We start from the raw sequence: 72,089 nt of genomic DNA, 5'->3' as shown, positions 1-72,089 counted from the left end.
AACGGTCCTTTGCAATAATGATTAGCATAGAAGCAAAAGGAGATTTAGCTCGGAGCCTAAAATGACAACTGAACACACATAGCTAATTTTACTCCCCCTGAAAACCCCACTAAAACTACTGAAAGAGATTTTTTTTAAGATACAAACCCCCAAGGAGCTGGAGAACAGAGAAAAGACAACCATGAACAAAATGTGGGAAGCAGGAAGGCAAATGGGCAAGTGGTGCTTGGCCTTGCGGAGCTGAGTCCTAACCCTGCCGTGGGGAAAGCTGAGAAACAGAACCTCCAAAGGCTTAGAGCTGTGGGACAGGTAACTGTGAGGCAAGAAAGGCAGCTAGCAGCAGTGATCTGTCTGTGGAAGGGTACTCCTAGGGAGGAGGGTGTAGCAGGGGCTCTGTGGCCTGGGGGACTTCATGCACAGTGACAGAGGGCTGTCCTGCATTCTGAAGGCTGAAAGCCCCCCCTCAGTCCCCATAGCACAAACATCCTCCAGGCAAGAGACTAGAAAAGTCTCTTCCTATTCCTGTAGATTTTAGGAGAAACCTAAAGATGTAATTTTGCTGTTTCCCAGCAGACCACTGAGCCAATCTCCCTAGAGAGAAGCCCCAATGGATGAGCCCACCCAATCCTCAGACCTTCCAGTCAGCTCTGCCGTCCCCTCCCCTAAATGTGAGTAGACGACCCAGGATTACCAGGCACCTGAGGAAAGCCTTTGAGAGAAAGAGCCACCCAGGTGGGGACCTAGGGGGTGGGCATCTTTGAGGAAACAGACATTAGGCAGGGAGGAGAAATAGCCATTTAATATCCTAAAACACAGGGCTTCCCTGGTGACTCAGTGGTTAAGAATCCGCCTGCCAATGCAGGGGACACGGGTTCGAGCCCGGTCTGGGAAGATCCCACATGCCGCAGAGCAACTGAGCCCGTGCACTACAACTACTGAGCTTGCGCTCTAGAGGCCACGAGCCACAACTACTGAAGCCCTCGTGCCTAGAGCCCATGCTCCGCAACAAGAGAAGCCACCGCAATGAGAAGCCCACGCACCACAACGAAGAGCAGCCCCCACTCACCGCAACTAGAGAAAGCCCATGCATAGCAGTGAAGACCCAACACAGCCAAAAATAAAATAAATAAAATAGATAAATTTATTTTAAAAAATCCTAAAAGACAGCAGATAAGATATTGCATCTATGAACCAAGAGCAGGATGCTATTTAAGGAGAACATCTAGAGAACAAAACAGGGCTGGAAAATTGAACATGTGAGAACGGAAACAAAAACCTTCAACAGACAGGTTGGAAGATAGAAGGGAGGGGATGTCCCAGAATGCAAAGCAAAAAGACAAAGAGGAGAAAAATAAGAAAGGATGGAAGAATTAGATGACCAGCTCATGGGGCCCAGCACCTGTACAAAAGGAACCCTCCCTTCCATTCCACCCTGTCTAAGAGAAAGAGTTATTTAATTTAATAAATTTTCCCAGAAATGAGTTTTCAAGTTCTCAGCACAGTGGGAAATTGACCCACATCAAGGCATATTATCATGAAAAGCAAAACACTGAAGAGAAAGAAAAGTTTCCACAAGCTTCCAGGTTCCACAGAAAAGAGCAGGAATAAGACTGTGCTTCAGAAGTCTCAACAACAGCAGAAGCTAATACATAATGGAGCAGTGCCCTCAAAGTGCTGAAGGAAAATATTTTCTGGCCTAGAATCCATTACTTATCCAAATGAGCAATCTAATGTGAGATTAAAATAAAGATGTTTGCATGTGCAAGGTCTCAAACAAATTTACCACCCATGCACCATTTTTCAGGAAGTTACTAGAGGATGTGCTCCAACAAAACAAGGGAGTAAAGCCTGAAAGAGGATGACAAGGGATAGATGCAACAGTGGATCCAGTAAGAGAGGGAGAGACGAGGGGAATTCCACAGGATGGGAGAGAAGGGAGATCACAGGAGGGTGGCTGTCCAGATTAGAGCAGGGTGGCAACACGTCCAACTGCCCAGTACACAGACCTGCTGAGGGTTGTTATCACTAATATATACCTTCTGACATTGTACTGCCCTTTTAATGCCAGATGCACCTGCCAGGCTCTTATCTGTACTTGGCCTGCTTGGGCCAGGTCCTGATGGAGTTCCAGCTCTCCTCTGCATGCACTGGCACCTGTATAAGCTGAAGACACTCATTTTCCCCATCAGAAGTGTCCTATTTTGTTTTCTTAGAAACAGGAGGATGGCCATAGTGAGCTAACAAACAGACAATTCAGATAGGTCTATTCCTCCACCCCCACCAACCTGCCAGATATCCCAGCTGGGGATGGCCCTCAGTTCCCCAGGAAATGTCCATGGCCTTGCCAAGAGCCTCTTAGAACAGATGCCATGGTCCTTTCAGGGCCAGTGGGTACACTGACTCCCTAAAAAGGACTCTAGTAAACTCTCAGGCAGCTGAGGCCAGTCTGTGACCCCAAGACTATTCCTCTTCTCTTCTCCCAGGCTCCTCCATCTACGAGTAGCAGCCCAAAGTAGCCACAAACAGAAAGGATACCATGGCTAGTTCTCTATATTAATCACCTTGCACATAAGTAGATGATGATAAAACAATAAAATGTTTGAGGAAAACACAATCTAAGGGGCCTTCTTTGTCCCTGTCAGTCTTTCATGACCAGCTGGTAGACTGTTGGAGAGTGTACTTTACACCCATTGCTAGGCTTCTTCGTTTGGTCTTTTAATCCAACAGAGTAAATTAGAAGGTTACTCAATGCAGTCATAACCTCCTTGCTAAGAATGGATCTTTCTCTCTCTGTCTCTCTCTACACACAGACACACCCCAATATTTATGTTACATATAAATATATAAATTTTTTCATTTCCTCACCACCATTGTTGGTATTTGGGCTTTCCCCTTCGGCCACAGTCCAGGCCGTGCTAGGACACTGTGGAGAAGTGCCCCCTATCTTAGTGACTTCCCCATAGGGACAGCCCCACAGGGCCTGAGGGAACCTGTTATTCAAACAACACATCAACATTCTTGCGCACAAAATGCAGGGCAGCCATGAAAAAGCTTATATTCTCTAGGGCTCCAGGGGTTGTATCTCTCTGGATCTTGTGAGATATAGGTCACAATGAAACCTCGGAGGTCAGAGGCACCAACCTGATTAATTAACAAGTGACACTGTGGAGGCTGGCCGGCTCAGGCCCACACCTCTACTCACAGCTGGTGGAGAGGCACCCAGCGTGCGCCCAGCCTCAGCAGGGGCCGCAGCGGCTGGGCCGGCTTCCCAGTCTTCCCTCATACCTGAGTAACAGTCCCAAACTTTGCCCACTCCTGGTCCTCCGGACCCTGGTTGCTGGCAGACAGACAGACAGCGCTGTCTTCTTTGCCGAGAAGGGAGGGCTCAGATTTGAGCAGCTTTCTTCCCTCTCCTCTGCCATCCGTGTCCATCTCCTCTTCCTGCTTCCTTCCCTTTCAAATCCTCCCCCTGCCCCCATCCAGCCCCCTTGGGCTTCCTCCTCTTCCACCTTCCCTGCTCTGGGGGGTTCTAGCCCACCAGCCTAAAAGCATGGTCAGTCTTTACCCATCCTTTAAGAACAGACCTTAGAGCTGCTCTCCTCCCGTCTCCTTCCCTTTATCACAAGTGGTCCCCATCTCCTTTCCAACACACCCCTGGAAATTGCCCTGCCGGGGTCCCTGGTGACCAACTAGCCTGTGCGCCCTCCTCCGTGCACTGGATCTTTCAAGGCAGGTGGCACGCTCTCCACTCCCTTTCTAGAACCTTCTCCCTTATCCTCTATAACAGCACTCTCTCTGCTCTTCCCTCCTGAGGCAGCTCCCTCTGCATCTCCATTTGGTTCCCCTGCTTCTCCCTAAATGCCAGCTTTCCCCCGAGACTCCATTGCCAGTCCCTTCACATTATTTTCCTCGATGATCTCACCCCCTCCCCTGGTTTCACCATCGCAGACGTCATCCCAACATTTCAGAGCTGGAAGCAACTCCAGAAAGATGAGAAAACTGAGGCCAGCGTGTCCAGGTGCCCTGCCGGGGCCTCCCGGCACATGGGCAGCAACTCCAGACCTTGAACCCAACCTCCGACTCTGCCAGCAGCGCTGCCCCCACCCCTGCCATGGTGCCTCTTATTTCACATGCAGGGGAGCAGGTGGGTGCATCTGCAATGTCACACACACACTTCCAGACTTGATATTTTATTTAAGAGCATGCAGCTCTATATCAGTACCCAGTTGCTTTCAGTTCTGACATTTATCTTCTCCAAAGGAGGGTGAGCCACTTGCAGATCGTCCCATCTCTCCTCCCACGTGGCTGGGAAATGTCAGAGGGAGATCCAGGCAGCTCAGGGTCCCTTGCCCACATTGCACACATTTCAGTCATTGGGCTGCTTGGTAACCCAGCTGCTTTGGGAGAGCTGAGAAGGCCTGGGAAATGCATGAGGGGAGCCAGCAGAGGGTTCCCAGGCACTGTCCAACTTTCATAATCAGGGGCGACAGCCAGGGCCAAGAGCCTCCCAGAACAGATGCCACGGTCCACTCAGGGGCAGGTGTGTCCTTCCCCATCTTCTCAGATCTCGTTGTTTTGAGTGGGACCCACGCCATGGCTTAGAGCTCTGCCTGCGATTGCACAATAATACCCACCCAGAAAACAAATTAAAAATAGGAAAAATCCATCCGAGGCGTGTGTCTGCTGAGGCAGAGTGCTGTCAGATTGCTAGGCAACCCCAGGCGATCCTGTGGGAAGGTCTGTGCTAAGCTTGTTCCACAGAAGTAGCACTCTTGTCCCTGTTGTGTAGATGTGCTCAGCCGAATCTGAGCAAGGTCATGAACAGAGGGAAGGCACAGGCTGCCTGAACTGAAGACGTGCCCATCTGCCTGGACAAATGCATTTTCCGGAGGACAGAGAAGAGGCCGAGGGTGTCCGCAGGATGAGAGGCATCTGGATGCACGCTGGAAAATCTATCTGGTTTCCCCATGTTCCCCAAGATACAGGTGTTTAGAACCGTGTAGGCAAAATGCCTGAATCTTAACTGATTTTCCCATCCAGCAGTCTTCATCACCTTCAGCCAGAGGTGAATTAAGCAGGTTCAGAGGCTGAAGACAGAGGAGGAGGAGAAAGGGAAGATGGATGCACGGCCAGAGCCCGTGGAGGAGCAGGGAGGAAGCAGAGCTGGGAGCACCCAGGCACCGCCATTCTGGGCTTTGTGCTCCCAAGGCCGAGATGGAAGAGCATGCTTTCTTTTTACAGTTCCATTCAAACCATAATCACGATAACATCTTTGTGGATGTTACAACGTTGGCCATGAGCATAAAATACTTTTAAAAGGAAAAGGCAGGGGATGCGGCATCTTGAAAAATAACGAGAATTTTCGTTTAGACTTGAAGATCTTTAAAACAAGGGTGAAGCCAAGAGAGCTTCTTCCCTTTTACGATGCTGCACAGAGACTGCCCAGGGCGAAGGCAAAAGGGTGTGTTAGCTTCCTGGGGCTCCCATCACACAAAACCAGGGGCTTTAAACAACAGAAATGTATTCTCTCACAGTCCTGAAGGTCAGAAGTTGGAAATCAAGGTGTCAGCCTGCTGCCTCGAAAGCTCCAGGGAGAAACCATGCCAGGCCTCCCTCCTGGCTTCTGGTCACTGCCAATGGTCCTTGGCATCCTTGGCTTGCGGCAGCATCACTCCAGTCTCTGCCTCTGTCTCCACATGGCCTTGTCTCTGTGTCCTCTTCCCTTCCTTATAAGGACCCCAGTCTTTGGATTGAGGGCCCACCCTAATCCAGCACGACCTCATCTTAACTAATTGCATCTGCAAAGACCCTATTTCCAAATAAGGTCCCATTCTGAGGTTCTGGGTGGGCATGAATTTGGGGGGACATTATTCAATCCACTCCAGGGGGATTGATAATGAAATCAGATGAGCTTCAGAGCAGGGAGGCATTGGCCATCACCTGGTCCAGCCTGTCCCTCTCTCTTGAGGGAATGTCTCTTACAGCACCCCAGACACAGCATCCCCAGCTCTGCGTGGGCACTACCATGGCGGGGTGCTCCCCACCTCCCATGACGGTCTCCCCATCAGGGGAGGGCCTGCACTGCTGGAAAACCTTCCTCCCAACGTGGACCCAGAATCCGCTGTGGTCATTGTCCTGTTGAATCTCATGGAATTTTGCACAAGTCCTGGCTCCAGCCCCACCACAGTCAGATGGCAAAGAGGACATATAATTCTCCCCCTTCTGACATGGGGTTTCCACTAAGATGTCCTAACAGTCGCTACAACACATGCTGCTTCATGTCCAGCCAGTTTCTTCCACATGGTTTCTGTGCATACATCCAAACATGTGGGGATGAGGGTTTCACTTACTCCTGTTAAATTTAATCCAATTGGTCATCTTTTGTGTTGATTCTGCCATCTGATATATCAGCCTGTCCTTCGGACTGTATAATCCCCAGGTTGAAAGCACAATTGAAGAGCCTGGCCCAAGCCAGCGAGAAACTGAGCACAGAACCCTCCCACGTGCCGCTGAGTGGGTGGGTTGCCGTGAGGATGTACATTTTAAGGGTACAGCTATTAAATAATCTCAGTAACTAACATAATCAGAAAGAACACTTCACTGAATCACTTTGGATGGCTTTTATCATTAAAGTTTGGAATCTACTGAGTACCTTAATGGTAAACTCAGACCTTTACTATTTCCATAAACTTCTTTTTCTTCTTCCAGTTCTATTGAGATATATATAATTGACATATAACATTGTATTAGTTTGAGGTGTACAACATGATGATCTGATATATGTACTATAGCAAAAGAATTACTGCAATAAGTTTAATGTTACAAATTTTTTTTCTTGTGAGTCTGTGAACTGAGGTGACAGTTGTTGGTGTGACTGAAACGACATCAGCTTCACTGGGACGTGACCGATTGATGTCCTCTAGAAACCAAGGACAGCCCTCCCCTCAGTCACCGAAAGCTCACGTACGCAGGAAGGGCTGAGGGACACATGGTTGTGTGCGATGCAGCCCCCGTGGGGTGCTGGCTGCTGTCTCGTGGCTTCTGGCACCCATGTGATGGCACCTACATCCTACAGGACAGGGTGTGTGTTAATGACATGGCTTGGGAGCCACCCGAAGGAGGCAGGGGGATAAATGACAGAGGGGAGAAAACTGTAGGTGGGTTGCAGGCCTCTTAAAACCTGAGCTGTTGCTGTCTTTGAATTCATCCTTATTTTGAATTTCATTCTCTGTTTTAAGATCTTCCCCAAAGAAGACATCTTTACGTTGTGGCTTTATTTCATACTTGCTCCCAGAGACCTCGGAGCACTGCGTTATCTATGGGCTCCCATACACACAGTCCTGTACGAATACACCTGATCATGTCCCCAACAACAAAGGCAGTGCCAGTCACCACCACCAACCAGACTCACAGCTCCAAGGCCCTCTGTCTGACCAAGGCAATAGCAGAACAGGAGATGCCTCCCTCCAGCTCCAGCTGACTCTGGAGAAGGCGCCCATTGTGGGTAGGGCTACCCACATTGCACTCCTGCCCTGTGTTAGTGTCCCCGGGCCACCAAAACAAAGCAGCACAGGCTGGTAGCCTAAACAACAGACACTGGAGGCCAGGAGGCCAAGATCAGGGTGTTGGCAGGGTGGTGCCTCCTGGGCCTGAGGACAGACGTCTTCTCCCTGTGTCCTCACGTGATCGACCCTCTATGTGTCTGTGTCCTAACCTCCTCTTCTCATAAGGACACCAGTTATGTTGGATTAGGACCCACCCACATGACCTCAGCTTAACCTAATTGCCCTCTCTAAAGGCCCTGCCCCCGAATACAGGCACATCCTGAGGTGTTGGGGGTTAGGGCTTCAACATGTGAATCTGGGGGACAGTTCAGCCCACATGCCCTGTTGATGTCCCTATTTCTCCTATTTCTCCTAAGAGCCAGTGCTGAAACTCGGCCATAACTCTCACTCTTCCTTCCCCTCCTCACTCAGCCCCGTCTACATCCTAACTACAACTACATTTCTGTCTCGATCTAGCATTGAACCCCACGTGAAGCTGGGAGGTGGGCTGGGCAGGTGGCACTTTTCACATATTTGTGAGGTGTGGCAGCGCTGGGGTTGCAGGTCTTCCACCCCTGCCCAGCAGACCTGGTCCCTTGGCCATCCAGGGGAGCACCCCCTCTGCCAAGCTGGGTGTCTTGTTTTGTCCCCAGCAGTGGTAATAAATGACTCAGAGCACACAGATCCTTGGATCAGGGCCTCCACCCAGTGCCCCCTATATGCATCTTCAAAGCAGCCAGCCCCCTGGGATGTCCAGGACAGATTTCCACCAAGATAAAAATGAACATTGAAAATGAGACACTAACTCCCGGAGACTGTTCACCAAGCATGGCTCCACAGCCACAGGGCCCCTGACCCACTTGGCCAGTTCCTGAGAAACAGGAAAGTAGCCTCCCCTGTTGAGGAGGACAATCCAAGGCGGGAGGACAGAGGGCCTGGGTGCCTGGCCCAGCCTGGCTACCTGGATGATGGGGACCTACCATTGGCATCTTTAGGGCTTGGTTTTCTCCTGTGCTAATGGGCAGGGATGGACCTCATGACCCTCAGTCCATCTCCAGGAGTGGGAGCCTACAGTTCTGTCTGAAGCAGCCTGGCTGCTCCAAACCAGCCCAGCAGTGCCAGTGCCCGAAGGAGACATGGGGGCAGGAGGAGAGGTGAGCTGCCTGTTGTTCCAGATCTTCCTCCTTCTACCTCCTCCTCCAGGAAGCTCATCCTTTTCCAAAATAGCTCCTCTGCCTCCTTCCCTCCTCTCTCCTCCCTGCTTCCGGGAGCTCCATGGCCAGGTCCCACCTGGCAAGGGGCAGCGGTGTTGGGGGAGGGAGGGTATGGCTCTCAAGCTGCAAAATTTCAAGGTCAAACAATGACCCCTCCATCCCTCAACCTCCCTCCCCTCCAGGTCAGGCTCCACCATCCCCACAGCTGGCAGACCAATAGAAGGAGGCTTGTTCTCAGGCCAGTTCCCCTGTTCCATGGTCCTCACAGTGCCCAGTCCCCAGAAGAAGGGTCACTTGAGCATTTAGAAGCTCCTACAGACTTGCCTCCCCCTGCCCTGCTTGGGGAGCCCAACTCCAAATGAAGTGCTGACCTTTCCTTGGCCAGGCTGTGGCCCCTGCCCACCCAGAGGGTCCTCCTCTGCCCCCCACCACAAGGACAGGCCTAGGGATAGTCAACCAACCTTGGCCAAGCACTTTGGACCCCACACTGACGCAGATGTGCCTTCTGCTCAGCTTTGTGCAAACCCAGCTCCTCTCCCCGCCACCCCCTGCAAACTCCCAGGACAGTGAGACCCTTTCTAACCTTCAAGGCTAACACAGCAAACCAGGGGCCCGGTACACCAATGCAATTTCCTGCTCCATGCAAGTCAGCAGAGTCCTTGGCAGTCATGACACACCACATATCAGGCTGAAGTGGCCAGGAGCAGGGGCCAGCCAGGAGAACCTTGTGCTTTTTTTTTTAATTGAGATGAAATTCACATAACATAAAATTAACCATTTTAAAGTGCTCAATTCAGTGCCATTTAGCACATTCACAATATCGTACAACCATCACCACTGTCTAGTTCCAAAACGTCTCCCTCATCCCAAAAGGAGACCCTGTACCCACCGAGCAGCCACTCCCTACTCCCCCAGCCCTGTGCTTTTTGATGTTAAATGAATAAAATGCAAATTGCTTCTACTATTCTTGCTCCAAAGCACTGGTGCTTTTTGAACAGGACTGTCACACCGTCCTCATCTTCTTGGCCTGCCCACTTAACACTCAGGGATGTTCCAAAATTGTCACATGAAGGGACAGGCAGTCTTTTTTTTTTTTTTTTTTTTTTTTTGCGGTACGCGGGCCTCTCACTGTTGTGGCCTCTCCCGTTGCGGAGCACAGACTCTGGACGCGCAGGCTCAGTGGCCATGGCTCACGGGCCCAGCCGCTCCGCAGCATGTGGGATCTTCCCGGACCGGGGCACGAATCCGTGTCCCCTGCATCGGCAGGCGGACTCTCAACCACTGTGCCACCAGGGAAGCCCTGACAGGCAGTCTTAAGCTGCCTTCGTGAACAACTTTGCCGTTTGCCCAAAGACAGTAATTCCCCATGCATTCATTTACCCAAAAAATATTCTTTGAGCACCTTCTACGTGCCCAGCTCTAGGTCAGTCGGCGGCTCACAAGCATGAAAAGGATCCAATCCTGCCCTCCAGGCTCTGGGTGCTGAGTTGGGGAAGCAGATGGGTAAACAGCTAAATGACAAGGCCACGTGGTAAGTGCTTTGAGAAAAACATGAAGAAATACTCCACCCACAGAGCGGCCTCACCGCCCTCTATCAATATTTTTATCCATACTCCCACATGCTAACATGGCCGTCTTCACCTCCAACACCATCTTTAAACACCAAAGATAGGGACACATATGCTGGATGAGACCACAACAGGCAGGGGCTTAAAGAGGCAACTCAAAAGGGCCCCAAAGTACAGAAAGTGTCTCATCTCACCAGCCACCAAAGCAATGTAAATCAAAACAAACACACACTTCCACTTTTCCACCCACCAGATTTTGAAACTGCTGATTGCAGCCAGAGCTTCTGCTGGGAAGTGACCCTCTCCCGCACTAGATGGTGGGGTCGAAGCTGGCATGTGTCTGGAGGGCCGAGTGGCACTTGGATCAAAAGCTTCCAAAATGTGTTTAACCTTTAACTCAGCAATTCCACTTGTAGGAATTCACCCTAAGGAGAAACTCAGGAACAAACGCAGATTTATCTCGAAAGACTTATGTACTGGAATGTTTGCAGCATTGCTTATGACATCAAGAGACTGAAAACAAACTGAATGTGCAACTACTGGGTGCTTGGTGAATAATTTGGGCACTCATTAAAAAGCCTACCATAGAAGAATATTCAATACCACTGCAAAGTGTTCATAGCCTTCAAATGGGAAGGTTTATAAAACAGAGTGTGCAATACAATGCCATTTATACTCCCCAGGCCCTGAAACAGGATGGAGGGACACAGTCTCTTGGCCAGCAGTGATTCCCTCTGTACAGGTGAACAATGGGTAATTTTCCTTTTTGAAATTTTATTGTATATTCTAAGTTTTCTACGTTGGATCTCAATTGCATTTGTAACCAGGAAAAATATAAGGAGTGTTTTTTAATTCGATTAGAAATGTTACAGAGGCAGTTTATCTGCCAGCGCACCAGCTCGCAGGGGGAGGAAGAATCTGGACAGTTCCTGATAAACACAGGGCCCCACCTGCAGGGGTGAAAGGTTCCCATGCCTTTGACCAAGAAGCTGAGGGAGTGCAGTAGTCAACCTCTTGACCTCCCTTTTCAGATTAAGTTTTGAGTTGATTTGCTGGTATCATGCCATCAGGAGCTCCACATGTGTCCTTGGAGCTCATGGACCATCTTGGCAACACATTCTAACCCTCTCTCTGGCTCCTCTCAGGAGAAGGCCCCTCACAGGTTTATTATTTTGAGCTGAAGTTCTGGAAGTTTTATCATTACAAAATAAATATTTTTGAAGCTCATGATTCGTGAGAGCGATAAAAGAAAATTAATTTTTATTGAATTCCTACTGTGGGTTACACACCTAACATGCAACTTCTCATTTAACCTTTGAAATAATGCCTTGAGGTCAGTGTTATTGCCCCCGAATTACAGATAAGGAAAATGAGTCTCAATAACCCAGACCCAGAAAGCTGGCCTAGGACTCAGCAGCTGGCTTCCCCCAGAGCGCCTGATCGAAGAGAGCCAGAGAGGAAGTCCCAAGACGGGGGCCACAATCTTTTTGTAACTTCACAGCCAATAAGGGCTACAGGAACCCAGACTCCACTTGGACCCCAAAGTAAGGGCTTGATGTCCACCCTTTCTGGAGAATGGACAGCTCGCAGAGAACGGTGCTCTGTGTCTCCTGGCCACCCCCCACCCAGCCACAGGGACCCGGCAGCTGAGGGGACCATCGGGGGAGACTGTCCAGCCACGCACACTGCAGGGATCTGAGCCTCCTTCCTGTGACTGCAACATCTCTGAAATGAAGAGACAACTCTATTGGGAGAACAAGTGCTAATTAAATTTCCTGGGATCATTGAAGAGGAAATTACTTAATATTCTGAACAGATTTAATATTTGAAAGCATGGACGGCCTTGATTTGTCGTGGATGGGTTCTCTGCCATTGGGCTTACATTTGATGGGATCCACACAAGCTAGGAGGAGGGGATGGAGGTGGCTGGAGGCTGTGATGTCCCTGGAAGCCAGAGGAGAGGGAGAGAAACTGGGCATGGCCAGAGGGCAAGGTCCTCATAACAGCCCTCCACAGGGACCCCAGGCACTGCTACAGTGAGCTGAAAGTCATATTCATGGTCTCTGAAGCCCCATGACTGTGGGTCCCTGACATCTGCCTGCATTCACCCCACCTTTCTGTAACTCAGGACACTTGTTGGCCAAGGTAGCCACCTGAGTGAGAGGAAGGTCTTGTATTCCTTGGAATGCACGATCTAAATACCCCTGTGTCTCTTGGCGGAAGTGGGAAGAAAAACAAACACTTTTACCACATCCCCAAGATACACAAGTCTGGACCTTTCGGGAGCCGCTCAGCCTCGTCACCAACATGCCACCCAGGGACCACCCACAGGTTCCTCTGAGAGCTGTTTCTGGAGGAGCCGCACCCCACAAGCTCATCCAGGTGCCAGGACGTGGTCTCCAGACCCTGAGCAGCAGCTGAGACCTGGCCACTGGGGGCCCCTCCTTGGAGGCTGGCAGGGGCTGTGGGGGCCCAGGCTGGGAGTCACCCTCAGTTACTGCCAAGCAGACAAGCTCAGGGTCACATCACTCTGGCTGTGCTGCACCCACGGGGGCAATTGCTAGGCCAGGGGACCAGCTCAGCCAACCCCAAGGCAAGCCCTGCAGGCTCCTCGAAGCCCTGCAAAGGGTAGAGGGCAGGGGAGAGGTGGGTGAGCTCAAATCACTGAGGCAGGGGGTGGGGTGCAGAAACCCCAGATGAGAGCTTGGGCTAGCCATGGAGATGAGGAATTCCCACCCGGCCCTCAGACATGAGGCAGAGAGTCAAAATATTGGGGGAGCAAGTGACGGAAACTCAACTCACCCAGCTTAATCTGAAAGATGGTTCATTGGCACCCACTAATGAAGTACAGCTGGCCTTGGAGACAAAACGTTACACACACACACACGCACACACACACCTGGTCCTCCCTTTCCATTGACCTAATCTCCCTGTTGAATATGTGTCCTGCATACACTGGACGTGGAGGACAGAGTCCATGGCTGCTGAACATGGGGGCTTAGAGCCTCTCAGCTGAGCAGCCCCCCAGGACATAGAGAGCACCTTCCCCCATCTCTATACAGAGAAGCCACAGTGAAGGATGCAGATCTCACGTCAGTGGGGCCCATCCTGCACCATGGCCACCCTGAGAGGGAGGTGCGCTGCACATGTGGAGGGAGGGGACACACAGACTGCATGGATCAGGGGCAGGCAGAGGCCACAGCAGCTCCAGCCCAGGGGTCCTAGGTGCCCAGTGGGCAGACCATGGCTGCACAGCACCGAGGCCACCAGCCGAGAGGCACAGAGGCTGATACCCTACCACACAGAGCTCGGAGGAGGCACCCGGTCAAACTCCAGACCTGGCAAATGCCAGCACCAGCCTTCAGAGTGATTTCTTTTTATTATAAGTGATTCTGGGCTTCCCTGGTGGCACAGTGGTTGAGAGTCCGCCTGCTGATGCAGGGGACACGGGTTCGTGCCCCGGTCCGGGAAGATCCCACATGCCGCGGAGCGGCTGGGCCCGTGAGCCATGGCCGCTGAGCCTGCGCGTCCGGAGCCTGTGCTCGGCAACGGGAGAGGCCACAACAGTGAGAGGCCCGCGTATCACACACACAAATATATATATATATATAAGTGATTCTGTCTGCTTCACACTTCAGGGACTGGAGATTGGACATGCTTTATAATTGTAATTAAAATAAACCAAGCGCCCCGAGGGTCAGTAGGATTTTACATTGAGAGGTTCCTTCTCCCATCTTTCTTACCCTTCTGACCGACTGGGAGTTCCCCAGAGCCAGTGTCCCCTGACATACAACCCTTGGAAGAACAGAGCCCTGAAATAAGTCTGTAATTTTGTTTTTTTAATTGTCTCTCCTACTTAGTTTCCTGTTCAAACAGATCCCCATGCCAGTCTGTAATCCCTGTTTAAGTACCTAAACCTCCATAAAATAACCCACAGAGCAGTCCCATCTTCCTGCTGCTCTTAACCTGTCTCCCATAGTCTTTGGTTGCTCAGCCTCTTTGACACTAAGCTTATCTGGCTCACCTGGCTTTGGGCATCCATCAGGGAGGAGGAGCCGCTGGAGCCCCAGAGTCCAGAACAAATGCCTCTCCTATGCTTTCCGAACACTACCCTCAAGCTCCATTTTCAGTGAAGAACTGCAGATCCCCTGCACTTGACCGTGAGTCAGCCTCTGCCCACATGCCATCACAGCCACTGGTGAGTGGCTGGGAGTGCTGCCCCTCCCCTCCCTGCAGGTCCTCAACAGTCCACAGCAGAGTGAATCCTACTCCCACCTTGTATCTCTCGTGATCCATTCCAGAGGACCTGGAGGCCTTCTGCCCCTGCTGTTCCCTGAAATAGGCTCAAACCACATCCAAAGTGGACCTTCTGGGTACACTGAGCTGTGGACACAGTGCCCATCCTGCAAAGACAATGACCCACCCCTAGGGGTTCAAAAGCACCCACTGCCATTCAGCTCTGTCTAATGAGCATGGATGATAAGCTGCAGGAGCCCCAGGAGCATCCTTGGGGAGCCTTCAAGGAAACTGACTCAGAGAGGATGTGAGCTGTGAGGGGCCAGCACTGGGTCCAAAGAGACCTGGCATCTAGGCCTCCCAGCCTGTCACTTACTATCCACACATCCTTGACTTTACTTGTTTCTCTGACTATAAAATTGACTCTGACATAGATGATCTCTAGGGTTTCTCCCAGCTCTAAAATTGTCTGCTTCTGTAATTCAGGAATAAACTGTGAAACATGGATGAGACAGGCCCAGAGCTCAGAGGGTTATGGTCAATGGTTGTAGGGTTCAGGGGAGGCTTCCTGGCATCCCCGAGACTCAGCCTGCACACAGGCCCTGGCACGTGGGCCATTTCTTGAAGGTACCACATGGCAACCTGAACGTTCTGACCCCTTTGAGAGGCTGGAAAGAGTGGCTGTGAAGGAGTCCTGGAAGCCTGGGGCCTGAAAGGAGCTTCCCTGGTCACGTGAGGCCACGTGAGGCCACATGAGGCCACAACCCCTCCCTTCCCCTTCCCAAACTATTCCCCTGGATGCAGAGCTTGAAGCTAGGGAGACTGAGAGAAAGTCACTTTCACTAGACAATAACACGATGAATTATTTTAAAATTCTGAGTGGACAATATTTAATATTACATAAAACACAGAAGCCAAAAAAGGAAAAGAGTTTTGACAAAAAGATAAACAACTTCTGTATCAGAAAAAGAAATGCTATAAACAGAGTCAAAAGAAAAATTATACAGTGAGGAGAGATTTATACCATGTATAACAAAAGATTGATCACCTTCATAAATAAAAAGTTCTGGCAAATTAATAAGTGAAGGACAAACAACCAGTAGTGAAACAACCAGTCCACAGAAAAATGTAAACAGCCATTAAACATAGGAAAAGATGCTCAATTTCACTCATAATTAAAGAAATTCAACCAATAGCAAGGTAAGTGTCAAACTGGTAAAAGTATTTAACAATACCCAGTACTGGACGATACACAGTAGATAGGATTAAACTGGTAAAATCTTTTGGAAGGACTATTTGGTGGTATTTATTAATTTTTAAATGCACATGCCTTTGATTTAACAATTCCACTTCCAGGAAATCTATCCCACGGACTTACCCTCACAAGTAAGCCAACATTTACTTACAATAAATTAAGTTAATATTATTATAGTAGCAGGAAATACACTGAGAGGGAAAGGGTCCACCCACTAGGAAATAAATTATGGAACGCCCACATGATGGCATATCCACAATCATATTCTTTTGAAACAAGGGAGAACTGTAAGTGCTGATGAGTCACTGTTTCCAAAGAAAATTGTAACCAAAAAAGCAAGTTCCAGAACAATAGACATAAAATCCTGTTTATGTAGGAGAAAAAAAGGGATATTCATATATATATATATATATATATATATATACATATGAAATTTTCTGGAAATATGCAACACCAACTTTACTGCTAAGCTGTGGAAATGAGGTGTTAACAGAGAGGGTCAATCAGGGAGATTTTAGTTTCTACTTCTTAACTTTTCTATATTGTTTTAATCTTTTTGCCATGAGCAAACATACTCTGTTCATAGAAAAAAAAATGGCTTTAAGGGAGATGAGAAAGTCATGCTCTGGTTTTCTTGGTGAATTTAATTATCTCTGCCACTTCACTTTTTTATTTTTAATGTTACATGAGCTTATTGTAAGGAAAAAAGTATAAAGTACAGATTTTCAAATAGAGACAAATATAAAAATTATTCATGATCCCACAATCAAAATATAACTACTGTTAATAAGTACGTGTCTATGCATAAATGTGGTTTGTATTTTAGATTATATGTTTTTTACCACGTCCTGAGTCATTCCCATTAGTATAAATATACTCTAGTATCTCCCAACAACAACAGTAAAACCCTCCCTTGACTCAAATCTCCCTACAGATACTGCACTGCTTCTCTGCACCCCTTTGAAGAAATATTTCTTAAAAGTTGTCTTTACGTGCTGTTCCCACTTCATCCCTTCTCATTCTCTCCTGAAGTAACTCTAAACAAGTTTCTTCTCACTCTTCAGTAGGAAAAACTTCTGCCAAGATCACCAATGACCCCCCCAACCCCCACCAACATGGCCAAACACAGTGGTCAATCCTCAGCCCCCATCTCACCCCTCCTTTGTCAATGTGGACACAGTCATTAACTCACTTCCCTAGAAAGCCTCTTTTTGCTTGGCCTCAGGGACACCACTTTCTCTCTTAGAGGCCTTCTCACCTTAATCAAGGCCTTCTCAGTCACCCTGGCTAGCTTCCCCTCGTCTCCCCAAACTCTACACATTGATGTGCTCAAGGTCTCAATTCTGGGACGTCTCGCCTCCATGTAGGAAAGATGTCATTTCTCCCATTCAGTCTCGTGACTTTTAAAAAAACATTATAGTCCTCCCTAGAGCAACCACTAAAAAGTACAGTGGATAAGGCTACAAAGGCAATATATAAATTAAAGTGGAGCATAAAATTAACCACAATGAAGGCAGAAAAGGAGGTACAAATGAACAGGAAGCAGGAGAACAAACAGAAAACAAATAGTAAATGACAGACTTAATTCTGGCCATATCACTAACTACATTAAACGTAAACATACTACACACTCCAATGAAAAGGCAGAGGTTGTCAGCAACAGAGATAGACTGAAAGTAGAAATTTAAACTAATACAAGGCAAATAATAAGCATAAGAAGGCTAGAGGGATTATATTAATAACAGAGTAACTAGACTTGAAGACAAAGGGTATCAACAGAGTTAAAGGGTGATACTTCATAATAAAAAAAGGAGTTAATTTATTAGGAAAGTATAAAATTTACAAGCCTGAAAGGCAAAATAGAATTTCAAATACATAAGGCAAAAATTGAAAGAATTAAAGAGGGAGATCCACAATTACAGGTGGAGATTCTCATACCCTTCCCTCAACTGTTGATAGAACAAGTCAACCAAAATCACTGAGGTAGAAGATCTGAACATTAACCACCTTGACCTAATTGACATTTATAGAACACTAAATCCAACAACTGCAGATACTCATTCTTTCCAAGTGTACCCAGAATATTAACAAATAGATCACGTGCTGAGCCATTGGGAAAAAACTCTCAAGTGATGGCAGCAAGATGAAGAACCAGGAGGTCTCAAGGCTCATCTTCCCCCGAAAAACAATGAATTAACAACTATATTCCGATGAAAATAGCAGTGATGGAACTCCAGAGCACAACAAAGAGGCAACAGAAACCCTGCGGAACACAGAAATCAAGGATGGATGCATAGAAAAGCATACCCTTCCTTCTGCTTGAAGACAATATGGAGCGCTCTCCCACATAAGACAACATGTGCTGAACTCAGGGTCTGCCCCTGCCTACCTTCCTGTCCACCAGGCCTATAACTAGGTTAAGTCACAGCATAACCCAGCCGGGAAAGTGGAAGGAAAGGGACAATACCAGCCCCACCACCCCAGGAGCCAGGAGACCTACCAGGACCCACAGGAGCATGCTGCTTGGGATCAGATACTGAGGGAGTTTGACCAAGGGGGCTGGGGCACCACCAGTGCTGGGGAAAATTAGCCATGTGGTAGCTATGGGGGAATGTCACTCATTGCTCCAACAAGTAGGGATGCTAGGCTCAAGATCTACGTACAAGATCTACAACTGCAAATAAAACACGCGAAGTCTCTGCCTTTGGGGGATGTCCAGTATGGAAAGAGTAGAAATAAACAGGAAAGGGAACAATATAAGTGTATGATTCCACACTGAGAGGGGTGCTGGGAAGGCTATGAATAGATTCTGAGTTGGCAAATGAGCGGGAAGATGCCCTGAGCCCCTCTGAGCCTTCCCAAGAAGGTTGACACTGGACGAGACTCAGAGTTGGAGAAAGAGCCAAAGAGATTAGCATGGGAGATAGCTCCAATGCAGGTAAGAGCTCAGGTATGCTCTACACACCAAAGGGGGCCGGGATGGGGGGTGGGGCTAGAATGTGGTAGGCAAAGGGATGAGGTTGGAGCGGGTCAGCAAAAGCCAGACTATGCCAGGGTTTTAGCTCATGCCCAAGGTTTTAGGGTCCATGCAGATGCAGCCCAGTGGAGGGCTTCAGCAGGGAAAGATGTGGGAGGACTGACAGTTTTAAAAGCCCATGCTGGCTGCAACACTAGAATGGCCTGGGGTGAGAAAAATGGGGAGATCAGTTGGAGAGCTATAAACGTCCAGGAGCAGTGAGGAAGTGCAGAGTCTGTAGGGAACCCTCGTAATGCTGGTGTGAAGTCAGGGAGTAGGCCACAAAACCACCCTCATTTCTGACACCAAGTGCAAGTTGGGGGTCCTCAAGACCACCCTTAGGTTTGATAATCTGCTAGAAGGACTCAGGGCTCAAGAAAGCTGTTACACTCACTGTTATGATTTATTAGAGTGAAAAGATACAGATTAAAGTCAACCCGGGAGTCCAGGAAGATACGAAATGTGGGGCTTCCATTGTCCTCTCTCCCTGGAGTCAGGACAGTGCTGCTGTCCCAGCATCAATGTGTGGTGACATTGCCAACCAGGGAAGTTCCCAAGCCTTGGTATCCAGTCTTTGCTGGGGTCCACCATGGAGGCACTTTGATGCCCACGTAGCTGACCTCAGTCCAGCCCCTCTAGAGGTCAAGCTTATACCATGTGACCCAATCCCACCCATGTGACCCACCCATGTCACATGTTGCTGGGGCCCAGAGCCCCATCTTAAATCACTTTGTTGGTGTGGCCCACAGCTGCCAGGCAAACCAAGACCAGAACATTCCAAGGGCTTAGAGATCCCCTTAGAGATCCCCTTTGTCCAAGGGCAAAGGACAGACCTCTTTTGGGACAAGGTTAAATCCTCTGCTACACGGCCATTATCCCTGGAGTCTGGCTTTGTAAGCCGGACAGTCTCTGCTTGGCATTTTGTGGAAGGAGATAAAGAATCAAACTCCAAAGCAATTGTTCCAGATCCTTCTTCTGAATGGAGTCATTGTGCACATATTAGTTGGGGCAAGAAACTGCTGAGGAGTGAAATCCCAGTGCTTGCTGCTCTGGGTCGATTCTGTGAGACATTGTGTCCCCTGACTTTTCTGTCCAGGGGGACTGAGTTTCAGGTCAGTAAAAAAAAAAAAGAAGGAAGCTTCATATGTCACCACAGCACTGGAAGTTGGGGGGGGTGGGGACCAAACAGACAAGTTACCCCGAGAAGCATCATTTCACAGGGAATGTGCAGTAGAGAAAAGACCACCTCTTCCAGCTCCCCAGTTTGCACAAATGTGTGTAGGGGAGACTAGAAATACAGTGGACAGAAACTGGTGAACACACACTGCATGTGCCCAACACACAGCCTCTGGATAAAGAACTGGGAATTCTCTGTAACTGGTATCAAATCCGGATTCAAGGGAAGCCCCCCACACAGCTCATCACACCAGGACCTCAAAGCCAGGCCCTCCCCTTCTCAGCCCAAGGCTGAGGGTCAGAACTGAGCAGCCTCAAACCCTGGACCCTTCCTGGTAGCTGCGAGGATCCTCCCCGATTGAGCCTCACCTATTTTGGCTGCCCCATCACTCGGTCGCCACCACCAGCCCTCCTTCTGCCTCTGGGTCCACCAAGAGCCCAGCCCAGCCGAGGGAGCTGGGGGGTCAATGAGGGCTTTCTGAGAGCGAGGATGACCCTGGGGGGCAGGTGAAGGATGCACGTAGCTCCCTCATCCTACCCTTCTCCCTAGTGCTGCCTCCCCTCTTTTTTACCTCCTAGGGTCCAGGCACGCAGCGTTTTGCTTTCCCCACCCCCCTGCATCATCCAGCTTGCGTGTCTCTCACTTAAACTCTTGCCACCTGGACCACAGTGGCCTCCTTTATTAAGGACACAGAGCCACCTGGGCCGGGGAGAAGGGAGGAGGGGCAGCAGCAACAAAGCCTCCACTAAGGACTAGGGGGAGGGGTCCCACTGGCAGCGGATGGGGGGAGGCAGAGGCAGTGGTGAGATGCCCCCACTGAGGGCCCAGAATCAACTGTCAAGTGCGTACAGACATGAAGAGTTTGTGTGCAACCAGCATGAGGCATATGTGTCAGAGACTCAAAGGCACCCGCGATCATTTGACATCCCTGATTTAGACTGATGTTCCTGCACCTCCTGTGAAAGCGTTTTATCTCTTTGCATCTTCCTCTCTCATCCACGTGCGCCTCACGCTCTCCCTCTCACTCTCTCACACGTTCCTCCTCCTCTGGTCTCTCCCCTCTCCGCTCATTCATGGTGGTGAGTTTCAATATCGTTCCATTCTGCTCCCCCCACCTCCTTCCCATGAAAAGAAGCCTCCGCCTGTCTTTTATGTATCCAAAATGCACACTTGATTTTTTTCTTACGAAACTCACCCTCTGTCTTTGTCACGCATGCCAAGCCCCAGGATGTACTTGAAAACGGAGTTTGCATGTCCCAGGTGTCGTGCAGAAACTGATGGCTCACTAGAGGGTATTGTCAGGAAACTCAATGAGGAAGAGTACCCATTATCACCTTGGGGAGCATAAAAGCCATCTTACCTGCTGGGGCTGATTTAAGAAAAGCCTGGACAGCTGCATGTTAATCAATGAAGTTAGAACACACCCTCACACCATACACAAACATAAACTCAAAATGGCTTAAAGACAAGCATAAGACATGACACCAAAAAACTCCTAGAAGAGAACACAGGCAAAACATAAAACATTCTCTGACATAAATCGTATCAATGTTTTCTTAGGTCAGTCTCCCAAGGCAATAGAAATAAAAGCAAAAAAAAAAAAAAAATGGGACTAATCAAACTTATAAGCATTTGCACAGCAAAGGAAACCATAAGCAAAGTGAAAAGACAACCTACAAACTGGGAGAAAATGGTTGCAAATGATGTGACCAAGAAGGGCTTAATTTCCAAAATATACAAACAGCTCATACAACTCAATAACAAAAAAACACAAACAACCCAATCAAAAAATGGGCAGAAGATCTAAATGGACATTTCTCCAAAGAAGACATACAGATGGCCAACAGGCACGTGAAAAGATGCTCAACATTGCTAATTATTAGAGAAATGTAAATCAAAACTACAATGAGGTACCACCTCGCACCAATCAGAATGGTCTTCATTAAAAAGTCTACAAATAACAAATGCTGGAGAGGGTGTGGAGAAAAGGGAACCCTCCTACACTGTTGGTGGGAACGTAAATTGGTGCAGCCACTATGGAAAACAGTATGGAGGTTCCTTTAAAAACTAAAAACAGAGTCGCCATATGATCCAGCAATCCCACTCCTGGGCATATATCCGGAGAAAACCCCAATTGGAAAAGATACATGCACCCCATGTTCATAGCAGCACTATTTACAATAGCCAAGACATGGAAGCAAACCGTCCATGGACAGATGAATGGATAAGGAAGATGTGAAGAAAAAAAAAAAAAAAGAAGATATGGTTTATATACACAATGGATTACTACTCAGCCATAAAAAAGAATGAAATCATGCCATCTGCAGCAACATGGATGGACCTAGAGATGATCACACTAAGTGAAGTAAGTCAGACAGAGAAAGACAAATACCATATGATATCAATTATATGTGGGCTCTAAAATATGACACAAATGAACTTATTTACAAAACAGAAACAGACTCACAGACATAGAAAACAAACTTATGGTTACCAAACAGGGAACGACGGGGAGGGATAAATTAGGAGTTTGGGATTAGCAGATACAAACTACTATATATAAAATAGATAAATAACAAGGTCCTACTGCATAGCACAGGGAATTATATTCAATAACCTGTAATAAACCATAATGGAAAAGAATATGCATATATATGTATAACTGAATCACTTTGCTGTGATTCACACCAGGAACTAACACAACATTGTCAATCAACTCTACTTCAATAAAAAATAAAAAGAAAAGCCTGGAAACTGAGTCAGAGCAGAGAATCAGTGGAGGGAGACAAAGCAGGCTGCAGATGAAGAAAGAGTGGCAGCATGTCGCAGGAAGCTCTTTTCATACCAGGAGCCCCAGGGACTCCCCCAACCCTGGCTCCAGTTCCCCTATAAAGCACAGAGCTCAGCATCTCAGCTGCTCCTCCAGGCCCTCCTACACAGACACGCTCAGTAATGAAGGACCCTCAGGAGCAGGGTGGCTTCGGGACCAGGACCTGCCTCCCACCATGGTCCCCCTCCTCTGCTCTGGATGCTGCAGAGAACGCAGGTCCCTCCCATGACGATGCTGCATGTGCTCATCATCCCCACCTTCTTCTCCAGCAAAAGACTGGCTGCCTCATCCTGAAACGCAACTACCTCCAGGAAGAGAGCCCACAGCTTGCCCTCCAGGCCCACCAGGGAACCCCGGCCAGCCCAGAGTGTCCTTTATCATCCAAGCACAGGGGTCCCTGCTCCTGTCTCCAGAGACAGGGGTCCAAACAGCAGTGCGGACCCCTTCTCACTTCTGTGAAGTGAAGCCTGCAATTATTTGGTAACAGTAGTGTGTCAGTCTGTTGGGGCTGCTCTAGCAGAATGCCATAGCCTGGGGGCCTTATAAACAACAGAAATCTATTTCTCACATTTATGGAGCCTGGAAATCCAAGAGCAGGTGCTGGCAGATTCAATGAAGTTCTGCTTCCTGGTTCACAGACAACTGTCTTCTCACTGTGTCCACTGATGGCAGAAAGGATGAGGGAGCTCTCTAGGGTCCCAGTTTCCACACTTACGACTTAATCACTCCCAAAGGCCCCACCTCCAAATGCTATCACGTTGGGGTTAAGGTTCCAACATATGAATTTGGGGCAGGCACACCAACGTTCACAGCAGATGGACATTCACCTTGCAGGGGTTAACAAGGAGCACGTGCCCCGTCGCTGTCCCTCCATCCTGCCAAGCACCCTCCTGCCACAGGGCCCTTGCACTTGCTGATCCACCTGCCTGGGACACTCTCCCCCAGAAAAGCACAGGTCACTCACTGGCCCCAGTCAGGTCTTTGCACAGCATTGCCTTAGGAGAGAAGCAGCACCTCTCAGCTTTACTTCCACCTGCTGTGTGTGTGTGTCTGTGTGTGTGTTTCTGTGTGTGTTGCTTTGCCCCACCCACTAGAATGACAACAGGGACTCAGTTAACAGCTAAGCCGCAGCCCAGGCGCCTAGAACCATGTCCAGCAATCAGATGCCTTTAATAAATAATTGTTAAGTAAACGGCCACGGTCAGCATCCCTCCCAGGGTGTCTGGTGGGTATCGTCTATCATATGCGTAACAATGGCTCACAGGAATAACCCAGTTCTCTGAATGTGGGCAGGTTTCTCTCTCCCACCACTTCCAGCACCCCGTCCCTCTCCCTGCCTCAATGCAGCCTCATGTCTCCCAGTAAGGAAGGCAGCACAAGTCCAGCAATGAAGTTGCTGCTGCTCCAGCAGTGATGCCTTGAGCTAATTCCTGCCACTGCCAAGGAGGATGCCCAAATACCTCTGCACAAACAGAGTAATTACTTCTAAACATAGCCACCTCCCCAGCTGTCACTGTCAGATGCTAGCAGGTCTGATCCAGAGTCAGCCCCCAGCTACCTCCCCAATCTTAGGAGCCCGGGATCATGCAGACAACCCGTGGGAGCACCAAACAGGCACAGGCCACCAGAGCACCTCAGCCCACCAGCCCTGCCCCCCCCCCAACCGAACTGGGCCTCCAGACACCGGCACAGACCAGGGTCTAGTGACCTCAGGGTTCATCCACCCTGACCTCAGTCTCCTCCTCAACCCTCCACCCTGCTCACCAATCACCTGGGCCACCCTGCCTGGCCCCCAACTCCTGCCCAGCTCCCCTGGACCAGAGTCTTCCCAGGTGGGGGCCTCCCAGGGCAGGATTGCAGGGCCAAGGGAGGAGGGAAGACAACCCCCAATCCTCTTTTGGGAAATTGAGGTGAGAGAGGGGCCAATTCCATTTATGTGAAACTTCCAGATTAGGCAAATCCAGCGACAGAGAGTGAATGAGTAGTTGCTAGGGGCTGGGGTAGCGGCAGGGGAGGGGGTGGTCTATGGGATCGATGGCTAGTGGGTATGGGGTTTCTCTTGGTTGGTGGTGAAAACGTTCTAAATTCTGCTGGGGTGGTGGTTGCACAGCTCTGTGAATATACTGAAAACCACTGAATCGTACACTTCAGACAGGTGAATTGTGTGCTATGTGGATTCTATCTCAATGAAGTTGTTGAAAAAAAAGACTGCTGGAGCAGTAAGGACCCCTCCCGAAACCCACAGAAGAGCCAGGGAGCCCATGCCCAGCTGTGGGGCCCATGCCTTTCTGGTGGACTCACGAAGGGAGGAGCCTGAGGCTGACCTAAAAGGAGAGGGTGGGGGAGGGCAATGGGAAGCCCCCCAAGCCGGAGGCCAGGGAAGGAAGGAGGAGTGCACATGGCTCACATCATCATTAACTCAGAACCGACCCCGCCCCCAGTATAAACAGACGCTCCACGAGCCACAATCAGAATGCACATTATTAATACAATATTATTATATCCCACAATCTCTTCCATTACTTCCCTCTAGCCCAAAAGACAGAGCTCTCCCAGGGGTCTCCCCACCAAGCCCTCTAGGGCCACACCTGGGCTCCCCACAGCTGAAGGGTATACATCCCATGATGCCCCCCAAACAACTCACCCTCACAGGATCCTCTGCCCTGCCAGGGGCTGGGGGCTAGGGCGGGGCACAGCTGCCTGGGTCTGCAGTGGGGACAGGGCACCTCCACCCTTGAGTTTCCATCTTCACAGACTTCCCAGAGCCAGCCAGATGCCCCACCCCACTTCCTGATTCTAGGGCTCGAGGGCTCCCAGAGGCGGGGACATAACCGACAGGGTCTGTGCAAGCTCTCCAGGCCTGTGTGGGCCATCAAGGTTTCCCAGACCCCCCTGCAGTAGGTTGGAGTCATGTGGCCGATGGAGAGAAGTGATACAAGCCATTTGCAGCTCTGGCTCTTAAACTGTCCTTCTCAACTTCTCCAACCCGTCCGTATGCCCCAGCACGGCCATGGAGTTACATTCCAGATGCACAGCCACAATGGAGTAAGGCAGCTCAGCCCACCTCAGCCTTGGTGTGAGTGAGAAATAAATCTTTCCTGGCATGAGCCATCGAGATGTCTGAGTTTATTTGTTAGCACAGAAGAGTCTTGTCTAATTCTGTGTTGATTAATCCAACAACTCTTTTATGTTTTATAAAAACACCTTTGCTGCAAGTTCCCGAAGACTGATTTAAAGAACTCTTGTGAGTGATCCCAATTTGAAATGGGGAATGAGACTTTTCTGGTCCCTTTTCTTCTCAACAATCCCCCAAAACAAGTAGATAGAGAAACAGAAACACAATGAACGAGTAATGTGGAATCCCCAGTCATGATGAAGCCAGGAAGCTGAGAGAGGAAGGCTGGGTGACCCAGGGACAGAGGAGGCAAAGCTAGCGACCTCCAGGATGGGGCCAGGGAATGGGGCCTAGCTGATGTGCTCCATAGACTCCTCCCCCAAAATTGTGGAAGTTGGATACTATGAAGGCCAGGGTGAGGCACAGACGCAGCAAGATCTAAATGAGAAACGTGGGCCCCGCCCACCTCCATACAACAAGGTACCCTCTCCAAGCCCCACAGAGACCTGATACTCATTCTTGTGGGTAGTGAATCAGAGAAGCCCCAGGCTTGGGGATGTCAGCTCAGAGAGGGTGAGGTCAAGCACAGCGCTGAAGAGAAGAGGATTGAATAGAAGTCTCCACTCTGAGGGTGACAGCCCCACCCAGCCAGCCTCCCCTACCAGCCCCAGAGCACCAGAAGCCAGACCTATCCCCTCACCTCAACCCCACCCGAGGCAGGAGATCAGAGGATCATTCTCTGGAGAGACTAAAAGCTGTCCCAGAGAAAAGACCTACAAACATACCGAGTCATACTGGAAAGCAGGCTGTCCTCCCATCACTCTATAGCAAAGCCCATGCATGGTCAATGTCCGTGCCTGCCAGGCCCTCAGACCTTAGCCATGTCCGAGTGCTCTAGACTCCAACAGTGGTATCTGCATCTTGTGCCTGAAGGTTTCCCTAAAACCTCAGAAGACTGCTCTGCCTTCTTGCAGCAGGCGGACAGGTCCTGACATTTACCCTCCCCCTCCCCCATAGCCCTCAACCAATGGCTCAACCAAGTCAGGGCACAAGTACCCCAGCGCCATCAACATCATCCAGGTGGAATCACTCTGAGGTATGTGTTTTGCACCACTTCTCAGAGTTCTCCGCAGGATCGAGTTCCAAACATGCACTGCAGTGCCTGACTTAATATCATACCCTTTCTTGGCCACCTTCCTTTCCATGTTCCAAAACCCCACTCCCATACTGGGGTTTCCTTCACCTCCCAAATAAACTGCTTGCCCTCAGATTTTCATAACAGGATTGGCTTCTGGAGGAATCAAATAGCGACAGTCTACAAGCTCCCCACATAGGCACATACACACAGCCTCCAATCAGCTTGTGGGCTGAAAATATGAGGGGACAGAAAGAGAGATCACCAGATATTCAAGAAAAGCCTCCAGCATGGACAACAGAGACCAAAGCAAGAAATATGGGGAAATTCAGAATAAGTGCTGTGGTGGGTCAGCCTCCTCCAAGACGGCAGCCTCCTGGTACTCACGTCCTTGTGTCTACCCTCTCACAATGTATCACGACAGAAGAGATGATGGTTACTTCTGAGATTAGGTTATAAAAAGCACTGAAACTTCCATCTTGGTTCTCTCTCTCCATCTCAGATCACTCACTTTGGAGGAAGCCAACTGCTATGTCCAGCAGCCATATGGAGAGGCCTGTGTGGTAAGGAATTGAGGGCTCTGGCCATTAACCAAGTGACTGAGCTTAAAAGCAGAGCCTTCATCTCCACGAAGCCTTAAATGACTCCAGTTCTGGGTGACACATTGGCTGCAAACTCATGAGAGACTCTGAACCAGAACCACCCAGCTAGGCCCTACCAGACGCCTGGCCTACAAAACTGTGAGATGAGAAACATTTGTTGTTTTAAGCCACTGTGTTTGGGGTAATTTGTTACACAGCACTAGATAACTAGTACAGGTATATGCTTCACAAAGAGAAGAAAACTTCAAAGAATGTACCATTAATATCTTCACAAAGATGAGACAAGCTATTGCCATCCATGAAAAAAGAAGAAACAATTAGAGAACAAGAATGCCTGGAAAAAAAAATATAATAATATAAATTTAGGTCAATAGGAGCCTTGGAAAATTAAGTCGAAGTTTCCAGACAGCAGAACAAAAAGTCAAAGAAATGTACAAGAGGAGATCTTTTTTTCTAATTGAAGAGTTAGATGATGAAGCCAGGAGGTCCAACATCTGACAAATAAGAGTTTCAGAAAGAAAGCACTGAGAAAATCAAGAGAATAAAATTATCAGAGAAATAATACCAGAAATCTTCCCAGAACTGAAAGACATGAGCCTTCAGATTGAACAGCATACAAAGTATCCAAACAATAAAAGAACAAAGGCACATCTTTATGACATTTTAGAACACCAGGATAAAAGTTTCCAGAGAGAAGAAAATCAGGTCATAAAATAGGATCAAATATTTGAATGGCATCAGACTTCTCAACAACAGCATGGAAACCAGAATTTGGTGGGAAAATGCCTTCAAAATTCTAGGTAAAAATAATTTCAAAACAAGGAGTCTACATTCAAACTGAACATGAGAACAGAATACGGTATCTAAGATGTTATAAGAGAATGAGCTCCACTAAGACTAGGTAGGAAACAGAAGGATGAAGCTGCAAGATCTAAGAAGCGTGGGCTCCATGACAGGAGTGAGCAAAGGGAAGTCCTGGACAAGAGCCATGCAGCAGCCTGGAGCAGCCCATGTAGGCTGGGGCAGGTGTCAGAAGGCTCCAGGGCAACTTCAGAGGGCTGATCAACTATCTGACAGGACTGACCTCATGGGTGCTTGCACGGGAAGGCATGCTGGAGGGCCTGTGAAAGCGTAAGAAATTATTAACTTCAGGATAAACAAAAAGCTGTACAAAAAAAAAAAAATGTTGTAGTTATTATAGTCATGATGAAGAAAACCTGTATGTAGGTTTAACCAAAATATAAGAAGTTATTTGGGGAGGACAGAGGAGAGGGAAGAAGGAGTGTAAGTAAGCTAAAAACCTAATCTACCATAAAAGAAAGCTCAATGACAAAGTCTAAAATTGATGAGTAAAGAAATTTCAATGTATAGGTAATGTTTAGAAATAGAGAGGTATTATGGACTGAATGTTTGTGCCCCCCCCAAATTCATCTGTGGAAATCCTATCTCCCAATGTAATTTTATTAGGGGATGGGGCCTTTGGGAGGTACTTAGGTCACAAAGGTGGAGCCCTCATGAAGGGGATTAGTGCCCTCATAAGAAGAAACAAGAGAGCTTGCTCTCTCTTTTCTCTCCTGCTAGCACCTTGATCTTGGACTTCTGCCTCCAAAACTGTGAGAAATAAATGTTTGTTGTTTCAGCCACCCAGTCTATGATAATTTGTTACAACAGCCTAAACAAGAAGTAAATTCCAGAAAAGACAGCTAAGAGTATGCAGAGATAAGGAGGGAAAAAGAGGCTGAGAGGGTGTTTGTTATAACCTTGGAGCACTATTTGACTTTTAAAACTACTGTCTTGTTATACACCTTGATTTTTTTTTAAAGGTTCATTTAGTTTCTTGAGAATAAGTATTGGAGTACCTGTACAGGGAAGTCTCACCAATTCATACAAGTCTCGTGGCTTGTATAAATGAGTAAAACATCTGAGCAGTATGATATTGAAATAAATACTGCTCTTTTTCTTTTTTCAGCTTCACAAAGTAGGTAATCCAGAGCAGACTAACGGTTTTGCCAAGATAAGCAAGGGCAAAAAAGAAAGATGGAATTGTGGAATTGTGCAGCTTGCAAAGATCTTTTAGTTTCCTGGCCCAAAGCACCTATTGTACAGACTTGTAAACTGAGCCCCAGAGGGGCTGTGCTTACCCCAAGGCACGTGGGTAACAACCAGCACAGCCAGGACTCGAACCCAGGTCTCTGACTCTCCAGGACCTATTCTCCTTTATGTAGCCAGAGCACCTGAACCCCTCAAGACCACACTCCAAAGATTTTATGCACAGTGGGAAGAGTCTTCTAGAACAAGTGATCTGGCATGGGGGGCAGGGGAGGGGGAGAGAAAACGAAGACACTGGGAAAATTGGCTCCAGAGATACTTTAGGTGTCACAGAGTGACATACATTGGCTATGCGACATCTAAAAGGCTCAGTACCATGCCTGATCCTTTTTCAAAAATTAACTCTATAGATCTAACCCCAAAAGTCTATAGCTCAGGTTGGAGTTCAAATAAACGTGGGCATGGCCATCCAGCCCTGGGCACAAGGCCCTCGGCGTAAGGGAGTCTATCCTGTTACGTGAACTCTGACGATGACGACCCATTTTTCAAATGAAAATAACTGGACTTTCACACGTACTAGAATGAATATTGCCCTTCGGAGCGTTTCTGTCACCTTGGAGAGGGCTCTCTTTTGTTTGTTTAATGCTACCTATTTAAAACACCTGGGGACCCCACTTTTGGAGGTGGCCTTCAGAGCCGATGTAAAGCCACCACAGGGACGCGGCTGTCCCTCCCTCTCCTGTCCCTAAAGCCACGTTATTCAAATGCCTCTTGGCTGTCCGCACAAAGCAGGCCTCCCCTCCGGGGACTAAGACCTAACTCCACGGACGATTTAAAAAAGAGAGAACTTCAGAATCCGGAGGGAATCGTGAAACATGAGCTCTACCACAGTGATGCTCGGGGCCGCAGCTGGGTCTGGGCGCTTGGCTTCCCTGGAGGCCCTGCGGCCTCGGCCTCAGCCTCCGTGCCGGCCCGGCCCTGGGCTTCAGCCTGAGCCCCGACCTCGACCAGAACAAAGGGGAAGAGGGCCTGATGCCCGCGGGGCAGCCCCCCAGCCAGGCGGCCCTGCGACCCCGCGGCCTGCGACCCTGCGGCCCCCGACCCCAGGCAGCTCCCTGGACGCCTCCGGAAGTGACTGATAGGACCCGAGGAAGAGGCGCAGAATAGGCACAGTGACTGACCGGTACATACAAAGTTCTGTCCATGTGAGCTGGGCCCACGTGTCCAAACCCCTTACCTCAAATTCCAAAATCCAGAAAGCTCCGAAAACCTAACGTTTTCTTTTCTAATTTTGGCGCCAAAATCTGACCAGAAGTGACCTGCGGCCATTGCTTACCGCGGTGACGGGAGCCGCGTAGCTTCTCACTCTTCAGAGCTGCGGGGTGAAGCCTGAAGCCCCCGCGCGGAGGCAGGGGGACCGAGGCGGAGGGTGAGGCAGCCACGGGGCTGGGGGGGGGGCGGGGCCGTCAGGGGGAGCGGCCACGCGAGGCTGGTCGCGGGCGCCCAGGGGCCACCGCCAAATCCGGAACGTTTACATTGAGGTCTTCGCGGGCCGGGCACGTGGCCGCCCGGGCGGTCTTGGCAACTCTCTTACAGCTGTGCCCTCGCAAGCGGCACCGGCGATGGGCTGCGGTCGCCGTGGGCGCTGAGCGGAAGTTCCGAGGGAGAGGGCGGGGGGCGAGCGAGGAGCCTCGTGTGGCCCGCGGCCAGCTCGGGGTCACCCGGAGGTCACGTCCTCTCAGTGACCTCCGATGAGGCAGTGCCACCCCAGGCCCGAGAAGCCTCTTTCACAATATAAAGTCCATGTATCCCGTTATCTTTTCTAAAATCCGAACAAGCCCGAATTCCAAAACCTACCTAGTTCTGAGGGAGTTCTAAGGGCTTCAGAGAAGGAAATGTGGATCGGTATTATTTTAAATTCCAGAACCAGGAGCCCCCTAGAACCAAGGAAAAAAATGAAAATTCCAAGAATAAGTTTCCAGAGGAAGGAGAGACTATGTATGCTAATGGTACCATGGAGGTCCTTGAAATGGGGCATGCTATGGCAGGGGGAGGGGGTCTCCCCTGCCACAAGATGACCGAGAGTCATTGGACATCGATGGGACAACTGATGTGTTCTCTCAGCCCAGTGTCGCCCAGGGCCTCTGCACCGTGGCCGGCACGGCTCTGCCCAGCCAGCCCACTCCACCTGCTCCAGTCTCCTCTGGTCCTACTCCACCTGCTTCTGCCGAGCCAACCACAGGCTCCTCCAGCACACTTGGTCCCTGCAGGGCTCCACTGGACTCCCACCTGCTCAGCCCCCTTCCCCGATCCCCTGTGTAAAATGGCCTGCTTGCACATAGGCACACACATGCACACCCATGCACCCCAGGAAGAGTCCTGGCCCTGTCCAGTGTTCCTCCAGGGCTCTTATCACCACCAAACACATTATGCTTTTCATGGTTGTCTCGCTAGGACATGTGTGCCCAGCAGGGAGGGCACGAGTTTTGTTAGCAGCTGATTCTCCAGGACCCAGTGTGCTCTTGATACATATCTGTTAAAACAGTGAATGAATGCCCTCCAAGCCTGGCCTCGTATCTGCTTCTCTAAACCATGTAGCTTGAAGAGGCTGCACAGAGCAGTGGAAACCCACTGGGCAACAGGGCTGCCTGGCTCTGCCCCTCACTGGTGAGCCTGCCACTCTGAGGCTTATTTTCTCATCTGTCAAATGGGAATAACAACAGGAGTTTATCTCACGGGGCCGTTGTGGGGATTGGGCTCATTTATGTGAAGTTCTTACGTGAGAAGCGTTAGATGCTGTTCCCAACTCTCAACGTATACAGAACACGCACAGCCAGCCGCACCACCATGCTTGGGCTAGGATCGTGCAGAAAACTGCCTCAGGCACAAAGAGCCCTGGGAATCAGGTATGAGGCCCTGTGCTAGTGACCTGGGGCTACCCTAACAGATGCCACATAGGGGGCTTCAAACAACAGAAACTGAGTCTCTCCTGGTTCTGGAGGCCAGAAATCCAAAATCTGCAAAACTAGTCTGAAATCAAGCTGTCAGCAGGGCTCTGCTCTAGGACAGAAGCCATTCCCTGCCTCTTCCAGCCCCTGGGGGCTGCTGGCCATCCTTGGTTTGTGGACGCATCACTCAGTCTTCAAGGCCAGCGTCTTCACATCTCTCTCTGCTCTGTCTTCACGTGGCCTTCTGTGTCAAAGTGTCAAAAGTGGCAGATCTCCCTCTGCCTTCCTCTTATATGGATACATATGACTGCATTTAGGGCCCACTCAGATAATCCACCATAATCTCCCACCTCAAGATCCTTAATCGCATCTGCAATGACCCTTTCTCCAAATAAGGTCACATTCACAGGTTCCAGGGATTGGGACCTGTATATCTTTGGGGGCCATTATTCAGCCCATCGTGGGCCTTATCAGATTCAGAGGCCCTCTCCCCTAATCCAGTCTAATCTGCTCTGGACTCTAGGAAAATTACAGGAGATTTGGGAAGATGCCATGAGGTGTGGCTGAGAGAGCCCTGTGTGGGGAGACCAGGATTAGACCCTCTCCCTCACTGCAAACACAAGACCTCGAGTTAGGCGCTTACCCTGAGTCTCAGCTTCCAGGACCATCAAGTGAAGGTCAGGGACCGACCGCATGGGGTGCTATGTGGACTAGAAGATGAAGCGCCCAGGGTGGGGTGACTGATGGGCCACAGGAAGTAAGTGTCACGAGAGCATCATTCAGCCATAAAAAGGAATGAAGCACTGACGCACGCTACAACAGGGACGAGCTTTGAAAACCTGCTAAGTAACGGAAGCCCGACATAAAAGCCATGTGTTATATGATTCCATTTATATGAAATGTCCAGAATAGGGACATCTATAGAGACAGAAAGTAGATTAGTGGTTGACAGAGGTTGGGGGGCCTGGGCCGATGACAGTCATTGTTATCAATTTTAGAGGTGATGAAAATGTTCTAAAAATTGACTGTGGTAATGGTTGCGTAACGCTGTGAAGATACCAAAAACACTTTCCATGGGTAGATTTCCATGGGTATGCATGGGAATTACATCTCAATAAAGCTATTTTTTAAAAAGAAGTGAAGGGACACAGGGAATTCATAGAACAGATTCCCGCTGGATATCTTCCAGCTGGGATGACCGTGGGCTCTGAGCTATGTCTAAGGGTGAGAAGTGAAAGTTCCGGCCCAAATGGGAAGTTCCAGCCCGTGCCCTCAGCAGGGTTTATTCTGTGGGGAGAAACACGATCCACCTGCCATGCCAGACTTATCCTCTGTTCTGGGATTTCCAGTGGAGATCCTGACAGACAGGGGCACAATTTTCCCTTCAGGCAGGCCCTGCCTGTGGAAATGCAGAGCAGCTAAAGATATTAAAACAGCAGCTGATTACCCACAATGCAGTGCCCTGGCGCAATGATTGAATGCAACCTTGAAGGGCATAATTAGGAATTAGGCAGACAGCCACTTTCTTGACCGGGGAGAGAAAGGATGGCACCCATGCTTCTCTCAGAGAGACACTCCCAGGAATCATGGGTCATGTTTGGGAAGAAGGTGAAGAGCCTTTTCAGTTTCATGAGTGATCGTGGTGGGAAAGATTCGTGGAACATTATTCAGCTGCAGAAACTAGAGGTCATCTCGTAGAGAAACAAAATAAAGGTTCCGGAACAGTTGGGGTGGTCAAGGTCTGCTCAGATCTGAATTGGATGTCAAGCGGGGTCTCCATCAATATCCTCACTTCTACTGTCTCACCTGACTGACCCCATCCATCCTCACGTCCTGTCGGCCCCACTTTCTAAATCTTTGACCTCCACCCACCCAGCATTATTATACCTGCGCCCACATCCTTGTGTCAGCTCTGCTTCCAGGACAAACCAAATTAAGGCAGCTTTTTAACAGAGCTGTTAGCAACCTTTTTCTGTAAAAGGTCAGAGTTAATATATTAGGCATCAAGGGCTATATATATGGCCTCTGAGGCAACCATTCCACCTCTCGAAAGCAGCCATTGGCAATGCATAAACTACTGGACGCAGCTGTGTGCCAATAAAGCTTTATAGACACAAACAGGCCGTGGGCCAGATTTGGCCCACAGCCCTAGTTTGCTGACCCCTGTTCTGGTTCACCCTGCCCCTCTGCCGTCTTCCAGTAGTGTCTCCACATAGCAGGCAGAGACTGATCTTTGCAAAAGGCAGGTCTGATAGTGTCACTCCCCAGCTCAAAGCTCTTCCAGGACTCCCATTGCCCCTGGATAGAATGCAAACCCCTTGCTTTGGCCTACGGCCCTTTCTGCCTGAATATTCTGGCTTGATTTCAGGCCACTCTGGGTCACCTGAGACATTTTTTCTGCCTTTCACACGTCTTCCTGCTTCTCAGTCCCTCCAGATGCTCCCCCGCCCCATTCTGTGTCCAACACCTACCCATCCTTCAGATGTCAGCTGAATGTCCCCTCTCCAGAGAGGGGGCCTCTGACAACCCCTAAGACCGCATCAGCTCCCATCACCTGCGTTCCTAGCACCCCTGCACCTTTTTCATGCTCATCACAATAGTGCTTCTCTTGTGTGCTTGGGGGGTCCGGTGCTGCCTCACCTGACGACAACACGGCGCCTGGCACGAAACAGGAACTCAATAAACACATGGTGGATGAAAGAATAAAAGGACGAAAGGATAAGAAAACTGTAAGTTCCTTATGATGGAATTTTGAAAATGATACAATGACATGCTTTTGATACCATACAAAGATGAGTTGAAAATGCCAAGTAATTAGGAGCAGGTTGAGGGATATTGCCTCGAAAAGTTCCCCCTCAAACAGCTTGAAGAGTTCATGAGGCTGTGCTGAACCAAAGAATCATGTCAATGGAAAGTGTGGTTGTTGAATAAATGAATTTCCACGCAGCGTGACCCAGACCATGAATACCCCAAGTTCAGAGAAAAGAGAAGGTAGTGTGGGCTGGAAAATCACTGCGATTCCTTCTCATACACAGACCTTTCCAACAAAAAGCCCGGGCTGGGTGGCCACAGATGGGAACTGCAATGGGCCATCTTGTTTAACTCGAGCCAGGAGTATGTGGGGATGAGGAGAGGGGTGGGGGGATGAGGCTGGGCAGGCCCATAAATTCTGTCAGAGTCAAACTGGAGGGGCTCCAATGCCCTGCTAAGGAGTCTGGGTCCCCTGGGACATGTTTCCTTCTATAGGTAACGGGGTTGAATGTTCTCGAGCAGTGGCATACGACAGAAATAGCTCTGTTCCTAGAAAACACCTCTGAAAGCAATGGGATATGTAGGCCGGGAATGTCAGGGATGGGGGGAAGAGGAGGTCTCGGCAGTGGTCCAGGTGGAAGATAAGGAGGTACTGGAGACTAGAACACAGGAGGTGAGGCGAGCAGGGCGAGGGGTGTAGAGGAGAAAGAGCAGAGACAGAGAAGTGGGAGGTGGCCCTGCAGGTGGAGCCCTGACTGTGGCAAACAGGGGAGAGGCCCCACCACGTGTATCATGGGCACCAAGATGAAGAACCATGGAGGCCAAGGGAGGCTGAGCCCCCTTCCTTTCACTCTTGAGGAGTTAAATCTGACTGGAAATTCATGGCTCAGAGCTGCTGACGGGCTTCCCATGCCTCTACTTCTTGGTCCATGCAGGTAGGTAGTCTATATAAAATACAGGTGACCACATGTTGAGACGGGAAGGCATGTGGGATGTGACACACTGTCCTGGGAGTCAGGAGGAGGATGGGGCAGGACCTCCACTCCCACCACATCCCAAACCCTCCAGGATGCTCTCCTCCTGCGGCCGCCCTTCATTAGTGGGAACGTGGGGGGAAAGCAAGAATCAGAGCACAGTCCTGATCCCATAACCACTTCCTCCATCAAAGTGTTTTGGGCTTTGACAAATGGTCCCCCTAGAAAAGCACAGTAGGCCAGGCAAGCGGGTGGCCCTGAGGATGCCAGGCAGGCGGCAGCAAGACATCCCCTGGACCGAGGTTAACTTCCTGGCCTTGGTGAAGACACTGCTATGGGTTTCTTTATTCTGACTGTGCCCAAGTCCTTTGCCATCCTGGAGGGCTCCACCCTGTCCAGACACATTTGGGCCAGGACACCCCATCCCCACCACACATACACACATATTCGTGCTTACGGTGGCATGGAGCACAAGAGCAGATCTGTCTGGAAACGGGCTCTTGACACAGTGCCTTTGTGGCAAGTGCTGAGCGGCGGATGGGGGGATGATTTGTGAGATGGAGGGGCAGGTGGGGGTGGGGGAGGAGGAAGCATGCACGCAGCGATTGGAAACCTCCTCTGACCCTGGTTCTCAGGGGGTCTTTAAGCCTCCAAGTACCCTGCCTCACCCCCACATACTCTTAGGAGGTTCTCAACATTCCAGCCACACATACCAACCCTGGATGGATTCTAGAAGCCCACATAGTACAGGGCTGGATAGCAACACCCACTATTCTGCCATGGAACGCTCTGGGGTCACTATAGCAATCAGCCTTGAACACTTAGGAAGGAATGCGGGGGCCAAATGAGCACCCCAAGGGTCTGCTTCCCGGGCTTTTAAAGGAGACTCAGCTCCCTCCCATAAATGCATCGAGGCCACACTGAGGGGCACATCTCAGTGGGGCCTGGTCCCTCTAGGGGACACAGACGGCATTTTCTGGACAGAGCCCCTCAAGCCCACATGAGCCCATGCTTTAGAGGATGAGACAAAGGGCGAGAACACTTTGTTCTGTAAAAGTGACAAACGAGACCCTTTGTTCTCAGTGGCCCCAATACAGGCAGCACAGGGGAAGGATTTAATTTACTCATGGGTTTTTTTTTCTTTGAATTGACAATTCACTGTTTTAAAAGGGAAGGACTCGTAGTACTCATAAGAGAAAGGAGACAGAAGACTTAGAAGGGAGTCAGCAGTGGCTCTGTTCTCTGTGTCCTGATTTACACGTGGGCAAAGACACACTTCCTCTCTCCTTTCCTCTCTCTCCCTCTCTCAACATGTGATCCCTCACACCTGCACTCCTGGATCATTTCCAATACCTGCCTGCACCCCTTAACCTTCAGCTGCTCCAGGTTCCAGATGCCCCTGGAGGTTGGTGAGGGCGGCACTGGCAGGGAGCCCGGACACACACAGGTGACCTGCAGGTTGGCACTCGGTGACCCCTCCAAGATGGCAGTATGAGGTCGGCACCCCTGCCAACCCAGGGGGGACGGTGATACCTGTCCCTCCTGCTCTGAGGCCTTCCCTCCCCCTCCTGTGACTCCATCCCCATTTATCTCTGTGTCAGCCGCTCAACACATCCTTTTAAATGGTGGGTGCACATGGCAATAGTATCCACTCAACAGGCGTGTGTATTCCTGTTCTAGAAGCAAAAGGAGATGGGGGCAGAGAGGCCAAGCTGAAACCCTACCAGCACGTGGAGAGGCACCCAAGGGTCAGGGAAGTGGGGATGGGTGTCCTTGCATTGGTGTCCTTGCAATGTCCAGCTCTTGGCCTCGGGATAAAAACTGTTTGTAGACGTAACTGCTCCCAACACCTGCAGGGCCCTGGGTCCAGAGTGAGCAGGGCAATCAGGAAGGGGGCAGATGAATCCAGCCTGCTGCCCATCATCTCAGAGCAGGCAATCATAGGTGGGTTTTTAAAAGTAACAACTCAATGTGTTTAAGTCACGTCTCCCAGCGGCCCAAGGGAAATGCTGGACTAACAATATTTTCTAATTTAGGTGAAATTCACATACAGAAAATTAACTATTTTAAAGTCTACGAGTTCAGTGGCACTTAGTGCATTCATAATGTTGTGCTACCACGGCTTCTATCTAGTCCCAGAATATTTTATCAGCCCAGAAGGAAACCCCACACCATTTACCAGTCACTCCCTACTCCCCTGTCCCCCTAGCCCCTGGCAACCACCAATCTGCTGTCTCCATGGATTTGCCTGGTCTGGACACTCCGTACAAGTGGAATCGTACAACTGTGTCCTTTTGTGTCTGGCTTCTTTCTCTGAGCACGTTTCCCGAGTCCATCCCGGTTATAGGATGTCATCAGGGCTCATTCCTTTTTATGATGAAATAATATGGGCTAACTTTTTGTCACTCCAGTTCTACAGCTGCAGCGTTTCAAAAACATTGAGGCAAAGCAAGAAAAGAACACCTCCTTCATCACCACCTTCATACCTTCCGTTTTCCCCCCCAAAGTACCAGATGAATGAGAAAGCCAAGAAGAGGGACCAGGGGAGGGTGGGGAAGGGGCCAGAGCCCTGGGAGCAGCAAGCCGGGAAACCTCACGCACTTAAGAGGGTCGGGCGTGTGGGGAAGCCCGGAGGTCATGCCTCACCTCAGATGCAGCCAGATGTCGCCTGCTGGGCTGAGACCATTACTGCCCAGCTCCACGTGGTCCCAGCAAGTCAGCTGTGCTCTGAAGACCCTGCATGGAGCCTAACAGCTACAGGTGTCTGCCAGCTAGAAAGAAGCTCTGAGAACACGGCTCCTTCGTCTGAGCCTGACGTCTGCCCACAGCAGCTCGGGCCACCCCACTGGGACCAAGAGCAGGCGAAGGGACACTGGAGAATTAGCAGTGGCCGCTTGAGTCTTCCCACTGACAACACGTGGGTCTTGCTGAGCTGGAGAAGCAGGGCCGCCTGGGAGCCAGGAAACCTGTAGCCCTGGTCCTGGTTCCCACCGTGAAGGACAAAGCAGGTGACTCCTTCAGACTCACAAGAATGGGTGCATTGGGCAAGACCAGGGGTTCAGAACCTGGGGAGAATTCAGAGGGTCTGTGAACTTGAACAGGAAAACATCTCATTTTTTCCCATGCACACCTTGATCTGACAATTCCTGCAACTGTGAATAAAGGCCCCAGCCACAACAGTGAAGCAGTCTCTGCCACAACATCACAGGCATTTTCCTGTCACGTGACAGTTGTTGCAGACATCTTGAAATCTCACTTACCCAGATCATTATTTCTAAATTAAGGTGTTTCTCAGAGCCGCCTTACTTAATGCCTTAAAAGAAGAAGCACATACAATCGCCAAAAGGTAGAAACAACCCAAATACCTATCAATCGATGAGCAGATAAACAAAAGTCAGCCATAAAAAGGAATGAAGCACTGACACGTGCCACAAAATGGATGAGCCTCACAAACGTTATGTTGAGTGAAAGAAGCCAGTCACAAAAGACCATACGTTGTAGGATTCCATTTTTATAAAATATTCAGAATAGATAAATCCATAGAGAAAGAACACATATAGGTGGTTGCCATGAGGGAGGGGGAAGGAGAAATGGAGAGCAACCGCTTCTTGGGTACAAAGTTTCCTTCTGGGGTGATGAAAGGGTTTTAGAACTAGTTAGAATTAGTGGTCGCACAACGTTGTAAATGTACCAAATACCACTGAATTGCACACTTTAAAATGGTTCATTAGGGCTTCCCTGGTGGCACAATGGTTAAGAACCCTCCTGCCAATGCAGGGGACACAGGTTCAGGCCCTGGTCCGGGAAGATCCCACATGCCGCGAAGCAACTAAGCCCGTGGGCCACAACTACTGAGCCTGCGCTCTAGAGCCCATGCTCCGCAACAAGAGAAGCCACTGCAAGAAGCCACTGCGAGGAGAAGCCCACGCACCGCAGTGAAGAGTAGATCCCTCTTGCCGCAACTAGAGAAAGCCCAAGCACCGCAACAAAAACGCAACGCAGCCAAAAATAAATAAAAAAAAATACATTTAAAAAATAAACTAACACAACATTGCAAAGCAATTATACTCCAATAAAGATGTTAAAAAAAATACATTTAAAAAAAAATAAATAAATTCTGTATTTAAAAAATGGTTCATTATTTGTTATGCGTGAATAATGTGTTATTATATGTGAATATCTCAATTTTAAAAAAGTGTATATAATAATATCTTGTTTTTTAAATACTTTGATAATTATATTTCAATACTCTAACCCTAGGAAGTTTCTTTTATACATTTAAGACCATTATTCTGAGAAGGAATTCATTGGCTTTGCCAGATGCCAAAGGCTCTTTGGTATAAAAAGGTTGGGGTCCCCTGGACTGGAAGCCCTCCACTGCCCACTCTTTGTACCTGTTTTTACCTGGACAGGTGCAGTCCTGGCTCCTGGTCCCTCCCAGGCCCATCCTGGCACTGTGTGGAGAAACCGGTGGCTTCCCAGGTGCTGCCCATGGCGAGAGCGGAGCATTGGTTTCCTCCTGCTTTTCACTGCTAACGAGACTGGTAGTAGACAGACAGGGCAAAACCCCAAGTGTGCCCCTTATCACCGCACACTTAGAGGCTTTCATTCGGTGTGGAAGGCTCTCTGATCTCCAGGACTCATCTCTAAAAATGTAGATGTCCCGGGAGAGGTGAAATCCAGCACTGTAACCAAGGTGAATCTGCCAACAGGTGAGGCTGGACCAGGTCGCAGGTAGAGGAAGATGGAGCTTCGGGGGACGGAAGCAGCAGAACATGAAAGGGGAGGCTGACAGAGGACCCTAGGGTGAAAAGGCTGCCTTTTGTCTGAGGTGTGTCTGACGCTGGCTTGCCTCCCTGAACAGGGAATGTCACGTCACTGCCACCTGCTGTGAATGCAGAGGGCCTGGTACCTCTTCCAGATCCCACCCAGCGATGAGCCCACCCAACCCCACACCCGAATGAAAGTGCACCACTCTCCACTGAATGCAGATGCTAGCTGACTATTCCTGACTCAGCCTTTGATTCCCCCGTGCCTGCTTCCTGCCCCTCTACATCTGCATTCAGGTGCCCCTCTCTGGTTGTAAACCCCTCGGGTGGTAAAAGGGATTACATACTGACATCTGCCATGCAACATGCTAGGTGTTTTATACGCATGATCACATGTAGTCCTTCTGCAAGCCCACGAAGTAGGCACCATGTACAGATGGAGAAACCACAGCTCAGAGAGGTGAACCTGTCGCTTGTGCGGAGCTGGGACCCGAGGTCCAGGCTCTCTCCTTCACACCCCTCCTCCTCTGAGAACGAGAAGTCCTGTCTTGGGTTCTTGCATCACTTACACCTCGAGAGAGAGTTGCCGAGCCCCTCCTGTTTGCCGGGCACCGTGCTTGTGGGTCATGGGCAGGCACGTGTTCTGCTTTAGCTCATCCTGCTGAACAGTTTCCAAAGTGCTTGTTCCGGTTTTCATTCCCACGAGCAACGTATGAATGTTCTTGTTGTTCTAGGTCTTTACCAAACCTTGAGATCGCCAATCTATTCTAGCCATCCTGGTGGGTTTATAGCAGTGTCTCAGTTTGCATTTCCCTGATGACCATAAAGCACTCTATGAAGTGATTATTTGAGTCTCTTTCCCAGTTTTCTATGAACCCCTTTTTTGGTCATGTATTTTGCAAATGGCTTCTCCTGCTCTGTGCTTGCCTTTTAACTCTCTTAACAGTGCCTTTGATGAACAGAAGCATTCAATTTTAATATAACCCAATTTGTCAATCTTTTCCTTTACAGTTTGCACTTTTTGTATCATGAAGATATTCAGATTTTCTTCTATGTTATTTTCTAGAAAGTGGAATTGATTTTCATGTATGGTGTGAGGTAGGGATCAAGCTTCCTGTTTTTTTCTCCAGTGGCTCACCAACTGGCCCAGCACCATTTACAGCAAATATCATTCATGCCCCCTCCTCAACAGTGCCACAGTTGTCATATATCATATGCCCATATGTGCTGAGTTTATTTCTGGACTCTCTGTTCATCGGTCAATTTGTCTATCCTTCTATTCGAATTTTTTTAACCTCTCTTGGAGATTCTAACATGCAGCCACGGTTGAGAACCACTCACCTTGGACCTCGCAGTTCATGGGGAGAGGTTTGGGTGTTAGTCTAAATGCAAATAGGTAGATGCCCAGTAAAACATTTTCAGAGGAAAAATAGCAATCCATCCTCCTCTCCACTCCCTCTCTTCTCCCCGCTCTGACCTCCAGATCCCCTGAAGCCAAAGTGCAAAGAAGGAAATACAAACACAAGAAGGAAAGCTTTCTGCTTGGGCCACCGGCCTTGCCTGAGGAAATCTGATCCCTCCTGCAACCACATTTTGTTCCCAAGTTGCCATGGCACTTCCTGTAATTGATGGCTAGGTTTTAATTAAGCATTGATTAGCTCCTAATTAGTCTAATGATTAGTCTTGGGGAGGAGACAGGGCTGTCAAACCCCATAAAGGAGGCGGTGGAGATAATGAACGATTATGGCTTAGGTGGAAATGTTATTTCTCCCTCCCTCCAGGCCAAATGTTTTCTATAATTTTGGTCTATTATAAATGATGCTTTCAGTGTGAATTTTTCTAATCGGTTTGAGGCTGATGAAGTCCCAGGTGACTGACGCCAGGAAGATTGAATGTATTCGCCTTTTCATCAGATTTCAGCCTCTTAATGCAGCTAAAGAGCCTTTTCCCACTTAGAGAGGAATTAGTTTCTGTCTCCACAATGAAGTCACCCTGGGCTGAGGCTGTCCCCTCCCAAGGCCTTTGTGGGGGGCTCAGACCTTGCCAAGGACTTCTGGGATGTGAGAGTAACAGGACTTTCTCCCCCAGAGCAGATTTTGCAAGCACCTAATGCCCCGTGCCACCTCTCCTCATTCTTCTCTACTTTACCCACACCTCCCACCATGCTGATGCAGCTCTGGTTTTATTCTGAAAACAGAATACCAGTCATGTGTAATCTGCTCCCAATAAAAGATGCATGCAGCCTCCCCCGAATCTCAGCCAAAGAGAAAGTTTGAGTGGCTGCACATGGACACAGCTCAGAGTAAATTGCGTTTGAAGTTAATCTATAGACGTCAGCTATGCAGCAAATCTTGCAGGGAGAAAAAGGATTCGATGATACTGGTTAACCATCCCCAGTGTATCTTTTGGAAGTTTGAATTTATGCAAAACAATACAAGATTCCCTTAAAGCCGTGTGTTGAGCACAAAGCTCGGGAGAGAACAGAGACATGAAACCTGAAATCCAGAAAGGCTTAGGGTCGAGGAAAAGATGCTGTCTACAGAACAAGGCAGGTCCTGACAAGCAAGACTTGCCAACTTGAGAAGCCCCAGCATTTGCTGTTGGGGGTTCCTGGTGCTACCAGAAACACCCCAGCCAGAGTCAGAGAAGGCATGGGGAAGCTCAGAAACCAGTGGAAATAGTCACACTTCTTCTTTTTTAATTGTGGTAAAATACACATAACATAAAATTTAGCATTTTAACCATTTTGAAGTGTACAGTTCAGTGACATTCAGTACATTCACATTGCTGCGCAGTCGTCACCACCATCCATCTCTAGAACTTTCTCACCTTCCCAAACACTAACTCCCCCTCCCCCCACCATACCACCTCTATGACTTTGACTTCTCTAAGTACCTCATATGAGTGGAATCTGACAGTATCTGTCCTTTTGTGCCTGGCTTATTTCCCTTAGCATCATGTTCTCAGAGTTCATCATGTTGCAGCAGGTGTCAGAATTTCCTTCTTTTTCAAGGCTGAATAATATTCCATAATGTCAATGGGCCACTTTTTGTTTGTTCATCCATTGATGGAAACTTTGGTTGCTTCCACCTTTTGGCTATTGTGGGGAATACTTACATTTCTTGAACTAACAGGAAAATTTATTATTTGAGTCTTCAGGTGGAAGATTAGGTTAGAGAGGACTCTGTGTTAATCCCCCAAATGTCTGCTTTACTCTCTCTTTAAATAAACAAGGACTTCCCTGGGGGTCCAGTGGTTAAGAATCCGCCTTCGAGTACAGGGGACACGGGTTCGATCACTGGTTAGGGAACTAAGATCCCACAAGCCTCAGAGCAACTAAGCCCACGCACCACAACTACTGAGCCCGTGTGCTCTAGAGCCTGTGCGCCACAACTAGACAGAAACCCACATGCAACAATGAAGAAGATCCCGCAGGCTGCAACTAAGATCCAACGCAGGCAAATAAATAAATAGACAAGGAAACCCAACAGGTATATCCCCTTTTATCAATTTTACTTGTCATTTTGCAATAGCTTTTGACAGACAAGCACATGGGAAATATCCAACACAGACTTTTATCATCTTACTGAGGCTTGGCCATATTTGGCCTCTTTACTGGTGAGAGTGAGAATAAACGTGCAGGATGTTAAGTCAGTGGGGCTTGGGGACCACTTGCTATGGCAGTCAGCAGGACTGACTGATACACCTCCCCACATAACCCTGGGGTGCCATGTGGCCTGGTGAACTGGGATCCAGGCGTCGGTCTCAGAGGGAGGCCTCTGCCCTGACGGAGAGCACCCTCATGCCGTGGGCCGTTTCCAAGCCTGTTCATAATGACCACACCCATGGGGTCTCTGCCACGTCCCTGCTGCTGGAGGAAAGTCCACCTCAGCAGCAGGGAGTGTGGCTCCAGGGGGACAAGGCCAGAGGCTGGGAGACCATGGGGAGATCCCCACTGGTCCTGCTAGCCCCTTGGGATCCAGACAAAATGGAAAACACCCACACCTTTAACAGGTGGGCAGTAGGCAAAGACCCGGCATCAGATGCCCAAAGGAAAAAAGAGAGATTAGGTCACATATGAGACTTAACTTCAAAATGTTGACACAGCAGTATTATTGCCACCCAAGGCACAGAAATTGAAAGACTCAAAATCCATCTTCCTCTCAAAAAGAAACCCCAGATGAGAACAGGGACAGCCAGCCACAGCTCTGCCGACCACTCCTACTGAGGGAGAGAGAAAGAGAAGCAGCCATCGTGTCAGGGAGACACGTCCGGGGTCACTAAGCCCCCCACCTGAGCAGCAGTTTGCACGCTGAGTGGCAAACACACCCCATCTTTCAGGACGTGTCCCTCCTGCCTCCTTCTCCTGAGCTCATTCTTCTGCCGACGTGGCTCCGCTGTCCCGCCAGCCCCCACATCTGCTCCTCCTCTCACTGACCCAGGTTCCCACACCCAGGAAGCTCATCTCCAGATTCACAGGTGCGAAGCATATGGGCTTACCTGTGCTCAGCCGGGGGCAGACGTCCAGGAAGATGCATGTTCTAAGCTGGAGGGGGCCCCAGGAAAGCTGGTCTTCATTCCTGATGGGACTTGTCAGGGGAGGGATGGGCTCAGGCCAAGGATCCCAGGGTGGGTGGACCCAAGGAGGGAACTGGGAAAGCTGCAGACTCCACACAACGCAGCTGAATGGCAGCATCCTTATCAGGACCCAAGGCTGCAGGTGTGTCCCTGGCGAAGCTGAAAATGGGCTGGGCTCTGCCTTAGCCATGGGGCACTGCCCAGGAATACAAGATTTTCCTTTAAGTAATCATTGGAATAAATGCTTATGATCTGCCTGACTGGGGCTAAGCCCCGCTCCAGACAGCATGGGGAATACATTAACCAATGGGTGGGTCTAGGCTCGAGGGAGGAGCCCCTCACTGCTGGAAGGCTATGAGACAACAGAAAGTTCCAGGGGGTCAGGGAGGGAAGGATCACTTCTAACTGAAGGTGCACAGAAGTCTTCCTGGAGGAGGTGACACTTCAGTGGGGTTCTGAAGGATGTGCAGGAGGATTTCAAAAGGGGGAAGTACCCAGGTGCACGTCCCACACAAAGGTCCTAGGCCAAGGCAGAAGCTCAGATGGTGACAAGATGCAAATGGGGCTAGGACAGTCATGGGGGACAGGATTGCCTCACCAGAAATTCACTTAGTCATTCTACAAACATCAATTGGCCACCCAGGGCTGAGTGGACTGAGGGTCAAAGCCAGACTGCAAAGAGCCCTCCAGGGGCAGCTGTTGGAGACACTGGACAAGAGGTGAAGTGGGGTCAACACGTGCCGTGGGAAGAAGATGCTACTCTGGTGGTTCCTCGGGAGGGAATTCAAATCCTCCGCCCAGCCCAGCCTCCCCTGGGGACCTGCAGGTCCAGCATGTGGGAGAAACACCCCCTTCAGTGGCTGATGGGCTCCTGGAGCCCAGCTCTGGGGACTGCGGGTGACGTCCCCGCCCGTGTGAATTACTGGTCACACCCACCTTCGGTCCATTGGGCTCCAGTGACCTGTGCCTGGCTGACCTTTGCTCTTCATGTCCTGTCTTTGGGGTGGAGCCTTGGCCAGAGGGCAGCTTTTCCTGTTGACTGCAAGGCCGGCCTGCGTGCTAGCCTCCCTAAGCCATGGATTCTCTGCCTCCAAACCCCCACCTCCCCGCGTTCACTCACAGGACTGAAGGTGTATTGATCCCTGCGCAGATCTCATCAGATGCAGATTGGGGGAAATCGATGGGATTAGGGCAGGGGTCAGGGGCCATCCTCCAACCCCAAGGCAGTGGCAATGCCCACCCTCACGGTTTCCTGCCCACAGGGACCCCCGCAGAGTGTACTCCTCTCAGACTTGCATTTTAAGGATAAAGAGGCAGCGGGCCCTTTTGCCAGGATGCATTTAGAGACCTCAGTCTCTTCATGGGGGGAGAAAAGGTCGCTCTCAGCTCAATGCAGCCTCCTTCCGGGGTGAAGGTCACAGTCAGGGCTCACCACTGCCAGCCACTTGCTTTGTAACATGTCCAGCCAGCTCTGCAAATTTAAATCCCTGGGAGGTTCCTGAAGCACAGTCAATGGTGACGAGGACGGAAGCCAAGGCTGTGGACTGAGAGAGAGCACCAGGCGGTCAAGAGAAACGCTCAGTGCTGCCCGGCCAGGCTCATGCCAGCCAGCTGCTTAAGACCCACAGATGCCCCAGCCCGCAGGCACCCCTTCGGTTCCTGAAACTCCGGGACGCGCGCGCGCACGCACACACACACACACATACCCGTTATGTTGCTTCACTAACTGAAATGTGTCAGCAGCAGAAGAAGCAAGGCCCCTGTCCCCGGCCTTCATGCTTCTTGCTTTTCTAAAAAGCATCTTCTACCTGTGCTTCTGTAGCCCTTCCCCTGTGCAGCAGAACAAGTCTCAGAGACCAGAGCCCCTGGATGCTCGTTTATCCCAGCCAGCCTCAGAGCCGTGCTCCCTTGGGAATAAAAGAGACACAAGTGAAAACGTTTCTTGGCTGAGGCAGCTGGGCCAGCCACATCGGGTGCCTGGAAATTGCTTCTGTCTCGGTCACATCCAGAGAGCCATTTCTGAGGGTGTTGACAGGCCGGGGTGCATCCTCGAAAGCCGGGCGCTCTGTCACAATTCACCGTCCAGACATGTGGATGACTCAGAAGAGCTGTGGCCAACTCCGCGTGGTCAGCTCCCACCCGGCCACGACACACCATCCTCTGAGCCTGAGGGCAAAGAAGGAATGTGAGGCCCCTCCGGCTAGTGAGGTGTAGCCCCCAGTGGAAGCTGCATCTGGTTCTTATTGGCTCCTGTCCTGGGCAGGACTTGGACACAGGTGGGCAGGGCCAGGAAAGGGGTGATGGCACTAGGTTTGAACACACCTTGTTTGAATCTTCACTCGCGTCACTTTGCTTGAAATCTGCCTCCCACATAGCAGACTCTCTGCATGCCCCACCCTCGCCCCACAGCTTCAGGGCATGCCGGCCCAGCCTCTAAATGCCAACTCCTGCCTTTATTTGCCTGAGGGTTTTCTCCAGCCCTCAGAGCCGCTGTGTCCACATCCTCCCCACCTCGGATCCCAGGCAGCAGGCCTGAACACCCCCAGGGAGCAGCCCTCAGAGACTGGGGGTTGGTGTATGAGACCTCCAGCTCCCCTCCCCTCTGGTGGAATAGCCCTGAGACACATCGGCAGCTGACCTGATAATTCCCCTTAGGAGCTGCCTCCCTCTCCTCCTCTCGCCCTGACCGACGCGCTTTGCAACCTCAGGTAAACTACCTGCATGCATCTCAAGGTCTGCTTCTGGGGAAACCCTATCAAAGCCCCCACCCTCAGCTCTATGACGGGAGGAGCTGGGAAGGGGAGGGGACATGTGACCCAGGAACGTGAAACCGCCTGAAATGTACATTATGTCACTCAAGGCTGAGCCCACGACACAGGGGGCTCTGAGGGCCAGTGGGCTCCAGGAAAGGCCTGTGGATCAGGAGCGAGGGGAGGAAGCAGGAAGAGAGAAGTGGACAGCAAGGACAGCTCCTGGGAAGACAGGTGAAGGGCCAAGAAGCCCATGGAAAGACATCACTATCATCAGGGAGACGCAGATCAAAAAACACAGTGAGACACCACTTCACACCTCCTAGGATTGAAGAAAGTGGGGGGGGGGAGGGAAAGGGAAGAAAGGGAGAGAGAAAGGAAGAAAGAAGAAAACAAACAAGTGTTGGAGAGGACGTGGAGAAAGTGGAACCCTCATGCATTGATGGTGGGAATGTGAAATGGTACTGCCACTGTGGAAAAGAGTTTGGTGGTTCCTCAAAAACTTAGTCATAAAATGACAATACAACCCAGGATGTCACTCCAAGGTAGAGAGTCAGAAGACTTGAAAACAGATACTCAGACAAATACATGCACATGCTTGTTCACAGCAGCACTATTTACAATATCCCAAAGGTGGAAGCAACCGAAACGTCCATCAACCAATGAATGGATAAACAAAATGCAGTCCATCCATACGATGGAATACTACATAGCCCATAAAAAGGAATGAGGCACTGATACATGCTACAATGTGGATGAATCTTGAAGACATTATGCTAAGTGAAAGAAGCCAGTCACAGAATACCACACATTGTATGATTTCATTTATATGAATTGTCCAGAACAGATAAATCCACAGAGGCAGAAAGCAGATTAGAGGTTTCAGGGGCTGGAGGGAGGCAGGAATGGGGAGTGACTGCTGATGGGGATGGGGTTTCCTTTTGGGATAATGAAAATGCTTTGTAAATAAAGGTGCTGATTGCACAACATCGTGACTGCACTAAAAACCACTGAACTGTTTACCTTAAAATGGTAAATTTTATGTTAGGTGAATTTCACCCCAATTTTAAAAAATCCATCTGTGTATCAAATTTAAATACATCTTTCTGGATTAAAATTAAAATTAGGGGCTTCCCTGGTGACGCAGTGGTTGAGAATCCTCCTGCCAATGCAGGGGACATGGGTTTGAGCCCTGGTCCGGGAAGATCCCACATGCTGTGGAGCAACTAAGCCTGTGCGCCACAACTACCGAGCCTGTGCACTAGAGCCCACGAGCCACAACCACTGAAGCCCATGCTCTGCAACAAGAGAAGCCACCACAATGAGAAGCCCACGCACTGCAACGAAGAGTAGGCCCCGCTCACCACAACTAGAGAAAGCCCGCACGCAGCAACAAAGACCCAACGCAGCGAAAAATAGAATAAATAAATTAAAAATAATAATAAAATTAGTTGACTTCAATCTTTTATTAATACGAAAAGAAACTGCAACTGAGGTGGAAAAATAAAGCAAATTCTGCCACACATTCACAGCCCAAGAGAAGGCAGCAGGCGTGGCAACCTGTAAAGGGCTGACCTTGCAGGGCACTGCACTGATTACAACTGATCTCTGCACGGAGCCAACCCAGTAAGCCCTAAATTCCTGTATCACTATGGTTAATCACAGAGATCATCACTATTGCTAGCATCCCTTTTCCTTAAGAAGCCATTCACCCATTACCTGGAGTGGGAAACTGAGGACTGCGTGCAGCTTGGAAACTGAGAGAGGTCCCTGAGGGGTCCTCAGTGGGGTGCCCTAGAAGGAATGCCCAAGGTGGGTTTTCCCTCACAATTTGGTGGGGAGTGGGATTCTGAGGGAGGGTTCCCAGGAGAAAAAACAAGAGGGAGGGAACCACGTGGGGCCGAGCAAGTCACGGTCTCAGCAGAAGGCCAGCTTCAGCCTGGTCCTGCGGGACCACCAGAGTCGCTCCCTCCCTGGGACCAGCCCTTTGCACCTCCTGTTGCCCTGCTCTGGTCACTGCGGTGGGGGGGGGGTTAATTCTCTATAGAGGGTGCTGCTGCAAGTTGGCAGAGCTGGGGAGGGGGTGACTCAGATCTTAGGGGGCAGCAGCAGCAACCACAGAGTCCAGTAGAAGGGAGTTCAGCAAAATTCTCTCCTTGGCGTGATAGCTGACCCTAAACCCAGCTCTGCCTGGGCCCTCTGGTCAGCATCTCTTGGTGACCCTATAAAACAATGATCACCAGTACTTCCAGGCTGTCCAGAACCTTTTGGAAGGCATCTTTGATCATTACATATTTAGAGGTGCAAATAATGGTATTAATAATTAGAAGGCAGTTGATCCAGGCTGCACTGATTTCTTGTTTTGTTTTGCTCTAAGTGGAGCTAATCTTACAGCTAGCATTTAAGTGGCTAGGGCAGGAAAAAATTACATCCTTTTTTCTCCTCCAAATAGATTTTACCCTCATCTGGTGACATGAGCTTGGCAAGGGGATTGGGTGACAGGCCCTGCCATGACCCAGGAATGGCGGCCGTGAGCAGCTGACTCTTCCGGTTTGTTGCTGCCACTTTAGCAAACCGTTTCAGTGGATTTTATGTTGTGGTGCTGTGTTACCCATGTCCACGTTAGACCCCAGCATGGACAGAAACCAAGCCACCAAACAAGAAGGCCCAAAAGGAGGGGAGGTGCAGGGTATCTGTGCAGACTGTGGCAGAAGGCTGGGCAGCCCGGGGGTCCCAGCAGATGGGAACGCACTCAGGTCTCCAGGGGCAGAAAGAAGTTTCTGGAGACATCCTCCCAGCGGCTGCTGTCTCCTCGGGCTGCACAGGGCTTGTTCGCAGTTAATGAGCCCTAATTAACATGTTGATGGGGATGTGCGCTGTTTATATTTGGAACATTTTTACTGTGTCAGTTGTTGCTTTTGTTGGGTTAATGATGTTCAGGTTGGATCAGGAGTCTTGGGAAACCGATAGTAAAAGAAGCTGTTTCCCCTCCTCCCCCCACCTCCCAGCCTCTTCCTCTGGATGATGCTGTTACTGCAGGGAGGGCCTCCACCCCCAGCTCTCGCCCTCAGCCAGCCATGTGACCCCAGACACGTGCCCAGGCCATGGTCCAATGGCATCCGGTCACTCTGTCCCTATCAGTCATGATTTCACAGGCCACGTGCCCAGAGTTCCAGCCCTTCCTGCTTCCCTCTGGGCAACTGACCAATACTGGCAACTCCTTCTGTGTTCACACTCTTTAGTGGGGGCATCTGGGAAGGGGGCTCCTAAGAGACCACTTGGATGGGTCCCATGTAGAGGAGCTGAAGGCTGAGGCACCAGAACCAAGTTAAAGCTCAGAGCCTGGATGTGCTAAGAATATCTCTCTCACTGAAACATTCCAGGTGTTTCCGTGGGGTGCAAGCAGCAGGCACCCGTAACCATCCCAGAGAAAATATTTAGCTCCCAAGTACTATGGCAATTCAGGAGCAAGCTCAAATTAAAAGAATAAAAAAGGAGGATGCCTGAGGTAGGGTGTCATCTCTGAAACCACCACTGGCTTTTACAGCCTGCTTCCAATGTGCCTTTCCAACCCCTCACTGCTCCCTGCTTGACCCTCTCCAGTCTCCCTCCTACCCACCCCCCCACCCAGAGTTCATATCGCCTTACATCTGCACCTCTGCATAGTCCTCTCCCTCCCCAAGTCCTTAGAACACTCTCATCCCTCTCCCCAATGTCAACTTCTCAAAATGCCACCCCTCTTCTAGGTCCAGTGTATAAGTCAGCTGCTGCTGACCTAATGCTGTGTAACAAAATACCCCCCAGAGTCAGCAGCTTATGAAAGAATTTATTCATACTCTGACAGGTCTACTGCTGATCTCAGGAAGCTGGATGAAGATGGCTCAGCAGAGGGATTCTGCTTCAGGCTTCATATCCCACAAGCTAGACTCCAGGCTGTAGAGCAGCAGATCTCCCATGAATGGGATGGGAACTTTTTTGGATCTAAAACTAAAGAGACGTCCCATTTTAAACAGGGATCTGAAATATGTGAATCAGAAAGGAGAGAGGCAGAGAGAATGGAAATGCAGGACAGAGATTCAGACAGAAAGAGGAGAGAGAGTTGAGGGAGAGAAGGAGAGAGATAGAAAGGTGAGTAAAAGCAAAAAGTACACACTTGCCCATAGAGTAAGACTCTCCCAACCTGGAAATAGGAGAACTGTCACACTGACCCAGAAACACCAAGCAGAGCCCAGGGGATGCCTTCAAGCTTGAGTGGCCCCCACGCTGATACAAATTTGGTCATGAGAATTCACGAGTAGATGAGCTGTGAAGGGTGGGCTCTTCAGGAAACGGAGCTTGGATGCCTGGTTACCCTATATCTTTTTTTTTTTTTTTGGCTGCACCACCAGGCCCTCAGCAGTGAGAGACAGAGTTCTAACCCCTGGACCACCAGGGAATGTCCCTAGTTACCCTATTTCAAAAATGAAATTGAATACCTATCCCACACCACAAGTGTGCATCGCACAACTTTAAAATTTTTCAAAGAAAAGATTTATGATCTTGTAGTCAATAAGAAAGTCTTTTCTTAAAAATCAAAATCCAGGGAGTACCCTGGTGGCGCAGTGGTTAAGAATCCGCCTGCCAATGCAGGGGACATGGGTTCGATCCCTGGTCCAGGAAGATCCCACATGCTGCAGAGCAGCTAAGCCCGAGAGCCACAACTACTGAGCCTGCATGCCACAACTACTGAAGCCCACGCACCTAGAGCCCGTGCTCCACAACAAGAGAAGCCACCACAGTGAGAAACCCGTGCACCACAACGAAGAGTAGCCCCCGATTGCCGCAGCTAGAGAAAGTCCGTGTGCAGCAACGAAGACCCAACGCAGCCAAAAATAAATAAATAAACAAATTTTTTAAAAAAATTTTAAAAATCAAAACCCATAAAGGAGATAATCAAGAATTTTTAACTACATTAAAATTTTAAACTTTATACAAAAAAGAAAGTGAGAATATGAGCAACAATCTGGTAGGTGTTTACACCATGCATAAGTGACAAAGGATTCCTATGCAGAATGTGTGTAGAACTCACAAAAATCAACGTTTCAAAAACACATGACAATAGGAAAATGGACCAAAGACAAAAAAGGCATTTCATCAGAGGAAATGTGAATGTCTTTTAAAACGTGATGCTATATTCAAGTAACGGAAATGGAAATTAAAACCTAAGTGAGGTCCCATTTTACAGACATCAGATCATCAAAAAATTTTAAATGAGACAGTATCAAGAGTTGGCGAGGGTGTGGGTCACTGATGAATCCGACACTGCCGGTGGTCGGACATGCCACAGCCATGCTGAAAACAATTCGTCATCATCTCATGAAGCTGAAAACGCACCTCCCTAAGACCCTGAAACCCCCCTTCTTAGCCAATTTTCTAGAGAAACTCTTGCCCGGGTTCACCAGGAAACGTGAATGTTTACAGCAACGTTGCTTGAAATAATTAAAAACATATCCACCAACTGGAGAATGGAGGACTGTCGTTCCCTCACGCACTGGAATTCTACACGGCGCTGAAAAGAAATGGACTGCATTTATATATGAATCTCAGAAATAACAACATAAAGTTAAAAAAAAAAAAAGCCAGGGTGCAGAGGAATCACACAGCGAGACTCTGCTCAAGTAAAGCTCAGAAATCCACAACTAAACAATATGCTGCTTAGACCTAGACACCGAAGAGTTCAAATCACAAAGAAAAGCAAGAGAATGAACAATTCCAAACGCAGGGCAGAGTTCTTGTATTGGGGACAGGGAATAAAACGGGGGTGGGGGGAGCAGCAGGACCCAAGGCCAGGATACCTGTCTGTGCCTCTGGGTCGGTGGTGGGTCCACAGGCACATTTTGCTTATTTATTATTTACACTTCGATGTCTATGCATATTTCATCACGCAAGAAAGGAGCAAATGGGGAAGGCAAGAAGCTAATGCGATGGGACAGAGGGCAGCGAGGGGGAGGGGGGAAGGGCAGGGCATGGGCTGCAGGCTTGTCCTCAGAGCCAGGGAAGGTGCCCCCCAACCAGCTGATGGGGATCCACCCCCAATCCGCCCAATTTTGCCTCGAGGCCCATCCTGCAGACTGTCTCTGCGTCTGACACCCTACCAGAACAGCATCTCAGGCTGCAGGGTCTGTCCTCCCGCCTAGAGGCTCATGTGGCCTGGGACACGCTGCTCTCCCCTGGGCTGACCTGGGCTGGATGGGGTGTGTGGTCCAGCTGCTTGTGGGAAGGTTCGCCTGCCATTCAACTTCCCCCCAGACCTGGACTCACCCTCCTTACTCAGCACCTCCCCTCTTCCCTCCTTCCCATCTGACCCACAGGGCAGGTGGGGCTCCCTGCTGTGCCCCCTCCACATGGAGGGGGCAGCAGCCCCAAGGCCCTAAGGGAGACTCACCTCCTCTTCCAGCGAAATGTTCTCCTGGGCACGGTGCCCTCCACCGGAAGACGACAGGCATGTGGCACTGCTGTCCAGTCCTCTTTGGCAAAAGCCTGTTGGGTGCCCCCTCCACCTGGCCCAGGAGGACAGCCTGGGTCCCCACTCGGCACCCACAGTGCACCAGCTCAGGATGGCTAACCTCTGGCAGAGGGAGGAGGGTGCCATGGGCCAGTCTCCCCTCTCCGTCTGGACAGACCGTCCAAGGACAAGGCTCCTTGCAGGTGGTCCTGAGGGCTGAGCCATCAGTCTGCCTGGTGGGCTCCACCTCCCTTCCTGCCCTGCCACCTGCCCCTCGGATAACACGGGATCCTGCCTCTCAGGCTCTGTTTCCCTCCCGCTTGACGATACCTCTAGTGCCCCAATATTCGGCACCAACCCCAAATCTGGATGCTCGGCTGCCTTTGCTGGCCCCTCTCACATAATGAGATGGATTTGAACCACAGCTCCTTCGTTCAGTTTTATGGAGTATTACACAAAAATGCTGTGAAATTAGGTTCTGGTGCTAATATCACGCTGAGCCCATCCATCTGCTTTCATGTCCAGCACTGAGACTAAAGGAAAGGGGCCAGGACAGGTGGGACCGGGAGGCCGGGGCCTGGGGCCCACGGGCTGGAGTTTCCAGTCCAGAGAACACGGAATGGGAGACAGGGCACAGGGGAAAAGGCCTGGACCCCCCAGGAGAAACCCAGCATGACTCAGAGGTGGGGGCATTGGAGAGGGTGGGGCTCCCAGACCCAGACCCGTACAGAGTCCAGAACTCCTTTGAGTTGGGCCTCTGGTCTCTGAGGCTGGTCACTAATGCAACCAGCAGAGTGCTGCTACACAGCGCTACTCAGGGGAGGAGGGGAGGGGGGGGAGGGAGAAAAGCCACCCTCAGGCCACGGCCGTGCCCGTTCCCTCTGGCTGGCTGCTCTGAAAAGGCTGCATTATTCCCAACACCCCAGGCAGGTGGCCCTTCCTCACTTGCTTCCCCCTTGAGGCTCTGAGCTGTGAGACCCTCAAATGCAAGTCTTCCCACATCACCCAGTCCCCCACCCACACATGCACACACGCACACACATGCACACTGCCCTAGCTTCCCCCTTCACACAGCTTCACCTGCCTCGTGTCCCACAGGTAGGGTTTTGCCCCATCCAGGTTCCCATGGGCCGTCCTCCACTGCTGGGGTTCTGTGGACTGGCATCTGGGCTGACCCCACAATGGAAGCCCACTTAGCATGTCAGAGATGGGCACCACCTTAGAGATGGGTTAATCCAGCTCTTCTGCCACCAGACCAGGTAGCAAGGTCCAAGCAGCCGTGTGACTGGCCCATGGTCACCGGCCTGTCTGGGGGACTGGGTTCAGGGATGACTCCCCAACTCTTCCCGCCCCCAGGAGCCCTGATGGGCCAGGAACATATGACTGTGGGTAAGAAGCACAGAGCTGGGTCAGGGTGCTGGCGGTCACTGGAAGGAGAAAGCCATCAGTAATGGATGCTTCCTGCCCACGGTGTGGCAAGGGTGAGAGCTGGGACGAGGCCATCTCGAACTGGCCATCACCCAACCGAAATAGCGTGTTTTAAGTAAGCACAGCCCTGGCCAACACGGCTATCAACATTTGTTTGCCTAACTCAGGGGGAGAGAAAAAAATACCAGGACTCAAGCACTGAAAGTGAAAATGCTCCAATTTCCCATCCAAAGGTTCTGCCGCGGGCCTGCGGCCAGGAGGACTGGTGCATTGGACCTCATCCCCTGCCCTAAATTTAACCAGCTGGAAATCTTTTTTTAAGTTGCATCCTATTCAACCTTTTGAAATAAAGATTTGCTTTTAATAGGAAATCTGCATTTTATTGTGCGGAGGAGCTAGGCACCCCTGGCTTCACCCATCCTCCTCCTGGACAGCAGTCTCCTGGTTTTGGCTGCAAACCCAGGGAAACGCACAGATAGGGGGCGGGGGGGGAGGGGGGGCCTGAGGGCTCTGACCATCAAGGATGGTGTCCCTAGGCTGAGGGCACGTTTCTGAGATGGTGGGCACAGAGGCCTCCTCTGAGAAAGCAGGAAATTAAAAAAGCAAAAACATCGGAAAGATGCCCAGCCAAGAAAATAAATAAGACATTCTTTGGTTCTCGCTCACGCCAGAGACGCACTGGGATCAGGGAGAACCTGGGCACAGACCGCTGGGCTCCAACCTCCCCAAACCTCCCCAGCTCCGTGGTCCTCGCCGCTCACAAAACATCTCTAGACCTCAGTTTCCCCATCTGCAAAATGCACCTCCCTCCTTGGGGCCGCTACAAGGATCGCAGGAGTTAACATCTGTGAGAGTCACAGACGGTGGCTAAATAATAAATGATCAGTGAGAGTGTTCCCTCGTGCGAGTGGCTTGTCGCCAAATCATGAGGAGGTAGAGGTCACAGGCAGGGAAGAAACATTCATGACATTCAGTCCTATGACCCTGTGTGTGAGGCCAGTGCCATGCTGGGCTATGGGGAATACAGCCGTGACCTTCACCGACCTTGTCATCTCACTGAGAGACGAGGCAGATGTAGGGGTAGGCCCCGAAGGAGGGGGCCAGAGGCAGACTGGGGAAATGCTAGGGAGGGCCCAGCAGTTGGGAGCAGCTATACGGACGACAGCAGATGTGAGCTGGCCCTGAAGGAGCTGGGCAGGCAGAAGGGGAGGCCCCAGCGTGGGGCGCACACAGGAGCAGGTTAACGAAGGCACCGGATGACTGGGGTGATGAATCCTGTGTGTCTCTGCAGGTGACCCTGGTCCAGGCAGAGGTGATGCAAGCAGTGGGGATGCGGGGAGACCTGTGGGTCTGAGAGCCCCCCCTCCTGGGCCCCAGCCACCGCAGAGCTCCCTCCCTCCTGCTTTTGTCTTTTGGGAGGTAAAACCTCACAGGCACGTGGCTGAGAGCCAGCACGCATTCAGAGAGCGTGCACACAAAGGGACCCTGAGTCTGCAGGCTCTCCCCTCACTGAAGTCAGACCTTGCCTGAGCTCTGGACCCCACAGGTCACCTGGGTGACTGTCCCCCCAGGCTCGGGGGGCTGCTGTGGATTCCTGACCATCCTCCGCTCTCTCCTCGGCCCCAGCAGCTTTGAGAAGTTCAAGTAACGCTCACATAGGTCTCAGACCCAGCGCAGCATCCACCGGACTTCAGACTGGGGATTTTAGGCCCAGGCCAAATAGCTCTGAGTCCATCCCACCTGGGGGCTGTCGAAGGTGGCAGTTGTACATTTACACTAGGCTTCAAGTTTTTATTTTAAATTATCATAAACTCACCATCTCCTTCATTTTATGCCCGTATGTACAACTTCTCTGCAGCCAAGCCTGGTCTGGCCCTGTGGGGACATCACAAGGCACAGTCCTGCTGCCCCCTCAGCCCCCTGGACCCAGCTCAGCAGGACCAGAAAGGGCCACCAGCACAATCGGGGATATTCGCCCACAGAAAGTGGGTGAGAGGAAACCTCTTCACTCTTGGACGTGATTTGACTGATGTGGCCGTTACAGCTCCACTGGAGTCCAGGCAAGGAGTGGAAATGGACAAGACCAGAACCCGGTCCACACCTACCCACTGCCCCAGCAGTGAGACGACGCCACCACCAGTCTGCTGGTCCCGACAGCCACCCAGTAGGCAAGGAGGCAGACGAAGGAGGAGTGGGCTCTGGCTGCCGCCTGGCTCCTAACACTCTCCTGCAGCCTGATCTGGGCTCCAAGAATCCATCAACAATTCCAGGAACTTCCTGCCTCGGTCCCCGCTTCTGTCCCGAACCTGCCTAGGACCCTAGGCCCCCTGAATGTGATGGGTCCATGGGCAGAAGGACAATGGGTAGAAGTCAAGCCAGGATGTCTCTTAGATGAAGACCTAAAATATTCTATGAATCCATGTTGCTTCTTTGCTGGAAGAGGCGCATGCAATGGAGTTATCTTGCTGCGAAAGCAGAGTTGCCGTTTTGCTTTGTTTAAATAGCCCATGTTTATCACATCGCAGCTGGTGATTCAGATTAATCCCTTGCCTTCCCAGAGTCTCATCTCTCTCTGTCTCTCTATCCCTCTCTGTCTCTGTCTCTCCATCTCTCTCTTCATCTCTCTATCTGGCTCGGTCTCCCCACAACCCTCCCTGTCCACAGCAGGTTCCCAGGGGACAGAACCTTCTGAAATGACAAGAAAACACAGTGACAGGGCTTCCCTGGTGGCGCAGTGGTTAAGAATCCGCCTGCCAATGCGGGGGACACGGGTTTGAGCCCCGGTCCGGGAAGATCCCACATGCCGCGGAGCAACTAAGCCCGTGCGCCACAACTGCTGGGCCTGCGCTCTAGAGCCCGTGAGCCACAACTACTGAGTCCATGTGCCACAACTACTGAAGCCTGTGCGCCTAGAGCCCGTGCTCCGCAGCAAGAGAAGCCACTGCAATGAGAAGCCCGCGCACTGCAACGAAGAGTAGCCCCTACTCGCCGCAACTAGAGAAAGCCTGCGCGCAGCAACGAAGACCCAACACAGCCAAAAATAAATAAATTATTTTAAAAAAGAAAACACAGTGCTTCTGCCCACCTGAGAAGTGTCAGGAAAGGAGGAAGATGCCCTCCTGAGTCAGGGCAGAACAGCCCCCAAGTTCCTGGAAAAACCCCTTTCCCCAGCTGGTTCCCCCCAAAGTTTGAGTTCCAGCTTCATCTGCTTATAGATCACCAGCTTCACAAGAAGGATGGGGAAGGGTAGCAATTCATGAATAACAGAGAAGCCAGCAGCCCCTGGATCAACTGGGACAGGTTTCTATTTGGGGGCTTTTGGGCAAAGCCTCAGAGACGGGCAGCAGCAGCTCCAGGAGAGACAGGAAGCAAAATGGCTGTCAGAAAAAGCCATAAAAAAGGAAACATTCTGGGCTTCCCTGATGGCGCAGTGGTTGAGAGTCTGCCTGCCGATGCAGGGGACACGGGTTCGTGCCCCGGTCCGGGAGGATCCCACATGCCGCGGAGCGGCTGGGCCCCTGAGCCATGGCCGCTGAGCCATGGCGTCCGGAGCCTGTGCTCCGCAACGGGAGAGGCCACAACAGTGAGAGGCCCGCGTACCGAAAAAAAACAAACAAACAGGAAACATTTCAATAAAAAGGTATTCATATATAAAGGAATGGTACATTTTTAAACGCTTCTCACTTGGTTTTCCCCAAGGTCCTTGCAACTTGCTTCTGGAAGGGTTAAGGGAAGACTTTGGAAATGTAAGTTATTGTCTGCTGAACAACACCCAGGGCTGCGCCCTCCCCGCCCGGCTCAAGGGGGCCTCGTCCAGCTCCCGTGGAGGCCTGTCTGCCGGTGCAGCGACCAGGCCGGCAGCCGCTGCCCACGCGGAGCTGTCTGGCCTTCACAGGCTTTTTACTGTATTATTTAACACGCGACCATCTCAGCGTGCGCTGCAGCGTGTGCACAGTTTATGTTCCCAGCGGAGAGGAAATAACTGAAGGAATATTTACAAAAAGCCGAGTTACGTAAATATTTTATGCCCGTTAATGTGAAGGCTGGTGATGCCGTGTGAGGGGAGCACGCCCCACGGAATGCGCAGAGGGTACCGAGGGAGGCCCCCGCAAGCAGCAAGCAGATCTCCCCTGACTTTCAGCCTGCCTGTGAGGGCGAGACCCCAGGCCTCCCCAAGGCAGAGAGCCCACGGCCCTGCCGCCCATTCCGACGCCTTAGAACTGGCTTATTTCCAATAGAGCTTGAAACAAGAAAAACATGAAACCTGATGTCTTTACTAAAAAGGCAAAACTTTCCATGAGCACGCTCTATGAGTTCAGTTAATGTGGTTCTCAGAGTGGGGTTCCCAGGAGCAGCAGACGTTAGAAATGCAGAATCTCAGGCCCCACCCATCACCCCACGGAATCAGACACTCTGGGCCACACTCACTTGGACTCGCCCTCTCCGGGACACAGTTTTCGCTGCGGTATCTCCCTGCCTGGATTGGACTGAGCGGGTTGGCTGGAGGCAGTGCCAGAGGTGTTGTCCCTGCAATGCTGTCCTTAGGGTATTTCACAGGCTGGGGTGTCCCCCTGGCAGAGAGGCTTCTGGAAGGGGCCGAGGATATACAGCTGCACAGGGCCAGGTGGCAACTGCAACCCCAAATCTGGGAGACCCTACTACCCCTCCCGACTCCCAGAGCCCCAAGACCCCATCTCAGGCCCCAGAATCAGAGCAGAGCACGGCAGGCAGGGGTCCCCAGCTAAGGGTGGGAGGGAGCAGAGGCCTCTGGCCTGCTGGCCGGGCACTTTTACTGGACTGTGTCCTTCAGTGACATTCTCCTTGGCCTGTTCCTTTGGGGAAGGGAATCCAGCTTTCCTAGACAGGAAGCAGGAGAGGAGGGGGAACACTGAAGCTCCCCACTCCTTTGGGGAGCTCCACAGGCCCACAGACAAGCTGTGTCCGGTCTAGGGACTGCAGCCTCGGCGAGGAGCTGGCCCCGGCCTGCCCAGCCTGGACCCAGCCCCCTGGGCCACCAGGCACCATCTTCGGGGGCCTCCCCACCCTGCCCCAGGGCCCTATGATGGGGCATCCAAGGGAGGGGACTTTCCTGGAGCCAGGCCCTAGGCAGAGTCTCCCCTCCCAGGTCAGGTTGGGGTGCAAAGTCTGTAGGTGGGAGGCTGAGGCCAAGGTTAAGGGGCGGCCCATGAAATAGCACGACCCACCCTCCCTCCCCTGAGGCTTCCACTAGAAAGGTCCTCCTCCCAGCCAGACAAGTGTGAGGGGAAGGGAGAAATTCTCTCCCTGGGGGGTGGCGGGGGCTCATGGATACTCCTTCTTCCTTCTGGAGGGGCCTGAAGAGAGGAGACAAGGCGTGGGGGAGGGCAAAGTTCAGGGAGGGGGGTGCTGGAAAGGGCAGGACTAGAGGGACATGGCGGGGGAGGGGACTGGCGCAGCGAAGCCTCAGCCGCCATCAGGCACGTAAGCAGGTGCTTGACCGAGACGCTCCCTTACGCAGGTCAATGTCAGCAGAGCCATTAGCCACGAAAATGGGATGGAAGCAAAGGGCCCAACTGGCAGTCAATGCGGGGTGAGCAGGACAGACAGGAAAGGGCCCGGCCGAGGACACCAGGGCCAGCAACGGACATCTCAACCCCGGGCGGCAGCTGGGGTGTCCCTTCTCCCCGTCCAGGGACCAGCTGTCACCGCCATGGTCTGGGCTCCCCGTGGCCCGGAAGAACTGCTGACTGCCAGACACTGGGGTGGACGTGCGGGTGGCACCGAAGGAAGGACGTGTGCAGGTGTCCCCAGGAGGTCGGCTGCTGCGGCAGCACCGGCCGGTACGAGTCAAGGCGGCACCCTCTGCCTAAGATTGAGTCCACAAGAGGTATTGGGGCCCGTTGGAGCGGGGCAGATCCCCAGCAGCGTCTGCCAGCTGGGAAGGGGCCTTCCCACAAGAGGAGGGATGGAGCTCCCCGAGCTTCCATTCCTAGAGATTCGAGAACACATGCCAGCCGTGTGACCTCTCTGGGCGCCCCCTGCAGGGGGGTCCCATGAGGGTGCAGCGGGTAATAGAGGGCTTGCCCAAAGCCTGGCAGGCAGTGAGCACCGTTTTCCCTGTCACCTGGGGTGTGTGGGTGACCACGTGCCTGTTTCACTTGTTCCCAGGGAACTGCAAAGACCCTCGTGAGCGAGTGAGAACTTACACTTGGATTTCCGAATCTCAGCAAGAAAAATGTGTCACCTTCTTTCAGTCCACACGAAAAAGAGAGGTCGGGGACAGTGGCTGCTGAAGCTCGTCCACACGGCTCCCTCTCTCCCTCGCAGACCCAGCCGAGCCAGCCAAGCCCCGGGGCCTCTTTCCCCCGGACCCACTCTGTGCCCCCACCGGGTCCCTCCGAGTCCCAGGCAGCACTTCCAGGGTCTCGGTTCCACCCAGCCCAGGCCTGGAACCACAGAGACACGGGTCAGGTACCAGCCCCCTGTGAGGACCTTACAGGGATCCTGGGCCACTCTGGTCCTCACCATAAAATGGGAACGTGAGTTATCACAGCAGTTACAATTACAGCAAGGCCACGGGACAGGAGCACCAGGCCACTTGTCCCCAGACTGTCCCTAGGGGAAAGGCTCTGCAGAGTTCTCTGGGCACGAAGGGCCCTGGAGCTCCTCCCTGTGGGGACAAGACACACCCCCGACCGCCAGACTCATTGGAGCATCTACAGGCCGGACATAGGATCTGCATCTGCTCTGGGAACCAAAGGTCTAAAGGAGATATGGGCAACATCTGTAGCCCAAAGAGACACCTGCAGGACTAGGGACCCCCATGGGGGCTCCAGGATGATCCCAGAAGGTCTCAGCAAAGGCAGGAGGAGGAGAGAGAGAAAGGACACAGAGACCAAGAAGGAGGAGAGTGGAGGTGGAGAGAGGAGAGGAAGAAGGTAAAGGGTGATCCAAGGCCCCTGTGCCCGATGGGGAGCCCGCGACACCAGGGCAGGCCCAGGCCCAGGGGAGAGGGCTCAGAGACACAAGGAGAAGCAGAAGACTGTAGGCAGTGACTGAGCCTCTCCGTGCCTCAGTTTCCCCATCTGCAGCACGAGGCAGCAGGGAGTCAGCCCGCGAGGCGGAAGCCTCGCAACAGCACGGCAGCCTGGATGCTGTCGTTATGTTTCGGAAGGGCCCAGATAATAGACGTGAAAACGTGCAACGGGCGCTCGCCTCGGCAGCGCATAAACCAAAACTGGAATGATGTGGAGAAATTAGCCTGGGCCCCCACAAGGAGGACTGCAAAATCTGTGAAGGGCTTCACAGGAAAAGATACAGCAGGTGTTCAAAATCTTGTACCAAAATGTAGAAACAGCTCAAATGTCCATCAACGGATGAATGAATCAACAAAATGTGGTCCCTCCATACAACGGAGTATTATTCAGTCATAAAAAGGAAGGAAGTTCGACACACACTACGACATGGATGAAGCTTGAAAACATGGTGCTAAGCGAAGGAAGCCAGACACAAAAGGCCACATGTTGTATGATTCCATTATAGGAAGTACCCAGAATAGGCAAATCCATAGAGGCAGGAAGGGGATTGGTGGCTGTCGGGGGATGGGAGTGAGGGGATAGGCAGGGGAATAAGTAGGACGTGATTGATAATGGGCACAGGGTTTCTTTCTGAGACAATGACACGTTCTGGAACAAGATAGAGGTGCTAGTTTCACAATAACAACAACGATAGTAATAATAATACCGAGTGCCAGCTGTGTGCTGGACAGGGTTCCAAGGGTGTAGCTGGGAACCCTACTATCCCCCTTTTATAGCTGAAGGAATCAAAGCTCAGAGAGAGTGAGTGACATACCCAAGGTCTCCGGGATAACTGTGTTTGAGGAGGAACTCTGGAAAGAGGATGACAGGAATCACGCAATGGACAAGAAGTAGCTGCCATAGCCCCAGCCTTGAAGGGGCATCTTGGGCCCCCAGAGCTGGGCATGGAAGGACATCGCACCCGCTGGCTGGGCAGGAGGCGCCGCCCAAGCCCTGAGCCCTCCGCTGGCTCCTTGGAGAGGCCGTGGCAGCAGGCACCAGGACCACACTCCACCCGGTGTCCAGAGTGACCTCTGGAGGGCAATCTTGACCCTGTCATACACCCTCTCCTTCACCCCCTGAGGCCCACACGCCCCTGCCTTGTCCCTGCCCCTTGGCCTTTAAAGGAGCAGCTCCCCAGCAGTGATGAAAGCACGAAAGCAGTGCCCTGTCTTGCTCCAGGAAACAGCTGCTGATGGCACACAGTGGCCGCAAAGATTTTTATTTGTAACTGGTTAATAAAAAATAGAAGAAGATATTTTTGGGTTGTCATTATCAGCGTAAGAATACAAGGTGATAAATTCACCTGGTGTGCGCAGGCCTCGGGACACAGCTGTGACGCCCCCACCCAGGGGTCTAAGGACTGAGGTCAGGGAGGTGACTCCACCACCTCAGCGGGACCCCTGGGGCCTTCCCGTCCACCACACTCCAGCGGACCCTCCGCCTCCGGGTCTGGCTTCTCCCTCCACCAGGAGCCCTCCCACCTGCCCGCCTGCCGGCTTCCTCCCCAGCCTGGAGCCTGCGTGGGCCCCACCTCCCCCTCCTCCGAGAAGCAGCCCTGACCCCCGACCAGGGCGATCCCTCCGCCTGCAGGGCCGCTCTTCCCACCAGCCGCTCCTCTGCTGTGTGGGGCTGGCTGTTGATGACAACTGAGCACAGACACGACGTTCATCTGCGGGTTCCGGGAGCCTCTCAGCCTGTCTGCCATGAGCAGCTTTGTTCCCAGGGTGGGCCACACACTCCACCCGGCGCCCCTGGGACGCTTGGGAATCCCGCCAGCTCTGTGAGCACGGCCACGTGCTGGCTGCCAGGAGGATCCGCACCAGAAGCGGACCCCCAGCCCTGAGCCTCGGGGACAGATGACCCAGCAGGACACGAGCAAACAGGGGCAGAAGCCACCCCTCGGCCTCATCCCAATTCAGCCCCAGGTGGACGAGAAAAGCCCCACCAGGGGCCTGGAACAGAAGGGCCGGGCTCCAGACCCCTGCCCGGGCCACCATCTGTCCTGACAGTCTGCCCGTCTGCCCGGGCAGCCTCTCCTCGCAGCCCACCATCTGCCCAGCCCACTGGGCCCTCCTCTTTGCTCTACCAGGGCCCTCAGGAGGGGAAAGGGCAGGAGCCAGAGCCCAGACCTGACTGCCTCAGACCAGCCCCCTCTGGCACCCCTAAGGGGAAGGGGACAGCAGAGCCCCGCCAGGGCAGGGGGCACCTCCAAGACTCTGCCTCGCGACTTGGGGTGGCGGAGGGAGGAGGACAGAGGGCTTTGCACCGGGCGGAGGCAGCACACCCCACCTCGTCCTCCTCTTCCCCTGAGGCCCGTGCGGCCGGGTCCAGCTCCTCAGGTGTCCCTGCTGGAGAGGCCTTGACCACAGCCCTCACCCAGACCTTCAGCCCCCACTCAGCTCGCCCTTCCAGGTCACCGGTCAGCACCTTCGCCTCCCCAGGACCCCCAGGGCCTGAGAAGGAAGAAGAGCCACTTCTATCCAGGGCCCAGTCCAGGCTGGTGAGGGAGCAAGACACCAGAAGCCCCAGCTCTGCCCCCAAGGCCCACAGCCAAGATCAGGCCCCATCGTGGACCCCAACCCGCGCCCCCCGTCATCTGCTCAGAGGAAACCAACACCCATGGCAGGGCCTCCCATGGGGACCCACCTTGGGCACAGGGCACTTTGGGCCCTTGGGAGACGGCAGCCGAGCCCGGGAGTGTCAGCTGCCGCACGAAATCCCCAAGAGGTCAGATCAGGTGATGAGATGAGACCTCAGCCCTCCCTCCGCCTCAGGACCCCCTGTTCGTGAACCCCACCCCCGCCTCCTCCCAGGATTCCCCTCACTGTGTGACATGATTGCTCCTCCACAGATGAGATGGTGGGTGGGCGAGTTGTCCTTGGTGAGAGGGGCTGGCTCCTCCCAGGGAAGTGGGGAGCGGGGAGGGGAGGAGCGCGCCCCCCACCCTCATGAGCAGGGCCCGGCCATCTACCCTGCTCTCTGCTGGAGGGTCAGCCCCCGGCTGTGCCTGGGTTCTTCCTGGTGGGTCAGACACGGAGACAGGTCCACACTGCAAGCCACAGAGGGCAGCCTTGCAGGTGGTCAGCCGCTCTGTCTGCTCCCACAGCTCCCCAGTTCCCAGCCTGGAAGTAGCCCCCAGGCGAGCACTCAGCAGGGAGGACGGCGAGGGACCGGAGGATAAGAGCCGCCAACTGCTGCTGTGTCCCCTCCCCCACCCCAAGAGCAAGCAGCCAATGGGGCCTTGCCGCACCACCCCCCCCTTCACGACCCTCCTGCGGGACCCCCAGGAAGAGCTTCCATTTACCAAGCGTGATGCCTTCCAGCTGACACACCATTCACCACGAGACATCCTGGAGCAGGTGGGTGCCCTTCCCGAAGTCCACCGTATTGGACCACTCCCCATTCCCTCCCGGGGCAGGAGTCTGGGCCCAGAGCCTCAAACCCCCAGTGCACCCACCAACTCGTCACCTCACTTCAGTGACACCCATCTGTCCCCACCAGCCTCAGTCAGATAACCACGCAAACGTCTGCTTTCCGTGCAGGAGCAGGTGGAGGAGAGCCCGAGTCAGCCGGGTGGGAGGAGAGGGGCCAGGGAGCCAAACCAGCTTTGCAGCTGTCACCATCACGAGGTTAGAGACAGCACCACCAAACCCACCTCTGCACACCCTGCAGGGCACAGGAGCCTCTGTCCTCCCTTGGCTCCGCCAGCCTGGCCGGAGAGGGTGGGCAGTGGCACTGAGTGGGGACAAAATGTGGGAGACCCCAGCCGGCTGCTGAGACCAAAGCCGGTGGAGCCGTGGCTGGACAGCACCACCTGGTGGACACATCGGAGACTACAAAGCCAGTCGGCGTTTTCGTTCTGGTTCTGGGATTTTTAGTCTGGGGAATTCTTCCCCTTTTCCCAGGGGGGCTCTGTGACTATCAGAACCCCCTGCCCTCTAATCGGATTCTGCTTATATATGGCTCGTTATCAGAGGGCCCAACCCAGGCACTTCAAACAAGGCAGGAAAATAAACCCCCCAAAGAAAGAGCTTCTGGTCAGCAAGCCCCCTCCCCAGCGCGGGCATGTCTGTCACCCACTGTCCAAGCAAATCGCCCTTCCTCCCACCACTGATGTGACAGGCACCTGTGGCCTGCCTTTTGAGGGGAAAAATCAGAAATCCCTGGCCAAAGAGGGGCAAATCAAGCCTAAGAGTATAGTGAACACAGTTGGCTGAAACAAACATAACACATAAAATAGAAAATATATACAGAAAAAGGGGGCATAGACAAAACAAAGCAAAACCTCATGGGAAACTCATTGGAACTAAGTAGGGCCCAACTCGCTACTCCAAAAATTGTTCACTAAAAGAAAAAGAATTAATGATTTCCCTTTTTAAACTATATTTCAGGATAACCTGATAACTCTAGTTGACAGGGGAAGGTTGGTTTAACAGAATTGTAGCTGCTCATTGTAAAACGATGATACCATGAGGAAATCACCATTTTGAAAGCTCTCGTGAAATAATTATTTCTCAAAATGGTCCTGAATGGATAAGACCATTGATGAAAGACTTTACCAAGGAGCTCTGGGACCTGTTGGTCAATCTTAGCATCACAGGTGTGCCTCTGAGTGAAACTGAGAGCCCCAGCCACAAAGGGTTCTGGCAGAAAGATAAACCTGAATGAAGCTTCCAGAGCTAAACTCCCATTTCCAGGAAGGGTGGGGATGAAGTGACAGCAGTAGGATGCGATCAGATCCAGAATATGCGGGACATTCAGCAGGACAGCAGATCTGGTTTCTGCAGCGAGTCATGGCTGGTGGAAATGGGGAGGGGGTCCTGATCTAGATTAAGAGAGATTTAAGAGACACAACAATTAAATTAACTTGTGATCCTTGTCTGGAACATGATTTAAACAAACCAACTGCAAAAAGGTATTTTTGAGACCATGAGAGAAATTTGGTTATAAATAGGGCATTAGCTGATACTAAGGAATTACTGTTAATTATGACCTTGCGTTAATGGAGCTTTAAGTATGTCACAAAGTTTCCCATATTTGGAGAGTTGCATCCTGACATTTGACGGAGCAGAGTTACAGAATGTCTGCTACAGGCTTGAAAATACTTCAGCCAAAGGGAACAGCAAAGAACAAGAAAACAGCAATAGATGAAGTTAATGTGATGATTCTTGATAATTGTCAAACTGGGGGAATGCACATATGAGAATTTATTGTGCTAGTCTATATTTAAGTATTTTGAAAACTTACATTATAAAAAAAAAATTGAAAGAAAAACATGTCCTGTCTCCTACAAACCTCACCTGGCATTGTAGAAATTTTAGAAGTTGCAGAAGTTGACTCATCTTGTATCCCTGACCCCCACCTTCTCTCTTGCTCAGGGAATATTCGTTTGGGGGAGGGAAAGTCTATGGTGTCATCATTGCTCTTTTATGGTTCCTGTACCCACAAGCCCATGGGGCTCTCGCTGCAGGGCTGGGCACCTGGAGGGGGGAGGTCCTACTGGGCCCCCACCAAGCATCCTGGATGCCTCTCATCCCCTCCACACCCCTCGTGGACTTTCAGAACCAGTTCAACATTGTGCTGGGGAAGGAGCTCACACAGAGGTCCTATAGCCCCTATACTCCCTCTCTGTGGCCAGCAGAAAAATGACCCCCAAGATGTCCTCATCGCAATCCCTGCAACCTGTGAATATGGTACCTTATATAATAAAAGGGACTTTGCAAGTGTGACTAAGGATCCTGGGATGGGAGGATATCCAGGATGGTCCAGGTGGGCCCAGTGTCATCATCAAAGAGGTCTTTCTAAGAGGTCGGGAGGTCAGAGAAGATGTGACAACAGAAGCAGAGGTTGGAAGGATGCAACATAACTGGGGACCATGGGCCCAGGACCACAGCCTCCCCTAGAAGCTGGAAAATGTGAAGAAATGGATTTCCCCTTGAGCCTCCAGATGGAAGGCAGCCCTGCCAACTCCTTGATTTTAGCCCAGTGAGACTTCTGACCTCCAGAACTGTAGAGAATGATGTGTGTTATTTTAAGCCACTGAGTTTATGATCATTTGTTACAGCAACCACAGGAAGCTCACGCACTCTGCAAGGCTCATCTGAATGCTGGACTCAAGGGAGCTAGAGGGGCTGAGAAGGTCACCCTGGTGGTTTGAGGGCAGGAGATGCATCAGCGACCTCCCTCTGCTCCTCTCTCCCCTTCCTCCTTGGCCTCCACCCTTGACAGGGTGCAGGGGAAAACCCGCAGTGAATCAGCCCCACTGGGCAGGCTGCACTAATTCTCTGTGAGACAGAGCTGTTCCCCCCCGCAGCCCCTCCACCAACCCCAAGAGGCCCGGCCTGGGCAGCCCGTGGGAGACAGGGCCCCACACATATGCTCTCCTCCCTTCTCTGGCCCTGGCCCTGCCTCCCTGCCTGGAGTGCAGGCTCTTGATTTCATCTCTCTGCATCCCCAGCTCAGTCCACACACCTCCAGTCATCACCCAGTGTCCTGTGACATGGAGCCCATTACTATCAACAATGCTGTGATGGCAGGAGGGCAGGTGGGGATGATCATGGGACGACACAAAGGTGGTTACCTGCCCAAGGACTTGCACTGCACGAAAGGGACACCGTTCCTGTCCCCAGATAAGGATGATGAATTGGGAGGAGCAGGCCTGGTAGTGCATGTTGGATAGCCCCTATCTGCCCATCATGGCCAAAGGTAGACCCTTATCTGTCATGATACGTCCCTTCTTCATGATCAGGGCATAAACAGCATCCAAATAGTTATAAAATAGATGGCTCTGGAGATGGCGGGTCCTCTGAAATTCTTACGGGAGAAGGTTCTGTGATAACAGCCTGATGAATAGAGATGTCATCTGTCGTGTTCCTTTGCCCACAGTGTCTGGAAAAGTCCACAGCTGACTCCGGACTTCAGCACCTGCCACTCCTGCCCCACCATCTTCGTGCCTCTTAGAGCCGCTGCCCCACCCCACTAAGGTGGCCAGGTGCTTTCTGGGAGCCAGCGGAGGAGATAGAGAGACCTCAAACTGCCCCGTGGCCCAGCCCCCTGGAGCTGCCACCTCCTCTCTCCCCCTGCCCATCAGATCTCAGCCACTGGAGCAAGAGGGTAAAACTGTTTACACCAACACACTCAGGAAAAACCCCTTTGGAAAATTCTAGGCCTCAGTCCTGAGTGCCGCTGGAGACCACGGCTGGTGGCAGAGGACCAGACCAGGTGGAGTTCTAAGAAGAGAATAAGATTTATACCCAAAACAAGTAGGAGACAATGACAAAGCAAGTCTGAAGAAAAAAACACCCAGTAGATGAGCTCTATGGAGGCCAAGGGGCTCTGAATGATGCTGTGACTATCAGAAGAGCGGGTCCCAGGCAGTGGGTTCCTGGGGGGTGGGAGGCGCTCAGCCAAATACAGGACAAAGGATTTGATCAGACCTGGCCAGCGGGGTCACAAAAGGGAGGGTGCTGAGGGCTTCCCTGTTGGCGCAGTGGTTGAGAGTCCGCCTGCCGATGCAGGGGACACGGGTTCGTGCCCCGGTCCGGGAGGATCCCGCGTGCCGCGGAGCGGCTGGGCCTGTGAGCCATGGCCGCTGAGCCTGCGCGTCCGGAGCCTGTGCTCCGTAATGGGAGAGGCCGCAACAGTGAGAGGCCACAACAGTGAGAGGCCCGCGTACCGCCAAAAAAAAAAAGGGGGGGAGGGTCCTGGCTGCCCCCCAGGCAGTCAGGAACGGAGCAGCCTTGGGGTCACTGGAGGGGCGGGGTCCAGGTGGGAAGGGAGGAGTGATGCCAGCAAATGTGACTTCCTGTCCCAACTAGCAGAGGCTGCTGCTGACCCCCTGCCCATCACCCCCCCCCCCCCCCTGATGCATCTCCTGGGGGCACTCTGAGAAGGTGAGGCTGACACCCGGAGGAGGAGGCGGGAGGGGAGACGCCCACTCAGGCCTTGCTGTCTGGGAGAAAGCCACTGGTCCAAGGACACTCTGATGTGGGAACCCCTCGGCGGAGGCAGGAACCACTCGTGTCTCATCGTCCCCCCCTTACAACAGGCCACCCCGGGGGCTGCTGGCACCCCAGCAGAGGTAGACCCTGAGATAGATTCTGGGGGCTGCAGGGTCCCCGGTGGAGAGAGAGCTGGTCCCCCAGCTAGCTGTCCACTGCAGGACTGGCCCATCGTGACCCAGGTCGCAGGCTGAGCAGCTCGGCTGCTCCCCTCTCCCCAGCGGTTACAAATCAGCAGTTTTAAATAAAGGCAGTAGCAGGAGGAATCACTGGAAAATGTGTCCAGAGGGGACTGTGCCCCCAGGACCCAAAGGCCACGGAGGCCGGCAGCCTGCGTTAACAAGCAAGGTCTCCTCCCCACACAGCTGACCGCCAGCCCGGAGAGTCGGGCTAGACCCCGGCGCTGGGCCCAGAGCTGCCTGCCCAAGGTCCCACCCGCATCTTTCCAGGGTGACCACATCCTTCCCTGCTGTTCCGTCCTCAGCGGGAACGCACGGCAAGTGCCTGGCCAACCCCCCCAGCCACTCCGCACCTCACAGATGCAGGAGGAAGCTGGAGCGGCTGGCCTGTTCCAGAGAGAACCTCGACCCCAGCCACCCCCAACCTCC

This window comes from Monodon monoceros, unplaced genomic scaffold (genome assembly GCF_005190385.1).
Source record: "Monodon monoceros isolate NGI ecotype Baffin Bay Population unplaced genomic scaffold, NGI_Narwhal_1 Super_Scaffold_9, whole genome shotgun sequence".
In the NCBI taxonomy this organism is placed as follows: Eukaryota; Metazoa; Chordata; class Mammalia; order Artiodactyla; family Monodontidae; genus Monodon; species Monodon monoceros.
This window is presented reverse-complemented; position numbering follows the sequence as displayed.